A 72,089-nucleotide genomic window follows, 5' to 3' on the forward strand; every position below is an offset into this window, starting at 1 on the left:
CAGCCCTGGGATCACGAGATTTCATCAAAGTAGCAGGGACTACTAACAGGGTGTGCGGCATACTACCAATCGCAGTAAATCGATACAGTGATTTTCAACACGAAAACCTTAAGAACAAGTGTCTCTAAGCAGAGGAAAGTATTTTAGATGCGAACCAAGACCTTTAATTTTTCTGCGCCTATCCATTTTCATATGAAGGAGATAACTGGATTATACACAACACACAAGGCATACGCACGCCATTTAATTCCTATTCCCTGCCGTATCTCAGGGGCAGAACCAGTCTTAAAAGATATAGCCGGGAATTCTCATCAAACATTTTGTCTGTAGAAAAAGTTGGTCCCCATGCAGTGATGTATCACCCCTAGGCGTATGATGCAAAGATCTTCAAACAAACTGCATATACTTGGTGACCCGCCATTGCTTCGGACTTGTATCATCCAATATCTATGGCGAGAGACTTGTTTAAAATATCCAGAGAAACACACAAACTTTCTTTGTGAATTAGTCTATCCGTTAGTGAAAACTGTCTCAGAATACCTACAATAGACCCTGAGATTATCTTTCACATACAGACAACCGCAGTAGCGGACATTGATTCATAACATGTTAAAAGCGGTGGCTCGTTTTATTTTGCAGGTTATTATTCCTTGCTGTATGGGCTGTGATTTTTGATATTTTTTGTCTAAACCAGCACAGTAAAACAGAGGCCACTACTTCCACCACATCAAGTGGATTTAGTGCTCACGTACTCACACTGAGCCGTGAACACTTCCCAGTTTATCAATGGGAAATAGTTGAACATGATTACTACTGCTATCGGTGCGATGCGTGCAATGGTCGTGCCAGGCGCGCGATATTGAATCTTTACACTATCGTTAGTGGCGCGAGACCTGCACGACCTTATAGCAACCATTATAGTTCTGCATTATTCTGTTACACTAGGGGTGAGTTCGCGTAAGAAAAGAGAAAGAATGTAAGATTAACGGACTTATTTATTAAACAGTTGAGAATCGAACAATAATACAATCAAATGGGGGTGGGGGGAAGAAAGATTCGAGTTCAGCAGCCTGCCCCAACGTACGTTCATAACCAGCCACGATAGCAGGAGGAAAGGAATTTTAGTAACGATCGCCGTATTATCAATTAGAATCCTATTTAGTAAAGGAAGGGGTTGCAGGCGTGCAACGACCACCACCATGAAACAGCCAAAGACCAAGAAAGATGCTACTGTGCGTGAATCGCTAGGTAGCCTCCCGTACTAAAGCAATAAAACCCGCAAGACGCGAAACTATTCACAATGACCTATCAGGTTCCCTCTGGGCCGCAGGGCGCGAATCTGCAGTGCACGTCGGCGCTCGTGCTTACCGAACTTCATCTCCTGGAAGCGGCACCTCCAGTCTCCGGCACGGCCACACTAGAACTGAGCTACTGCCCCCTTGTCCACTATCCACCCGCGGAGGGCGGTTGGCGCCTACCCGAGGAAAACGGGCGCGCACCTGAACTGGCCAATCATAGGGCCGGAATTTCACAGGGAGGCGACCTCGCGACGTTAAAATTGAGCAGAAATAGCGTCTACAAGGTTGGTAAGACAGGTTGCGGAACAGAAACTTTGGCCACCACGTGCTACCCTGGCGATCGCAAAAAGGACAGGAAACGGGGAGCCATCATGGCTGCTAGGAAGACTGCTGCCGTCGCCCATAAATAAAGAAAATTCCTGGCGCCAAGCTCCTCTCACAGATCAGTGTGAGACAAACTGTGAAAATCGTCAAATAACTCAGGCAACCCATAGAAATTATTAATATTGCTTGAATTATTATTTTACCGAGTACCAGAATGCTGGGATTAGAAATATGATATACGATCACTGAATGGTGAATGAAGAGCACGTCTTTCAATGTATAGATTCTTTTCAAACTTTACTGGTCTATGCACCTGCGCCAGCTGTTACTTTGTTGTTCTGCACGCAAGATACCACTGCCTCTACAGCTGACTCACTCATAGTTCCCATCATTGCCACAGGTTGTCATCCCAGTTCCAATCAGATAGTGAACAGATAAAAATACAAATATTACATAAGCATCATTATTATGAATATTTAATTATACACACTAAACATTCCGGTTAATCAGTCTACCTATCAATGAAAACCTTATTAAAATCCCTACTGTACTTCCAGACATTAGCCTTCACATACAGATACGAAAATGCTCCAGAGACTTTTATTTATAATATATATAGGTGTGTTTATACATGTCTGGTGAGGCAGCTTAGAGAGATCATCCCAAATTTACCAAAAATGAATAAATACATGGAGGTGCGGATTTCGCCAAATTATAACGGACAGTATATCCAATTTCCTTACTTTCGCAAATAATTTTATCGTCCAATCGCCGAATGACAACACTGACTTCGTTTTTTTTTTCTAATGGAACTATATAGTTTTTCCTGTGACATTTTAAAGAAGCCTCTAAGAGAACTTCAACCACGTAACATATATGGGACTTGATCAAATAGTATCAAGATAACATCGCTGCAACCCACTGTCCCGCCGTCAAGAGAAGAGGTTCGACAAAAGTCTGCCCTGTCACACCAGATGTAAACAAGCATCTAACTCAGGTACGGTTCGTGTGTTTAATATCACGGCTGTCATACCAAGTGCTCAAAATGTTGACCTCGAGCGTTGTTGTGCGTTAGAGTGCTTCAGAGGAAACAATACCGTACGTTCATCTGGAGTTAACAGCAGCACCGGGATGTCTGTCAATAACTGTGCCAGCAGCAGTGGCATGTCTCAGCAACTCGAGATACTTGAGTGTATTTAGAGTTCCAGCAATAAAACAGGGACCAATGAAGCGGGTCTTGGAAATCACGCACCAAACGTTCAGAGATCAATAGCGTTTTTATCCACTTCTTTACTCCCGAGATGCCTGTTAGTGACGTTTGCGTTGTGTGTTACTGCTGCTAAAATGATAGTTTCATTTCTTTCGTCAGTTACTCTTATTTTTCCTTGGCGTATTTTATTCCCCACACTTCCAGTTTCTAGAACTGCATACTCTCCAGCTAACAACCACACCGCTATTCTAATAATGTGGCTACGATTCGCCATAAACGACAGTAATGTTATACAATGTGAATGTCTCAGTAGCTTTAGAAGCAACTTATATTATTGCTACAACAGCAGAGCACAGGCTGATGGGCTTCAAGCGCACAGATAAAAACAAGAACCGTACTCCAGTTACGTGTTTCTTCACATTTCATGTAATAGCACAGACGTTAATGGAACCTCATCTTCTGACGGCGGGACAGTGGTTTTTCGGCGCTATTATCTTGATATTACCTGATCAAGCCCCATTCACATTATGTCGTGGAAGTTGTCTTAGAAGGTTCTTTCAAATGCCACAGAAAAAAGTATACAGTTCCATTAGAAAAAAGCTAACGTTGGTGTTGCAATTCTGCAACTATAAACGATAAAAACTACTTGCATGCGGAATAATCCAAAGTATATACACATCACCATCACACAAATGAGACTGAGAACTGGTCACAATGCAGCAAAACTAAAAGTATTTCTACCTACGAAGTCATCGATTCACAGAGGTCACGGCAATTTTAACAATTATAAAATTCGTGTTTTGTCGACAATTTTATTGAAAATGAGGCAAGATGAGTCCAGTTAATGAAAATATAAGTGACGCGGTTATCACCCAAGGTATTGTTGTTAATTATGAGGACAAAATTCATGAGGTAGTTAATCATGAGAATGATACTTTATTACCTTTAATGAATCTCATAATGTAGTGTATGCTGAAACTGTTGAAGCAAATGGAGAATCTCATAATGTAATATGCGATGATATTGTTGAAGCAAATGGGGAACATGAGAACAATGACAGTGTGACAGAATTGTCAAGTAGTGATGATGAGGTTAGTATTGGAACTCACAAGGGAATTGGCCTTAAGGAACTAGCGCATGCCATAAGGCATCCGTCAAAAGAAGTTTGTAGAAGTAACTCAAAAATTGATCAAAATAAAAAAGATCTGTCAAAAGAGTTTCATAGGGAGCTAAATAAACTAATAAGCAGATTGAACAAACCAATAATGAATTAAGACAAACTAATAATAAGTCGGAGCAATCTAGTGAGGATTTGTGCAGTCAGATTGAACAAAAACCTAACGCAATTATTGAGCGGCTTAATCAGTTCATCAGTGCTTCTGAAGACACACTTAAGGAAAAGAAAAATGGAATGGCCAAAATAAGCTGTGAATTGACGAAAAACCTTGTTAATTGCTAAGAATGAAAATTTTGAATATGACGTAATAAATCCAGTGCTTAATAATACTGAAAAGCATACATTGGGAGAGCTTTTTTCTAATGAAAATGTCGTACAGAAATATGACGATACATTGGGAAAGAATGAGATACAGAATTATGAATTAATCTCAGACGTAAATGAAGCTTTGAGACTATATATGAGACTTGAGTATAAGAGAAACAAAGATGAAAATATATAAAAAGAATTGTTGTAAAAGGGAAACAGAGTAATGTCAATGGTGACGTAATGGAAAATTAAATTAGTTTTTGTATTGATGGATTTTGAGAAAGCATCAGAAAATATTTTCTAAAATATGTGTTAGCAGGAGGACTATACGTATTGGTCTGACGTGAAAGAGGATAGCGCTATCCGTCGGTGGCTTCTGCGCATGCCATAGTAATGTGTGGAACCCCGATGACAACATTATGCACGTGTTTAGATGATTAGATGTGTATTTACTAATGTAATGTTAATTATAACAGCATGTTAATATTTTGTGATGTTGTGTGGCGCTGGTCACAAATGTTGTGGCCTTCTATGTGTAGCTGAAGGGAGAGCAGTGTTGAGTCAGCAGAGAGGTTAGCGGCCTTTCTGGAATGTAGGGCAGTGACCCGTATTGTTTGGTTCGTCGACTCCAGGTAGCTGCTGCAGTCACGGTCGCATTAGTGGCAGCCAAAACACGGGTGAGGCATCCGCTACTGAGATGCGTCTGGGCGAAGAAGGAATTTATGTTTCGATTACCAGGAGACCAGGCATCGATTTGGTCACTGAATAAGTGTCTGGACTACAGGTGGATTCCGTTGTAATAAGTTTGTTTATATTTTTAAATATTAATATAAATAATATTTAGTTTTCAGGAAGATTATGCCGTTGTGTACATCTAACGTGTAGCTTGTTTAACATACATTACTTGTATTATGGTGATATAAAATGATGATGAAAGTACACTATCTATATGTAAATACCATGACCAGCCTGTGGATCAAGAACTAATTCCCGAATAACTTCAGTAAACATAAACAGATCAACCAGTAATATGGTTGCTTAGTAAGGGTAACCAACGAAATTCATTACAACAAGCCGGCCGCGGTGGCCCAGCGGTTCTAGGCGCATCGGTGCGGAACCGCGCGACTGCTCCGGTCGCAGGTTCGAATCCTGCCTCGGGCATGGATCGTGTGATGTCCTTAGGTTAGTTAGGTTTAAGTAGTTCTAAGTTCTAGGGGACTCATGACCTCTGATGTTAAGTCCCATAGTGCTCAGAGACATTTGAACCATTACTACAAACTGTAAAAATTGATTACGATATTGTAACTGAAATTATCAGAGCCAAAGTGTAAACACTGATTGTTATACAAAGTAACTATTTGTATTACCTGTCAGTATGGAGAGCTTCTTAGGAACTGAAATAAATTTTCAATTTTGAAAAACTAATAACACGAAAACGTACTTTATCAGTGTGAATAAAGCCCCAGTATGGCTGGAGTTGTCTTTAGTTTAATAATTTTCTATTTTTTAAAAATAGAAACAGGAAATTTAAAAAAAATTGTTTTGGGGATATGTGGCAATTACGCCCCACGTTGGCGCACATGTTATTAGATTCCATCATACAGTACAGTACGGAACATGCTGATACAAAGCAACAAGCAATTAAGACTGGTCGCACTCCCTATCCCATGAAATGACGGGCGGTCACAGAGCGTGAGAAGAAAAAAAAATGGCTCTGACCACTATGAGACTTAACATGTGAGGTCATCAGTCCCCTAGAACTTAGAACTACTTAAAGCTAACTAACCTAAGGACAGCACACAAAAAAATGGTTCAAATGGCTCTGAGCACTATGGGACTCAACTTCTGGGGTCATCAGTCCCGTAGAGCTTAGAACTACTTAAACCTAACTAACCCAAGGACATCAAACACATCCATGCCCGAGGCAGGATTCGAACCTGCGACCGTAGCGGTTGCGCGCTTCCGGACTGAAACGCCTAGAACTGCTCGGCCACTCTGGCCGGCTGAAAAGAGCGGGTAGGGGTCTGGTCGTACTTTACTGTACAGAGAATGTCGTGATTCACAATGCAAACACGTAACTTGCTTTATTAATGCTAACTAATTAAACGTTTACATACATCTACAGTTACACTGTCGACATTATTCACACTGTCGTCTACCTAACCATCATTTCAGTAATCTGAAAATCGAGGTCGTTCACTAATTAGAATTTTATGTAATCTTGTCAATCATTGTCCTACTAAATTAAGTAATCAGTAGTGTGGTCTGTGCAGGTAGCCGCTAAACAATGAAACAAGTTTCTGCGGCACTAACTTTCACACTGGCACCACGTACCTAACGTGAGTGAATATTTTATATTGTTCAAATTAACATATCAGCTTCTGAGAACGTTTATAATCCAGTAGTTTCTGGAGAAGGATCATGTGTATTGTGGACGGATTGTATTTTATCGTAAAAGTGATTTAGTGATTAAATGTGTAACACTTAAGTTAAATAGGTTTCGTAAGGTGGTGCAGTAGTGCCCAAGAGCTTCTGGTCGGAAGGAAAACGTGGCGTTTTGATGCTCCCGGCGTAGCAGTTTGCGACGTGTCACAGCGCCAGCCACCTGGGAACAGCGTGCTCGCTAGATGCCGACTGACAGCACCTGAAACACTTGCGAGCACAAGCAGAATCCAGACCCCTCGCTGACCGGCTGCGGTGTACATAGCGTCTGGGGCCACGGACCGCATGGCCGGTGCTCAAACGGTCTCGCGGCGTCGCGTCGGCTCCATTGAACGGCCGCTTGTCGATCGTGGATCACACAAACTGTTGCATTGTGTCTTAAATATTGTTAAGTAAATTCAGTATTATAGGCAAAAGACAACGGAAATTATCCCAGACGTACTGACAGTTCTAATTACACTACCGGCCATTAGAATTGCTACACCACGAAATGACGTGCTACAGACTCGAAATTTAACCGACAGGAAGAAGATGCTGTGATATGCAAATGATTAGCTTTTCAGAGCATTCACACAACGTTGGCGCCGGTGGCGACACCTACAACGTGCTGACATGAGGAAAGTTTGCAACTGTTTTTGCATACGCAAACAGCAGTTGACCGGTGTTGACTGGTGAAACGTTGTTGTGATGCCTCGTGTAACGAGGAGAAATGCGTACCATCACGTTTCCGACTCTGATAAAGGTCGGATTGTAGCCTATCGCGATTGCGGTTTATCGTATCGCGACAATGCTGCTCGCGTTGGTCGAGAGCTAATGACTGTTAGCAGAATATGGAATCGGTGGGTTCAGGAGGTAATACGGAACGCCGTGCTGGATCCCGACGGCCTCGTATCAATAGCAGTCGAGATGACACGCATCTTATCCGCATGGATGTAACGGATCGTGCAGCCACGTCTCGATCCCTGAGTCAACGAAAATGGTTCAAATGGCTCTGAGCACTATGGGACTTAACTTCTGAGGTCATCAGTCCCCTAGAACTTAGAACTACTTAAACCTAACAAACCTAAGGACATCACACACAGCCATGCCCGAGGCAGGATTGGAACCTGCGACCGTAGCGGTCACGCGGTTCCAGACTGAAGCGCCTAGAACCGCACGGCCACACAGGCCGGCTCCCTGAGTCAACAGATGGGGACGTTTGCAAGACAACTACCATCTGCACGAACAGTTCCACGACATTTGCAGCAGCATGGACTCTCAGCTCGGAGATCATGGCTGCGGTTACCCTTGACGCTCCATCACACACAGGAGCGCCTGCGATGGTGTATTCGACGACGAACCTGCGTGCACGAATGGCAAAACGCCATTTTTTCGGATAAATCCAGGTTCTGTTTACAGCATCATGATGGTCGCATCCGTGTTTGGCGACATCGCGGTGAACGCACATTGGAAGCGTATATTCGTCATCGCCATACTGGCATATCACCCGGCGTGATGGTATGGGGTGGCATCGGTTACACGTCTCGGTCACCTCTTGTTGGCATTGACGGCACTTTGAACAGTGGACGTTACATTTCACATCTGTTACGATCCGTGGCTCTACCGTGCGAAACCCTACATTTCAGCAGGATAATGCACGACCGCATGTTGCAGGTCCTGTACGGGCCTTTCTGGATACAGAAAATGTTCGACTGCTGCCATGGCCAGCACATGCTCCAGATCTCTCACCAATTGAAAACGTCTGGTCAATGGTGGCCGAGCAACTGGCTCGTCACAATACGCCAGTCACTACTCTTAATGAACTGTGGTATAGTGTTGAAGCTGCATGGGCAGCTGTACCAGTACACGCCATCCGAGCTCTGTTTCACTCAATGCCCAGGCGTATCAAGGCCGTTATTACGGCCAGAGGTGGTTGTTCTGGGTACTGATTTCTCAGGATCTGTGCACCCAAATTGCGTGAAAATGTAATCACATGTCAGTTCTAGTATAATATATTTGTCCAATGAATACCCGTTTATGATCTGCATTTCTTCTTGGTGTAGCAATTTTAATGGCAAGTATTGTATTAAATCGGATGTGAATGTGACGATTGCGAATCATTGTACCTTATAAAGTATGGTTACGCACTATTGGATTAATATACTGTGTAAGATCACTGTTTGTAAACTATTCGAATAATGTGCTGTGGCAAGAACTGCAGGCACTAATTACATCTGGGAGCCCTAAAACTCACTTGAAGTGATTATTACTCGAGGCAAGTTCGTCACTGTCCTACGATTTTCGCTTAGCAGTACTTCAACATCTCATGAAGTCAACACGTGTCTGACCTGGTGCTTCAGCTGATAGAAAAGGGATTTCATCTGTAGAAGACGCCAGGTGGGGGATCTTTATAGATACTATTGCCGAGGTGTGACGGATATGCACATCTCAGAACACAACTCTCGCTCTTACCGTCGCTTTATTACAAGTAGACGCTGGGGCATGTGCCTAACAGTATAAGGGAAGTTTGTACTTGACATCTTCGATGGGTGTCAACTGAATAATTTTGAGAGAGTTTGGTGACTGTAACAATGCAGAAATGTAAGGAAAGTGAATTACGAACTTGATACAGTAATGAGATGGGACGACATCCAGTGAACAGTGCTCAGAGCAGACCGTGCCGTGATTTTTGTGGGCAGTAGCAGTAAAGGACAGACATCGAGAACAGAATAATTCATTGGATTACGGTGCTACACATATTCGAGACGGACGACGCAAGCAGTTTACAGGGCAGTGTTCAGTAGCAGACAGCGGCAGCTGCTTGCTCAGCAGCGAGCAAGACTGACCTCATTCCTGAGGACGGGGCAGCTGATGGGAACTCCTGCACCGTGGGTGGCGACCACTGAGCGCAGCTGCCCGGACGGCCCGCTGTCTCCGCAGACCATCTTGCATCGTAAAATGGTTCATTATCAGATCTGGCCGCTTTAGGCCCTGCGGAATAGAGTAGCGAGCAGTATACGCCCGACGTGCAGAGGAACAACTGAGTAACGTTAAACAGATTTCTCATAGCAGCATGGGTGACAGGAAAGAGGTACTAGTCTTAAGGAACAGGGACGTTCATTACTCATCCCAGGGGACAAAGAACGAAGACGACAGTTTGTCAAATTCACATGAGGAAGTGTCAGAATTAAATGCGCCAGAATTAAATGTGCAACAAATACGTGACAGCAGTTCGTCAATGCAACATTCAACAGATTTGAGAGGCAACTTAAGACACCGCTCATGCGCACACTTTTGGACTGCACTCAGAATATCGCGAGCGCGACATGAGTGAACCAAGTACAACTCGGTGCACTGTAGCTAAAGACACTGTGCCTGCTGAGTGATGGTGAAGCATCTAGTTAAAATACTACAGTGAAATGCTGCCGGTGCGGATGATACATTGCTGAGGTATCTAAGAAAATACCAGAAAAATTTAAAAGAAATAAAAAAATTCTAATACAGAAAGTAAACAAGCAATTGAAGAAGAAGTTAAATTAATAAATACCAAAATCGACCAAATGGAAGACGAGATTCACTTAGAAACCTCAACCTTATTTAAGAAATGTCATGTGAGACAATAGCTAGTAATGGAGGCCATATGAGAAGAAGCTTGCACAGGATAGAGTGGCATGGAGAGCTGCATCAAACCACTCTCTGGACTGTAGGCCACAACAACAACAACATCAGAAGAAGTACTGGAGTTGCTTGAAGCATAGGAGCCTAGGATAGAGCGCTTGCATTTAATGTAGTACAGATAGTGAGTAATATAAAAGAAACTAATGAGATTTGTGAATCAGCTTATAAACAGCAAGACAGCATTATAGCATAGGTTCTTGCTGATTTGTGCAAGAGAGCAGAAGTCGCTGAAACGTAATGTAACTCAGAACTGCAAGAAATTTGACAAGAGTTAACCGTAGGCCCGAGGCAGAAGCTCGGTATGTTGATCAGGAGAAGCCTGAAATAAAGCAGAGCCTTGAACCGTGGTATGAGCAAGAAAATCGAAAGATAAAAACAAGAATGATATTATGTCTGACGATCAGTACTTCTGTGTGCGTAAGTTTCGCAGTTTTGCTGCTAGTGGTAACATCCATCCAGTGGCATTCAACCAACAGTATGAAGGAATATTTCCAGAACAATAGGATATTAAGAAGAAGATGGGTGCGTGATTAGCAGGCTAAAAGGTGAGGCATTATCTTGCGGAATGCGACACATACAGTCAATTAATAAAAGCATTCATGAATCAATGTTGTCGAGCAGCCATCAGAATTACGTGAGAGGAGCCTTATCTGAAGATCGTAATTTGAATAGTAGTTTATGTAAAAGTTACAAACAGTTTTTCCTAGCCTATTTAGAAAAGAATTTGTATCTGAAGTCACATCTATTTCTCAGAATGTTAGAGTTATCTGTGCCACTACAGGAGAAATTAAACAGTTAAATTTTATGTCAATGCAGTTTTCCAGACGCTGGGTCAGCTAGATTCGTTGGCGGGTAATCACCAAAATTTAGAAGGTTGGCGCAGGGAAAGATGGAGAGATAACGGAGACAACGATGTACCAAGATATGAAGTGCCACCACCAAAGTTTAATATGACGCCGTTGCAAATAGACGCATGACGAAAACGAGAAGAGGATGTGCAATATATGTGTACGACCCGCGTAATCATTACATCAACCTTTTCAGAAGAGGAAAGGGTAGATATCGTAGAGGGAAAGAAAAAGAAAATTATCGTAGGGAGTCGAGAGAGTATAATGGTCATCATAATGAAAGCAATGAATAGGAGGCCTCATCTCGTGGAGACTCTCAGACCGTTCAGATGTGTTCTGATCACAAACTGTGTGTGCCGATGGACCAAAGATCAACTTTATAGCATGTCATACGGACAACATTAAAGAGGTGTTGACGGAGGAAGGTCATAGAGAAATTTCTGAATCATTTCAAACCACAATTAGTATTCAGAGCTATGATTTGAATGCGGTAGCCGTAGTGGATTCCGGCTCGGAGATAAGCACCATAGCACAAAACCTGTGTGATAAGATAAAGGTAAGTAATGAGTCCTCAGAATTACTGGTGCAAGGAATAACAACAGTTGCAGCATGTGTTGCTAAAGGTATGCAAATAAGAACAGATATATTAAATTTCATGATCAATAGCAGGAGATATATAATTAATGTAATGTTGGTATTAAACTTGAGAGTAGGTGTAAACTGGTTAGTAAATATCCGAATTCTGTAGCTAGTCGCCGGCCGCGGTGGCCGAGCGGTTCTAGGCGCTTCAGTCCGGAACCGCGCGACTGCTACGGTCGTAGGTTCGAATCCTGCCTCGGGCATGGATGTGTGTGATGTCCTTAGGTTAGTTAGGTTTAAGTAGTTCTAAGTTCTAGGGGACTGATGACCTCCGATGTTAAGTCCCATAGTGCTCAGAGCCATTTGAACCATTTATTTCTGTAGCTAGTCAAATTAACGCAAATAGAGGTGAAGTACTTGATGCACTAAGAACACATGAAATTCTTGCTGAAAGAGAGATCAAGGTAAAGATAACGAGAAAACTTTTCTTGTGCAATGCACCAAATAAACAATCAGAATCAGTGACTGAATATCAGCATATAGGTAATGGGATGCAGGCTAAAGTTAAGAACAAGATATGTCAAATGGTGGCAACAGTAGAAAGGTAGTGTACTACAGAGGCAATATCATTACAAAATATTTTATACAAATACAATCAGGTTTTTACACAAGAAGCAGCGTTAAGTATGAACTACACGTATAGCTTTGAAGTAATGCCAGATGATGGTTTTAGAGTGAGACCACATTCCATCCTGATTGGCAAAACAGGAGTTGTCACAATGAGAATTAAGTAAGTTAAAAGAGTGCGGGACGCGGAAAACACTGCACCAGTTTGGAAGGTAGGAGACGAGATACTGGCAGAAGTAAAGCTGTGAGTACCGGGCGTGAGTCGTGCTTCGGTAGCTCAGTTGGTAGAGCACTTGCCCGCGAAAGGCAAAGGTCCCGAGTTCGAGTCTCGGTCGGGCACACAGTTTTAATCTGCCAGGAAGTTTCACTGCACCAGTTGTCATTTTGCAGGAATGGGGCGATTTATCTGACGTCGAATAGGGCATGATATTGACTTTCGGGCCAAGGGTGAAAACGGCTAAATTTGTAAACGGTTTGTGTGCCGCCACGGTTAAAGTATTCCGTCCATGGCAAAATGGCGCTATCCAAAACTGGCACCACAGTAACTGTGGTGCACCTGGGGCTATAAATGACAGGAGCGATCGAAGGTTGCGGAGACGTGTATAGGCGAATAGAAATGCAACTGTTGAGCAGCTGACCGGCCAGATGAACCCAGCGGCTGTGAACGGTGTCTACTCAACGACTGTACAGTGACCGTCGCTGCATGTGGGCCTAATGAGCAGGCGCCTGGTTCATGCACCCGTGCTGGCTGCTGTTCATCGGCGACGAAGGCTGGAATTTGCACGTCAGTGCCGCAACTGAGCGTCCACTGAGTCGTGACAGGCGGCCTATACAGACGAACCGCGTTTTATGCTCCATCTCACAGATGTCTGTTGGCACGTACGGTGTGAAACGTCTGAAAGCATAACAGCCATCAGAAGAGCCCAGGCCGGACGGCTTTCCATCAGTGATTTCGTCATTCTGGAAGACACAGTGGATCAAGACAACCATGCATCTGTCCTCCGTACTACGTCACCTACCACCGGACGATGCAACGTGTCACACAGCCATCACCAGGAGGAGTTCTCCTGATCACCAGACTCCCAGGACTGAAGCCCAGCCCAGAATGTGTTGGACCAGCTCGATCGGGCTGTTCGCGCCACGGGTCCTCAACCGAGAAACCCGGCGCAGCTGGCCACAGCACAGCACCGGAGTCGGCATTACTACAGGTCCCTGTCGATACCTCCCACCATTTCACTGACTCTCTTCCTGCATGTCTCGCAGTGGTCAGCCCTGCTAACAGGTGCTTATTCAGGTTTCTGGCGGGTGGTCACGTTACTGAGACTGGACAGGGTAGATTTAAAGACAGGGTAGTCGGTACTGAACACCGCAGATACATTTAGTAAGATTTATCACAAAGAATAAGATCGTGATGGCGTAATAAAGTAGAACTTGTCAGATTAAAGGAAACATAAGGGGATTCAGAGTGGAGGTGCAGAAGGTAAAAGATTGATGTAATTGACAAAGGAAAGAAAAACGGTAGCCGATAGCTCAAGAACTGATGGGAGTAACATGGCACACAACAATGTGATGCGAGCAGAAAAATTCACAGAAGTCGTTCGCTTTGTAAAACACGAGTAGATCTATGCAAAGATGAACTTTTAAATATTAAAACACTACTAAACTGTTGTGATTCTTGAGTTTCTCCCGGAGTATTTGATAAAATATCCACGGGTGTACCGCCGGTCTACAGTGTCCAACGGGAACAATATTTCGGCGATCATACATGTCGCCATCATCAGGTGAACTGACGGACTGAGCTCCTGTGAACGTGCCGGCACGGAGATCCGAGAATGTTGTTCCAAATTTTGCTAAGGTTATGCATCACATCGATTCTGCAGCAGCTAAGAGAATCAAGAAACGAGCCAGCCTCGCATTGGTACGTGAGAGAGTGCAATTCACCCGCCGGAGCCTTGAGTTTATCTCACAGGAATTACTCAAACTACATTTGCAACTGGCTAGTAATTTCGCTGCTTTTTCCTGGGATTGGATTGATGGTGTCATCTGGGTTGCAGCTGATTCCGCTCATAAGAAGGCAACGGGACGTCAAACAGCTAAGTTTTCACGTCTCCTTGACAAACCATCTCTGCCGGTTCCGTGCAAGACTGTCATCAATTTGAGTGATGATGCGGTCTCGGTTTTGCAGAAAGGTCTCAACTTCGCTCCCACCCCCAAGTTCACTCCCTTCGCTGAAATCGTTAGTGCTGTTGAACAGGTTGCAGCTCGACTTCCGCCTGAATCAGCTGAGGAAATACGTCGTGAAACTTGTCGTGCGTTGACAAAATCCAAGCCGATGAAATCAAATATCACCAGTAAAGAGAGGGCGGCCATTCGTGATCTGAGGGAGCGCTCTGAAATTGTTGTCTTATCGGCTGACAAAGGCAATACTACAGTTGTTGTCTCCCATAAGGACTACACTGATAAGATGCAGAGCCTGTTAAATGACGATTCCTACCGGAAGGTCAGCGTTGACCCTACAAAGAAGGTGGAGAACAAGACGAGGTCGCTTCTCAAGGACGCAGATTTACCGGAGGGTGACGCTAAGAAATTGTTACCCCAAGGTCCGGTACCGCCTAGACTATATGGGCTCCCGAAGGTTCACAAAGAGGAGGTACCATTACGCCCCATTGTCAGCAACATCAGGGCACCTACATATTTGTTGGCCAAATACCTGACGGGAATATTAAGTCCTTATGTGGGTAAATGTCCTCATCACATCCGTAATTCCGTGGATTTTGTTAAACGCCTTGATAGCTTCAGGTTGGATGAGTCAGATATCATGGTGAGTTTTGACGTCGTTTCCTCGTTTACGAGGGTACCCCTGCGAGAGTCACTAGAATTGATTAGTGAGAAGTTTGACGAGAAGACCACTGAACTTTTTAGGCATGTCTTGACTTCCACGTATTTTCTTTTTAATGGAGAATACTACGAACAAACGGAGGGAGTCGCCATGGGTAGCCCACTCTCACCGGTCGTAGCGAATTTGTACATGGAGAACTTCGAGGACGAAGCCCTGTCGTCATTCGAATGGAAACCTACTTGCTTTTCCGTTACGTGGACGACACGTTCGTCATCTGGCCACATGGTATGGATAAACTCCTTGACTTCCTTACACATCTAAACTCCATGCACCCCAACATCAAATTCACTATGGAGACTGAAACGGAGGGTAAATTACCTTTCCTTGACGTCTTGGTCAAGAGAAGTGCTGACGGCACCCTAGGTCATGAGGTGTATCGGAAGACAACGCACACTGATCTGTATTTGCACGCAGACAGCTGCCACCACCCTTCACAGAGGAATGGGGTACTTAAAACTCTAGTACATAGGGCGCGCACTATCTCTGACGCAGTCTACCCCAGGAATTGGAACATCTGAGAAGTGTATTTCGAAAAAATGGGTACTCAGAGTGGCAGATTCAACGTGCTCTCTGCCCACCCACTACAGCACAACCCAGTGGAGATGGTGAAATCACGAGGGAGGAGGTAGGCACTGCGTTTATTCCATATACTGGCCCACTCCCGGGGAAAATCGCCCGCATTTTGAAGAAACACCGGGTCGGAACTGTGTTTTGTCCTCCGAATAAAACTCGTGCACAGGTGGGGAGCGCCAAAGATGACCTCGGTTTGAGGAAGGCCGGCGTGTACCAGATTCCGTGTCAATGTGGCAAGTCGTATATTGGTCAGACGATGCGTACCGTCGAGGATCGATGCCGTGAACACCAGAGGCACACTCGACTGATGTATCCGAGCAAGTCGGCGGTCGCTGAACATTGTTTGTCGGAAAATCACGCTATGAAGTATGAACGCACGAGGATTCTGGTACAGACGTCGAGATACTGGGACAGCGTTGTTAGAGAGGCCATCGAAATTCGCACCAATGACGACCTCATAAACCGTGTCGGTGGCTATAATCCTAGCAAGGCCTGGAAACCAGCGATTGGGTTAATCAAGAGTAAATCGAGCAAACGTATAGTTGTGACGACCACGGCAGACAGAGCCATCACTCCGACGTCATCTCAGACGCCGTCGCAATCTGTTCCACCGCGCGACCGTGGCGCGGGGCGCGGACGGCGGAGGGAGTGCGCCGCGGGCGGAGGGTATTTAAATTGGCCGCCGCCGCGACCGAACCCAGTTCCCCCTGGGCAGCCACAGCGTACGGATCTCTGTGCCGGCACGTTCACAGGAGCTCAGTCCGTCAGTTCACCTGATGATGGCGACATGTATGATCGCCGAAATATTGTGCCCGTTGGACACCGTAGACCGGCAGTACACCCGTGGATATTTTGATTACTACTAAACTGTGATTGTGAAGGCTGATGTAAGGGAAAATCAGTATGTAAAGAAATCACGAAGAAGGAAGTGAGGGTAAATCAATACTATGACGAATTAATCACAGTAAACGAAATTGTAAACTTATTCTTTAATGTAATACATGGAATCGGGTCACAAACTGATGTCGCTGATGAGGAGATTGAAGAGGATATAATATTCCTTGAGGAACGTGGAGAATACAACGCATATCCTGTGAAGGTATCAATTAAGTCAGGTGTAGAAGGTGAGAGTGATGATGAACACTAAGGACTAAGCACTCTCACGGATAGGATGGAGCGCCTAGCAGAATATAAAAGTGCTGTGCTGCACATGTTAGCCCTGTTTTTAGCCATATATACAGATTTTCCTTTAAGAATGGTCAGTTTCCTGAACGATTAAAGTACTCAGTAGTAAAGCCACTTTGTAAAAAGGGAGAAAGGCATAATATAGACAATTTTAGACCTATTTCTATGCCATCAGTGTTTACTAAGGTTATTTAAAAGGCTGTGTATGTAAAGATAATTGATCATTTTAGATCACATAATTTGCTATCAAATTTACAGTTCGACTTTAGAAGTCGTTTAACAACGGAAAACGCTATATTCTCTTTTCTATGTGAGATACTGGATGGATTAAACAAAATATTACGAACGCTAGGCATATTTTTTGATTTAACTAAGGCGTTTGATTGTGTTGATCACGAAATATTGTTCCAGAAGTTGGACCATTACGCAATACGGGGAGTAGCTCACAATTGATTCACCTCTTACTTTAGGAACAGACAGCAAAACGTCATTATTCAAAGTGTTGAGAATGTCTGTGATGCGGTATCTGAGTGGGTAACGGTCAAATGTGGGTGCCCCAGGGATCAGTGTCGGAGTCACTCCTGTTCCTTATTTACCTAAATGATATGCCCTCTAGTATAACGGGTAATTCTAAAATATTTCTGTTTGCTGATGACACTGGTTTGGTAGTAAAGGCTGTTGTGTGCAACATTGGCACGCTTTCAAATAGTGCAGTTCATGACATACGTTCATGGCTTATAGAAAATAAACTAACGCTAAATCACAGTAAAACTCAGGTTTTACAGTATCTGACACAGAATTCAACAAAACTCGACGTTTTAATTTCACAGAATTGTGAAACCGAACAATTCAAGTTCCTGGGTGTTCAGACATATAGTAAATTGTCGCGGAAAGCCCACGTTCAGGATCTTCTTCAAAGGCGTAATACTGTGCGAGGTGCCGGGGCTAGCAGTGTATTTAACACTAAATTCTTCTAGAATCTACATATGTAAATGATGCTCTAAGACCCCCCCCCCTATTCTAACTCCGACTTTTGCTGCTGCACATGGATTAAAAAAAATACGCTAACTGACTGTAATCAACCCTGCCAGTGGAGTAGAAAAGAGTTTGGCACCTGCAATAATTTAATTTGATAAATAAGTTAAATAAACGAAGGTTTCAATAACATAGTGAGAAATGATAGGGTTGCTCTACCGATTAACAGAAAAAGTTCTTTCCAAAATAACAATACGATTTATTAAGACTAAACACAAAATAATAAACAAAAACACATGAAACATTTACAATACATCAAATTGGATACTCAAACAAACGCTGTGAAGGTGAAGTTGTCCCTAAACTAGATTGTGAGCATTATGACGAAGTGGTATGTGGAGCCAATTCCTTGCCACTCAAATCTTAAGAGAGACACCAACATTAATTGCTGCTACATTAGTGAGAACTCAGACGATGAACACCCAAGACAGAAGAAAGTTAGAGAAGAACAGGCGCGCTCTGCTTAGCTCTGATTATCACCTAGGAAAATCCCTATCTGCCGGTGCTGCGGACATACATTACCAAACTTTCTTCTTAACTGTAAAAACACGATCTGGCGTACCGGAGGCGATGGCTGGTTGCTTCGACGTCCCGTCGTGGTGATGATAATGTTGCGAGTATAGCCCGAAACGAATTATCCTGGTCTGGTTGTTCCAGACTAAAGACTTCATAGCAATACAAATGCGCTTCTGAGGGAGACGAAGAAGGCTCGCCACACAATCACTGACGGTCCAGTGATTGATTTTATCAAGCGAAGTCACACTGTAACTCCGATACAGTCAACTTTTGCCAAAACTGCTCAAGACAGACAACATAGGCCGCTTGTACGCAGAATGCTCAATTGCCAACTGTATTCAGAAAGTTATGTTGAAGTCGAAACTTCAGCAACTTCGTCAAACAGTTACAATTAAATAAAAGTATATTAGACAGCCAACGGAAGGCCGGCTGTCCAGAGCGGCGAGGGCTCAGTCTTGTAACCTACTCCGACCGAAAGGCGAGAGCCGACTACCCTAGAGCACCCGTACAGGCCGAACACAGAACATTCCCGCCCCCACGACAGTGGCCGTGGTTAAACGTTCCAATCAGCAACTCGAAAACCGGCGGAAAATTGCACTCTATTGCCGGAGCACTACCATTCCACCAATGGAGATTCTTGACGCCAATTTCTGCGCTGATTTTGCTACGTCACGGAGCTCTGCCCTGAGCAAGCCAATCACAGTTACTATTTTTCAGAAAGCGCGGGAATTTTCCCGCCACAACTGCCTGGGTACACAAGTCATTCCCACGCCTCGCTGGTAGCCCGCCAGAAAGTGTTTTCGCTAAGTTTCTGCGAAGTAACGGAACCTCTAGCCCAGCCGCTACTTCAGGCCCCTGCGGGCGTGTCTCTTGACAATGTCGGCGTCTGGAAAGCATTCACTCGACTCCCTCACACCCGTCGGCTTAACGCTCTCAAGTTCAGCAGAGCCCGCCTGTCACCGGACCACCTGGGTGACGAGAGACACTGCGTGGGAAGTCCGCGTGTGAAGGAATAGTAACTTTTCACCGCATGCAATTAGAGAGGAAAATCGTAAGATAGAAATATGAGAGGGGGCTCATGCCACCTCTGAACTGCCATTGTTATTATTAGAACGGTGTCTGAAGTAAGTGATTGTTTGACACGAAAATTAGTCTACTTTGTTTCTTTTCATTCGCTTTGTTGTATGGTATTATATTTTGGGATAACTCTTCCAATCCTAGAAGGATATTTTTGACTCAGAAACGGGCGGTTCGGGCAATAAGTTGTTTAAGTCTTCGAACACTTGGCGACCCCTGTCCAGTAGTCTGGGTATTTTGACACTGGCCTCTCAATATATGTATTCTTTACTTTCGTTCCTTGTTAACAATATCAGCTTATTCCCAAGAATTAACAGCTTTCACTCAGTTAATACTAGGCAGAAATCCCATCTGCATTTGGATCGTACTTCCTTAACTCTTGTGCAGAAAGGTGTGCAGTATACAGCTGCATCCATTTTCAATAAGCTACCACAAGAATTCAAAAATCTTACCAGTAATCCACGCGCTTTCAAATATAAACTGAAGAATTTCGTCATGAGTCACTCCTTCTTTTCTGTTGAGGAGTTCCTCGAAAAATCAAGCTGATTCTTATGTTATATTGTTGATTGCGTTGACTTTTTTGGGTCCATAAACATTTAATAGTTATCCATTATTACTTTTATGTTGTAATTTCATGTACTGACACGTTCCATGAGCTTACAGATTTGCTCTTCTATTTGGTCTTACGGAACTAGACTTGTAAATAAATAAATCACAGCAGACAGCGTCAAGGTCTCAGGGATTTATCAACTACACTATGTGACCAAAGTATCCGAACACCCCAAGAAATCTCCGTGTTTAATATTAGGTGCACTGTGCTGCCACCTACTGACAGGTACTCCATATCAGCGTCCTCGGTAGTCATTAGACATCGTGAGAGAGCAGAAGGGGACGCTCCACGGAATTCACGGACTTCGAACGTGGTCAGAAAATTGGATGTCACTTATGTCATACGTCTGTACGCGAGATTTCCATACTCCTGAAAATCCCTATGTCCACTGTTTCCGATGTAGTAGTGAAGTGGAAACGTGAAAGGACAAATACAGAACAAAAGCGTACAGGCCGACCTCGTCTGTTGACTGACAGAGAGCGCCGTCAGTTGAAGAGGGTCATAATGTGTAATAGGCAGACATCTATTCAGACCATGACACAGGAATTCCAAACTGCATCAGGATCCACTGCAAGTACTATGACAGTTAGGCGGGAGGTGAGAAAAACGTGGATTTCATGGTGGAGCGGCTGCTCATAAGCCAAACATCACGCCCTTAAATGCCAAACGACGCCTCGCTTGCTGTAATGAGCGTAAACATTGGACGACTGAACAGTTGAAAAACGTTGTGTGCATTGACAAATCACGGTACACAATGTGGCAATCCGATGGCAGCGTGTGGGTATGGTGAATATCCGGTGAACGTCATCTGCAAGCGTGTGTAGTGTCAACAGTAAAATTCGGAGGCGGTGGTGCTATGGTGTAGTCGTGTTTTTCATGGAGGGGGCTTGCACCCCTTGTTGTTTTGCGTGGTACTGTCACAGCACAGGCCTACATTGATGTTTTAAGCACCTTCTTGCTCCCACTGTTGAAGAGCAATTCGGGATGGCGATTGCATCTTTCTACACGAACGAGCACCTGTTCATGATGTACGGCCTGTGACGGAGTGGTTACACAACAGTAACATCCTTGTAGTGGACTGGCCTGCACAGAGTTCTGACCTGAATCCTACAGAACACCTTTGGGATGTTTTGGAACGTCGACTTCATGCCACGCCACACCGACCGACTTAGATACCTCTCCTGAGTGCAGCACTCCGTGAAGATTGGCCTGCTATTCTCCAAGAAACCTTCCAGCCCCTGACTGAACGTATACCTGCGAGAGTGGAAGCTGTCGTCAAGGGTAAGCTGGGCCAACACCATATTGAACTCCAGCATTACCGATGGAAGGCGCCACGAACTTGTAAATCATTCTCAGCCACGTGTCCAGATACTTCTGATTACATAGTGTATTCAGCACACGTGGATGATGACACAGGGTCCCGAGGTTTTGGTCACATTACGCGCCTTAGCGTTTTATGTATGACTAAGAAATTTACTATTCTGTCTATCTTTAACAAACGCAAAGCTTATCTTTCTTCAAGTCTCTGTCTACCGAAATTAAGTTCTATATACCAATTTACGATATGAAAAAGACTGTCAACAGAGCCAATAACAAATTTAGTATGAAGGTAAGTCGAAACGAAGTATAAACAGTGTATGAAGTGGATAGCATAAATAAAAGATAGTAAACATGTCTCTTCAGGCGTTGGGAATAATATACTAATACATTATGTTAAGGAACGATAGGTATATAAACAAACAGCAAGAGGCATACAGATGTACTGGAGAAATCGATAGGCAGTCATCTTTATTTATCAAACTGACGAGCGCCATAGAACGGTTAAGAAAAAGTAAGATCGAAAATATAAGCCAAGTAAGAATGTAGGCAACAAACAGTGTACTGTATTATAGTTGTTGTTGATGATGATGATGAGTCCCCATACTCCGAGGAGCGTAGGGAACGATGCGGGAGACCCGCACTGCCGACTAGGCAACGTCGTAGTGGAGGTGGTTTGCCATTGCCTTCCTCCGGCCGTAATGGGGATGAATGATGATGATGACAACACAACAACACCCAGTCATCTCGAGGCAGGGAAAATCCCTGACCCCGCCGGGAATCGAACCCATGACACCGTGCACAGGAAGCGAGAACGCTACCGCAAGACCACGAGCTGCGGACATTATAGTTGTTACTGATATAAACGTAATTCAGCGGGTGGCGAATGCTCCGGCACTAGAAAGATATTAATGATATTACACTTTAGAGGTTATTAAATAGAGGACAGGTAAATCCTTCATTAACTAGGTATGACCTACACTAGGCATGGCCTTCACCTCGATAGGAAAGGGGAGGGCAAATTGTCTGGGTTGATTACAGAAAACTTAAGGGGGGAAACTGTCACAAGTGGTAAAATATCAGTGGTCACAGGTGTCAGAGGGATTCCTTTTTTCGGATAGGGAAGGGGGAAAGTAAACGAGTTTTAAGAGAGATAGGCAGACACATTCAGTTTGAGAAAACAGATGAACAGGAGTCAGATTTTAGCATACAGCCTCCATTTAAACAATGTTTAACAGAAAGTAATCAGAAACTGCCAGTTCATCTTCGCCAAAGCAGTTATAATCCCATTAGTATGCAGTATCAGTTATCTTTATTACACCAGAACATTCTGGGACTCAGAAATAAAGTTGATGAACTAGTCATTTGTATTGATCTAACCAAATTCCAAACACATTCTAAACAAATTGTATTCATCTAACCAAATTGCCATAATCTGCCTCTCTGAACATCAAGTGACCACTGGTATAGATATGTTAGACATTTCAGGCTTCCTACCTCTGCAGAGTAGGTATGGATGGAGGAGGAGTTGCCACATTTATTAAAAACTGCCATAAATTCAAGAACATTCACATTAATAAATTCGGTTTAGAGCAGCATCTAGAAGCATTTGACACAGAAGTAGAGTTCCATAACAGATCCTATATAATAGTAACTATTTACTGAGCACCTGCAGGAAATTATAATCTATTCATAAATCATCTAGAAGCTCCTATTGGGTTATTTAACAGGAAGAAACAAAGAAGTTTTGATTGCTGGTGACTTTAATACAGATTTTCTAATGCAATCTTCCAGTAAACATTTACTGCTGTTAGTAACGTTGTCTTTCAATCTAACTCACACTGTAAACTTTCCAAATCGGATCATTAAATCCTCAAGGACAGCCATTGATAACATTGTTATAGACAAATCAAAGGAACAAAACCATAACATAACACTGGTAATAAATGGACTATCAGATCATGACATGCACCTCCTTGTTTCAGATGGAAATTCTAAGCAGATTATCAAGACTGCTAAATCTGAGTACAGGAGAATAGTCAATCAACCAAAAATTGAGTGTTTTAGAAAACTGCTCAAAGATATGAACTGGAGAGATGTTTATAGTGCTCATGACATGAATGAAAAATATAACACATTCATGAACAATGTCAGTACCATGTTTGAAAACTGTTTTCCTCTAATAGTTACTCAAATTAAACAGAAGTCTATAATAAAACCATGGATTACACAAGGAATAAAGATTTCCTGTAAGACAAAATGGAAAATGTATCAGCTGACCAAGAATAGCTCCAATGCTGACGATTTAGTTAAATACAAGGAATACTGTAAAATATTAAAAAAAGTAACTCAGACATCAAATAAATGCACTAAGAGAAGAAGATAGGAATGTCAGGGAACAAAATAAAAACAATATGGGACATAGTGAAAGAGGAGACTGGTAGAACCAGAAAGAAACAGGAGAAAATAGCATGAAAGGTAGATGACAGATTTGTAACCGATGGGCATGGTGTGGCAAATCTATTTAGCAAGTACTTTATATCCGTTACTGATAGAATGGGATTGTCAGGATCAATTAATAATGTCCTTGAATATCTGAAACTAGCCTTTACAAATAGCTTCAGGTACATGAATATGTCACTCACTTCACCAAAAGAAATAACTTCCATAATAAAATCTTAAAGCATTCTAGTGGTTATGATGGAATATCAACAAAGTTAATTAAGGCATGTTCTTGTCAGTTTAGTACATTTCTAAGTTACTTGTGTTACTAGTCAATTATAACTGGGACATTTCCTGGCTGGCTAAAATATATAGATGTTAAGCCTCTATTCAAGAAAGGGGATAAAGAGATACCATCAAACTACAGACCGATTAAACTTTTGCCAACATTCTCAAAAATTTAAAAAAAAGTAATGTACAAAAGAAAAATTTGGAGTAGGTATTAAAATCCATGGAGAAGAAATAAAACCTTTGAGGTTCGCTGATGACATTGTAATTCTGTCAGAGACAGCAAAGGACTTGGAAGAGCTGTTGAATGGAATGGACAGTGTCTTGAAAGGAGGATATAAGATGAACATCAACAAAAGCAAAACGAGGATAATGGAATGTAGTCGAATTAAGTCTGGTGATGCTGAGGCAATTAGATTAGGAAATGAGACACTTAAAATAGTAAAGGAGTTTTGCTATTTGGGGAGCAAAATAACTGATGATGGTCGAAGTAGAGAGGATATAAAATGTAGACTGGCAATGGCAAGGAAATCGTTTCTGAAGAAGAGAAATTTGTTAACATCGAGTATAGATTTAAGTGTCAGGAAGTCGTTTCTGAAAGTATTTGTATGGAGTGTAGCCCTGCATGGAAGTGAAACATGGACGATATATAGTTTGGACAAGAAGAGAATAGAAGCTTTCGAAATGTGGTGCTACAGAAGAATGCTGAAGATTAGATGGGTAGATCACATAACTAATGAGGAGGTATTGAATAGAATTGGGGAGAAGAGTAGCTTGTGGCGCAACTTGACTAGAAGAAGGGATCGGTTGGTAGGACATGTTCTGAGGCATCAAGGGATCACAAATTTAGCATTGGAGGGGAGTGTGGAGGGTAAAAATCATAGAGGGAGACCAAGAGATGAATACACTAAGCAGATTCAGAAGGATGTAGGTTGCAGTAAGTACTGGGAGATGAAGAAGCTTGCACAGGATAGAGTAGCATAGAGAGCTGCATCAAACCAGTCTCAGGACTGAAGACCACAACAACAACAATGTACAGGCAGCTTCTCAACCATCTGACCACAAACAACATATTATCAAGAACACAGTTTGGATTTCTGAAGGGTTCTAATATTGAGGAGGCTATTTACACCTACAGTGAAAATGTACTTAATGTATTAAATAACAAATTACAAGCAGCACATATTTTCTGTGATTTGTCAAAGGCATTTGACAGTGTGAACCACAACATCCTTTTAAATAAATTAGAATTCTATGGTGTCACGGGCAGTGCTGCAAAATGGTTCAACTCATACCTTGCTAACAGGAAACAAAGGGTGTCAGAGCAAGGGATTAGTGAATTAAGTCATCAGTCATCACCAGAATGGGAACAAATTACATGTGGTGTCCCACAAGGATCCATCTTAGGGACATTACTTTTTCTTGTGTACATTAATGATCTCTCATCAGTTACACTGTCAGAAGGAGATTTCGTTTTGTTTGCAGATGACACAAGTATTGCAATAAATAGTATAGTGTAGTTTAGAAATATCTGCTAGTGATATTACTGATATTACTGATATTAAACTTCGTAAAGACTCACTATATGCAATTCAGAACCTGTAAGAGATTTCCACCCATCATATGCATAAAGTATGAAGAAGAGCAGATAGAAGAGGTTGACAGTCTTAAATTCCTGGGATTACAACTTGATAATAAATTCAGTTTTGAGGGGCACACCACAGAACTGCAGGAACGCCTTAACAAATCTGTATTTGCAATTGGAGTGTTAGCTGACATAGGCGACATAAAAATTAAAAACTTGCATACTTTGCCTACTTTCATTCCATAATGTCCTATTCTATAATATTTTGGGGTAATTCTTCAAGTCAAACAAAAGTTTTCAGAGTCCAAAAGTGTGTAATACGTATTATATGTGGAATAAATTCACGGACATCCTATAGAAACCTCTTCGAAGAATTGGGTATACTAACTACTGCTTCTCAGTATATTTACTCCTTATTGAAATTTGTCCTAAATAATATATCCCTTTTTCCAACAAACAGCTCAGTTCATACATACAATACCAGGAACAAAAATGATCTGCACAAGGATTTAAAAGCACTTAATTTAGTTCAAAAAGGGGTCCACTACTCAGGAACACTCATCTTCAATAATTTGCCAGCAAACATAAAAAATTTAGTTACAAATAAAAATGAGTTTTAAATGGAGCCTGAAAGCCTTACTAGTGGCCAACTCCTTCTCCTCCATTGACGAATTTTTTAATAGAAACAAATGATGTATTGGTATATATTCATACTATTAGTATTGTTATTTCAGCTTAAAAAATATTGACATGTTCCACATCCACGAGGATCTCCTCAGCATGGATCTATGGAATGAAAAAATTATCTAATCTAAAAGATATTAAGGGTATTCAGTAAACGATAGGTATATCTCCCACTAGAAGGTATTAAGACTATTAGCGACGAGTAATTCCGCCATCAGTTAACCAGGAAGCAGAAATCTCAGTAAGTATGGGTGAGAGAATAATGCACACAAATGATTGATCAATAAAAGTATAATATAGAAAGATGTTTAACAGTTGGTTCACGGACGTTCATAAAATTCAGATATGGGTTGAAGACTTGTAAGGAATGTTACAACAACGAGGTATAAGCTCTTTGTTTCCAGATGACATCATAGAGCACCACAGGAATTGTTACTTTTGCAGATGAGCCGTCGACACGAATGCATGCAGCATATACTGGTCTAAATGACGATAGTTACAACTATGCAAAGTTTGAGATGAGTGTCTAACGAACAAAATTCCTACAACAAATCTAGCAGGTCAAGTGTGGAACACCTGCATTCTCTTGTAGAACTACAAAGCACTCTCCGTATTATAACACCAGCTGGAAGTAAAATGAATGATAAAAGACAAAAAGTTAATATCGTACGTTACATGTAAAATGATAAGTGAGTCATGAGACGGTGACTGGAGAGAAATGGCAGAACTGCACAGCATCATTGAGGGCAGACATCAATAGAACCACAACAAAACCTCAATTTGAACAGCTCACAATATGCCTACCATCAAAACTAATGTCGATTTGTATGACTGTGTCGCCATGACACTGACAGTTATAGTAATTAATTAAATATTAATTAAAGTGATTCAAAAGATTAGAATTAGTGAAACAGAAATGCCCTAAATCTTTACCAGATAAGAAAGATTATAATTGTGGATAAAAAGAGTGGGCAAAAGTGTTCCTAGGTAATTAAAATTTCAAAATTTTTATTGTGTTAGAGAATTTCCAATTTCGAAAATAAAGTAAGGGGGAGATGTGTATCAATTGTGTTATGTGGGTTTTGTAAGGCAGTGCAATACTGCCGAAGATCTTTAGTAACGGAGAAGGAGGATCCTAATGACGTGGAACCACCAGCACAATAGTTAGCTGACCTGACATGGGAGCAATGTTCTCGGTAGTTATTGTCTGAAGGCATTCGAAACCTATATGAGCATAAGAAAAATCCAGGCCCGTGACTGGCTGCAGAGTTTGGAGTCAGGAACGCCATTATCAGGTGTTCGGGGAGACTTCGTGTTGTGCGCGCAGGCGAACAGTCGCGTGCTGGTCGCGGGCCGAACGAGCTACTGCACTGAATAAGTGTCTCACTCACTGTCTGTCAGGCAGAGTCAGTACCATCGCCAAAAGGTAGCGAGAGTATTGACAATTGTAATTATTGAAGCGGACGTGATTGTGATGATCGAGAATCACAGCATATCATAAAATATGGTTAGTCACTATTGGATTAATATTCTGTGTGACATCTGTAATTGTGTAATGTTTTAGCACTGTGCTGCTGCAGGAACTGCAGACAGTAATTAAATGTATCATCGCAGAAAGGTATTCAAGTCACTTTTTGGAGGGATTTGACATACAACGATTTTCTTTGTCCATGCACATAGACATACACTCTAAGCAGAAAGTTGCCTATGCAGTTAATATTATAAGAGTGACAAATTCTATATGAAAATAAGCTGCACTGCAGAAAGATTCCTAAGTCGCTGACTTGAGCAGTTTGCAAGCTTTCCCACGTGTGAGCGCGAGTATCGCCAAAGCATTCACAAAGCCACAATATGGCGGAAAACGGGACTGTGCTTGATGGTTCTCCCAAGGAAAAGGAGAAGGGTGTTGTAAGAAGTGAAGAATATAAAAGAAATGCTACTAAGAAAGCACGTGTAAGTGGTGAAGCATACATGTCGTATAGTGGAAAGATATGAGGGTTATTCGGAAAGTAAGGAGCGATCGGGCGCGAAATGGAAAATACAGTGAAAATCTGATGAAGCTTTGCACAGGTGCGTTGTGCACTGTGTCTAGTACGCCCGTCGATCGCATCATGTCGCTCTTTTCAGTTCTGAGCTCACAATGAGAACGTAAAGACGGCTAGGAATTAACGTCTTCTGCCAAGTATGAGGGCCTGGCGAAATATTTCGCCTGAAGCTATGCAATCCACATAACATAACTGTCGTGCGGTTCGTTCTCCACGACAATTCTCGGCCGCACTCTGCAGGGGCAATGAAGACGCTCCTGCAGCGTTTTCGATGGGAAGTGTTTCATCACCAACAATACAGCCCGTAATTGGCTACCCCTGAGGTTCATCCCTGCTCAGATGAACCGCTGGCTATGAAGACAATATTTTGACACAGGCAACGAACTGCAGTCCAGAGTAAAAAATTGTCGAAAAGCACTGGCGGCTATCTTCTGTAACGATTGAATTGAAAAGTTGGTATAACGCTACGACAGATGTCTAAGTCTGAGCGGCGACTGTGTAGAGAAGTAGCTGGAAGGTGTAGCTAACCGTTGCAAATTAAACAGTTTTCATTGCGACCCATCGTTCCTTACTTTCCGAATAGCCCTCGTAGTACCTCACTGAGAAATGGGCTCAAAATGCAGGTAAATATCAAGAAGCTGGAGTTGCCCATTTATCACTGTAAACTGTAAGTGTAGCAGCTAGTACGTTTTAGGAACAACATATGTTGTTTGTTATCTCTCAAACTAAATAACTTAAAATTCAGTAATAGATAATTCGAGACATTGTTCAGAGGCAGAATTTTCAGTTTATTGCACGAGTAGACCTCTTTGTATGTCTTTGTTTGTGCAGTAGTGCTTAATTATCAATATTAGTATTGCTCACGGAGACACCATTCAGCACATAAATGCACAATGAGAATAAACAAATTAAATTTAAAGTCATACTACGTTTGACTTCTTTGCCTCAAGCAATAACTTGATGTTACAGTTTTTCAGTTTCTGTATGAAAAGCTATACAGGTATAAGACACGTGATTTTATAGGATTGTGTTTGTTTCCTTAACTTACTAGTGCCATAAGAAATGTTTTGAGATTTTCACTGAAGAGGAACAGGAAGAAATATTCTTAACTCCCTGTAGAATGAGCACAGAAGATGAAAAGGATCTTCATCTGCAACGAATGATTCAAGTGGTGGATCCAGCACAACATACACCGATCAAAGAAGACACAGCTCTGAGAGACGAAAGCATTTAAATATAATGCATTGTTTGTAAGAAAAAAGTTCACGTTTGCAGCGAATCCTTCTTCTCCTTACACAGCGTGTCTGATAAACGCCTAAGAAGACTTCGCAGAGTGCTACATCTGTGACAGTCACCACATGATGCAAGGGACAAGGGATCCAGTGGAAACGCTGTAAACTGTGGCTCATCCTGGAACATATTGGAGTGTTTCCAGTAAAGCATGGCCATTATTCTGGCAAAATGGTCTTTAGATGCGCCCTTATCTGTGAGCAAGATGCATTCACTCTTTAAATAGACACATCCGAATTCTAAGATAGGGGACACCGGTTATAGTAATTACTGGGTTGGTTGTCCCATACTTAATAAATCAGTCGCCAGATGTCACACTGTACTGGAATCACTTTGTTAAGAGTGGCAGCACTGTCTTCATCTGTTGTGTGGAGTTTCAATTGTTTCCGTCGAGTGATTGAGGAGCTGTCCATATTTTTCTGTTACCAGTGCTGTTGAATAAAATTTAAAGCATTATGATCGATCGATTTCACCACAGAACTTTTTAGTGTACTGATTATCGGATTCTACAGTCATGTAGTGTATAATTCAATATATAGGGCATTTCAAAATGAATGTACGGTTTCTAAGGTTCTGTAAAATTTATTACATTCAACTTACAATTATAAATAATACATCAAATGAAAGAGCAGCTGAAACATTTTTCTTACAAGCGTTAATTATACAAATTATTTTTGTAAATATTCGTAAGAATATAGACTAAAAGTTAGATAAATAAAAATGCGAATATTTATGTTGGTGACAGTGTAAAAAATTTGAATTAAATGGATGTGACTACCACAGCCGGCCTCCCTTAAACGATAAGTTTTGTAACAAGTACTTCAATGAAAGCCGCGCGGGATTAGCCGAGCGGTCTCAGGCGCTGCAGTCATGGACTGTGCGGCTGGTCCCGGCGGAGGTTCGAGTCCTCCCTCGGGCATGGGGGTATGTGTTTGTCCATAGGATAATTTTGGTTAAGTAGTGCGTAAGCTTAGGGACTAACAACCTTAGCAGTTAAGTCCCATAAGATTTCACACACATTTGAACATTTTAAGCTTCAATGAAAACTCTGCACTGCTGTTTGGATGCCCACAAGTACGTAACTGCTGTGTTTGTGAGGAATTAAATAGTAACATTATAAATCCCAATCTGAATCATACAGGAAAACGTGAAGCAGTAGCTCAACTAATGATTCACAAAAGAAGAGGTAATAAATTTTCCATTGCTTTAAAGGAAAGGAAGAAAAAATGTACGAGAAATGAAAATACCGTTGCCTTAGTTTTTTTCATCGAAAACCTATACCAGCCAGCAATACCAGCTCAAGATGTCTTCTGTTTGAAGCAATTACCCATCATTGTGTTTCCCATTCACAATTTAAAGACAGAAAAACACATGTCTATGTTTACCACGAGGGGCAGGGGAGAAAAGGTGCAGATGGAGTGGTATTATTTCTTAATGATTACATTGACAAATTTTTCTCAAACATATCATCATTACACTTATTTTTTTAACTACAACTGTAGTGGACAAAATAAGAATAACACTATTGTAAGGTTTTGCTTGACTTTAACCGATATGACTCGGTTTGATACCGTTATCCACCTCTACCCACTAAGAGGCCATTCATTCTTGCCGTGTGACCGGAAGCTTGGGATGATAAGACATGATATTAAGAAGAGAGACACACCCTATGAATATTGCGAGCTTATTGTTGGATCTTCAAAAACCGGAGCATTCAATTAAAAAAAAAAGGGTTGAAACAAGTGATATTAAGGCTTTTAGCAAATGGTGGCCTGAATTTTATAGGAACATGACGGTATCACTGAAAACATCTCCTGTTTTTAGGGAGAGAAAACAGCATTTCAATGTATCCCAGTTTCGTTATTTCAAGTATTCGTCGAAATGGAAAGGGTGCGTTATAACAAGCAGAGGGATTGGTGGATTGATCGAGCACAGCTCTCATCTCTCTCAAGTCAGGGTGAGCTGTTCCACATACATTCCCCATTCAAGCATGATATCAATGCGATAAAGTTTCCATAAAACTGTGTAAGAGTGAAGGTATTCGGAAAGTCCTACGATATATGCCTGAAGAATGTACAGTATGAAATTTTAAGAACAGATTTTATCCTGGCCACTTATAGACGCTTAAATATTTTGCAAATGATAAAGCACAGCTATTAGCTACAGTGTACGCCAAATGTTATCAATTAAATGCAAAGCCAACTTATTTTGATTGGTTCTGATTTTGCATGTATAGAAACCTGAATTAATATTTTTTTGAAATTATGTTTAACTACCTGTTATGTTATCCTATTAATGTATGTGGAAAATAACAATGTCAGGCAGGCAAGAAAGTTAAGCTGTGAAAATAATTTCATTTGGGAAATGGCATCTGATATCTTCATCGCAGAAAGGTACCTAAGTAATCTGATTTGTACATTTTTGTACACTAAAATTATGTCATTATCCAACGCTTGTCTGTACAACATCTATTTCATTTTACCAGAAAAGTAACTAGTATGTGATTGTATATTCCTTAGTGACTGAGCCAGACAGTTCTTTGTTGTTCCTCAAAATTTGCTTCAGTTGACTAAGGTTCCTTTCTGCAATGACACACTAAATTAAAGCTGGCACCCCTAAAATTTACGTGAAGTGTTGATTACTGAATTCAAGTTCCTCATTGTCCTACAATTTTCAGTTCACAGCGCCCTAATATCTCAACGTATCAAAGAGATCTCGACCTGATGCTATGAACTGTCGCCAGGTGGGAGACCTCTATAGATGCTCTTGTGGGACGTGACGGATCTGCAGATCTCCATACACAACTCTAGCATGTAAAGACTGTTTTTTACAGCTCGACTTTGGCGCTTGTACTTACCGACGTAAGGGAAATGTTTTATATGCCTCGGAGGACGTTATATAAGATCTCGCGTGTGTGTGACTTCGTATGGCCATTAAAGTCGTGTGGCGACAATTTTATGAACCTGCAATATTGTTCGATTAGTGCAGATTAGACTACACAAACTTTGATTTAGATTTTGTTGTTAGATTGGCTCTAAAGACTGCGTTTTCCTTATTTTTATTAAAATAATTTGCCACCCTTTTATTCGGATTCTTTCCTTGAAGACTCGTTGAGAGTTGCCCATTTTTCAATCCGTCATTCATTGTTGATTGTATGCATGTTAGAATCTGCAAGCAGTGGAGAGAAAAACCAGTGGGGTCACTGAGGAAACTTCACAAGGCAAGATGTAAGCAGACCTCCTCCTGCTGGTCTAGGAACACTGCAAGAAGTTTGTTGGACCTTTTCATTAGAAATTGGTCAACGAAGTCCTCCGCGTGCATCAGTTTCGCTGTTAGCATGTCCGATGCAGTGCTGTGTCACGCCGGGAACATTCCTAATACCTTGTCCTGGGTAATTCATCAGTTAGACAGTGGAGTATCTATAGGAACCACTACAGAGTGACTCGCACTGGGCGCACGTGTGCTGAATGCGTGAAATTATGAAACAGGTCGCCAATGTGTTTGGATGTGATCTCGCAGTTCAGATCTGGTACTGGTTTCACTGTGGACTGCTCTCGCTTCCTCGATCTTGTGCTTGAAATGGCACGGGAAGTTAGTGAAGCAGTCTATAGGTGACAGCGTACCAAAGTGTTCTTCAGACCAGAAACAGTTCTGTGAATACATTATCGCTATCTTGGCACCGTCGAAATCGTACTCAGAATGGTCAGCAAGAACGTCGGAACAAACAACGTGGTTCATGTTCAAGGTAACCTGAGAGAGTTAGGTCCAGGTCGTGGCACGAAAAACACCCCCAAAACATCACTGAACCTCCTCCATCCAGAACTATAGCGTTCACACTCTGTTTGTTACACGACTCATTCCGCATTTCGGTGCGTCCGATGCCTCGCTCCTCAGTGTACCATAGTACACGTCAGTACGTCACTAGTCAGCTACTATCCAGTTTTTGTTTCGTTTGGACCACGGAAGTCGAGAGACTTCGTGAGTCGCTGTGAGCAACGGCCCTTACAGGCGACCCGACTCCAAACGTCCGTTGCATACAGTTCCCCTCACCCTGCTCCCTCGGAAAATGTTTCAAATGGATATGCGTTCACGGGCAGCAGGAACTGCTGTCTGTTTGAAAAATGTTGCCATCAGCAAGCCAGTTCCTGGTGGTTGCTATCTTGTTACGACCACTGCTATTACGTCGTATTACATGGGTGCGAGTTGTTACCATTCCGTGTAGACATGTCGGACAATGTGCGATGATACATCAACAAACCGGTAGACTGCGCTGACGTCGTCATGGGGATCTCCAAAAGCAGTTACTTCTCTCTGCAACGTGGCCACATCGATCCAACTCACTCTGCTAATTTATTGCTCACTGCACTGCCAGCCGGGACATGCACGCCAGCTCCCTGTCACGTCATATGTCAGCGGTGGAGAGCTACTTAGCACTCTGGAAAGCGGCCACTCTGGAGAATATCGGGCCTAGGAAACCGCTCATTTATGCCGTTATTTAAAGCGTTGTTGGCACAATGTAAGTGATGTGTATTCAAGAGTAATACATACTAAAAGAGGACCATGCTGCAAGATTTAATTTCCATTTTTAATTTAGTTCTTTCATATATTTCAAATTTTAAAATAATATTGATAGAAAGTATAATTTATCCTTCGAATAAAAAAGTCCGAGATGAGTTACTGAGCAATTCTTCCCATTGAGCTTCTAAAATTTTTTCTCACTCAGTAGACGTGACATATTTGAAGCATAATTATAGAAAACTGCGAAATCTAATGAGTCCAAGGACGAAATGACGTCAATGTGAGCACATTGGCTCAGCCATTTGCGAAACATTCTTACGTTGTTCTCGTACGAAATGATTCCAATTTTCAAGCCATAAGTGGCTCGACCGTCGAGAAAATGACGGCCTGACCTATACTTTTTAACACAAAGTTGTGGCCCAAGCTATGCTCGAGGTCGGTGTCCGAAGTGTCAGCTGTTTGGTACCAGTTCCTCATGACGTGCAGCATTCCAAAGCGGCCACAGGGGTTTATTTTGCTGTTCCCCACACCACATACTCACAACAGCTCTCTCCACTGGCTCCAGGTAATGTTGAGGTACACTCACATGGGGAGACTCTATCTGATCTTGGCTCGTTCCCGAAATATTTTGTTGGTGGATAATATCGTTTCCAGTTGATGATGTAATACTCGTGGTGTTCGTTGTACTTCTCCCATTATGACAATTATGGAATAACGCTGACGAAGTAGCCACGTTACATGGTCAACTCTAAGCAAATGAACATTTGGTCTGGGTGAGGGGATGGATGTTTAACGACTTCATGATGCCTATTTAGTTCCCACTCACCTTGCACTGTTCAGACTATTTTCGTTTCTTCCCTCGTATTACTGCATTGTAATGATGCTGGAACGTCTTTGCAATGCTCAAATAAGTAGAGGCGAAGGGGAGGTGGGGACGATGCTTCACTACCGAGTGACGTCACACCAGTCTGGTAGAACTTTCATTATTATAAATATTTGTGTGAAACGTCCCCTTAGAAAAATTAAGAATAACTCTGCTGGTAAACTTCTACGTTATTTGATTTTCAAACAGCTGAGCAAAACTGAACGTACTCAGACATTTCTCTCTTAACTTATTCTGATCATTGCTAAACTGACACACAATAATTTTAGCACAACCCAATCTGACTTTCAATAATCCCTACAAAATAATGGCCCTGAGTAACAACAACCTATACTTTCATGAATCACTTACCTCACAAAAATCATCGTTACTCGAACTAGTGCAATACAGCGAGCGCAAATACTGCCAGCTAAATAAAAGATTCTAACTACCGAAGGCACTAACTGCTGATAGGCATAGTTAGCAAATGGAAGATTTTGATAGAGAACAAACAATGTATTTACCTTAATAATGTTCAAAAGTCATCATATATTTCGGACATCCAATTATACAAATTTCCTTTTTCTGACGGACACACGTCCAGATCGTCCGCTCAAAACTCTGGCATCTCTCTCTCCACATCCACCACTGCTGGCGGCTTACCTCCAACTGCACAACGCTACACGCTGTGCACAACCAACTGTCCAACACTACAATAGCGACTATTCCAACAATGCCAACCAGCCACAGACTGCACACAGCACTGTCAGTGATTTTCATACAGAGCGCTACATGGCGTTACCAATATAAAAACCTAAACAGCCTACTTACATGTGCACGTTACAGAGCTGCACTGCTCACACATGTTATTCTTGAGGCCATATTCACATCCATTCACCTCAATCCACCAAGGCGATATTCGTGGCAATGTTGTTAATCCAATTGTGACGGGGCGCGGAGCGGGAGAGGTGACGGAACATCAAGTCGTGTTTCTCGCGTTTTGACGCAGTTCCCTCATTTCGCGAACTACTGCTGCCTTTGCGTGATGTGTGCGAATGATTGCGCTAGGATGATTGTACTTCTGTCACAATTTTTCCAACATTTTGCGACCCACGAATTCCGTCGCGTTAGACAGCCAACCACACACCACTCATCACTTGGCCCAACCGTTAGCAAAACGCCCCAAACAAATGCGAAACCAAATGCGCCACCACACTATCGAAGCAGCGTGCTAGTGGATATAAGTACTAACCAGACTACGCTTATACTAAGTATCTTCCAAATGTGTCGTTTACTCGAGGAATGTTTGGCTAATAGAACAATACGGCGAATGTTACAGGAAAACGCGACTGACATTGGGAGTGCTTGGCTTTCGGGAGGACGACGGTTGAAATTCCCAGCTGGCCAACTAGGTTCCGATTTTCCATGATTTCTCTAAATCTCTCCAGAGAAATGCCGAGATGGTTTCTTTGAAAAGGGCACGGCCGATTACCTTCCCAAACTTTCCCCATTTCGCGCGCGCTTGTGCTCCTTCAGTAATGACCTCCCTCTTGACAGGACGCCCAATTCTGATCATTTTCGGGTGCGAACCGAAGTAACAGAACAGGAAATCTAATTTCTTCACTGTACGCTAACTGTGTGTCAGACGTCATCAGTAGCACTATAGGAGTGTTCGCTGACGATGCTGTTACGTACATGAATTGTCGTCGTTGGAGTTTCGTGAAGAACTGCAGAAAAACTTGTAGAAACTTTCCAGTTGCTTTAGTGAATGGTAGGTCTCTTCAAACGTGGGTGAATGTAAGACAATGCCTATAAAGCAAAAAGAAAGAACCTGATAGTATTTTATTGTAAGATTACTGGTGTACAGCCCGAGAACGTTACATCGCATGAGGATTTAGTGCCAATATTATGAAATAATGTGGAATGGGATGTAATAGGGAATGGAAATGGAAAACTTGGATTTGTTGAAAGAATTCTCGGAAAATGGAATGTATCTGCAAATAAAACCGTTGGTACCACCAATTTTAGAGTGTTGCTCCATGGTTCGGAGTCTTTAACAAGCAGACAGGAAAGTGGATGTCGAGCGAATTCTGAGGTAGATAATACGAAAGTGTAACAAGAATGCCCCAGAAACTTAAATGGGAATCCTTGCGCCAAACGATGCTGGGTAAATTTAGAGAACCTGTAACTGTAGAGAACTGTGCTACCATGCTGCCAACACAGTACGAGGGTGGTTTGGTAAATTTCGCCGGCCGCTGTGGCCGAGCGGTTCTAGGCGCTTCAGCCTGAAGCCGCGCGACCGCTACGGTCGCAGGTTCGAATCCTGCCTCGGGCATGGATGTGTGTGATGTCCTTAGGTTAGTTAGGTTTAAGTAGTTCTAAGTTCTAGGGGACTGATGACCTCAGATGTTGAGTCCCATAGTGCTCAGAGCCATTTGAACCGAAACTGGGTATTATTATGCTTCATTGTTGGATCGTTCGAAACGCGTTTACTGAAAAACAAGGTGGCACTCAAAAATGTGCTCTTTCACCAGATCAATGGCAGAAGTGTGTGAACTGGACTTTGAATTTGTTCTTCATCCACAATGTTCATGAGGCATAGACCGAAGTTTATTTTTATTTATTCGTATGGCTCACACACAATTTAAAATTACGTCACTAATACTATATATAACAGGAATATGAAAATACAAAACTACACCTCTGGCCGTAATAATGCCCTTGATACGCCTGGGCATTGAGTCAGAGCTTGGATGGCGTGTACAGTTAAAGCTGCCCATGCAGCTACAACACGATACCACAGTTCATCGAGAGTAGTGACTGGCTTATTGCGACGAGCCAGTTGCTCGGCCACCATTGACCAGACGTTTTCAGTTGGTGAGAGATCTGGAGAATGTGCTGACCAGGACAGCAGTCGAACATTTTCTGTATCCAGAAAGGCCCGTACAGGACCTGCAACATGCGGTCGTGCATTATCCTGCTGAAATATAGGGTTTCGTACGGATCGAATGAAGGGTAGAGCTACGGGTCGTAACACATCTGAAATGTAACATCCACTGTTCAAAGTGCCGGCAATGCGAACAAGAGGTGAGCGAGACGTGTAACCAATGGCACCCCATACCATCACGCCGGGTGGTACGCCAGTATGGCGATGACGAATACACGCTTCCAATGTGCGTTCACCGCGATGTCACCAAACACGGATGCGATCATCATGATGCTGTAAACAGAACCTGGATTCATCCGAAAAAATGACGTTTTGCCATTTGTGCACGCAGGTTCGTCGTTGAGTAAACCATCGCAGGCGCTCCTGTTTGTAAAGCAGCGTCAAGAGTAACCGCAGCCATGGTCTCCGAGCTGATAGTCCATGCTGCTGCAAACGTCGTCGAACTGTTAGTGCAGATGGTTTTTGTCTTGCAAACGTGCCCATCTGTTGACTCAGGGATCGAGACGTGGCTGCACGATCCGTTACAGCCATGCGGATAAGATGTCTGTCATCTCGACTGATAGTGATACGAGGCCGTTGGGATCCAGCACGGCGTTCCGTATTACCCTCCCGAACCCACCTATTCCATATTCTGCTAACAGTCATTGGATCTCGACCAACGCGAGTAGCAATGTCGCGATACGACAAACCCCAATCGCGATAGGCTACAATCCGACCTTAATCAAAGTCGGAAACGTGATGGTACACATTTCTCCTCCTTACACGAGGCATCACAACAACGTTTCACCAGGCAACGCCGGTCAACTGCTGTTTGTGTATGAGAAATCGGTTGGAAATTTTCCTCATGTCAGCACGTGGTAGGCGTCGCCACCGGCGCCACCCTTGTGTGAATGCTCTGAAAAGCTAATCATTTCCATATCACAGCATCTTCTTCCTGACGGTTAAATTTCGCGTCTGTAGCACGTCATCTTCGTGGTGTAGCAATTTTAATGGCCAGTAGTGTACATATAAAACTAACTAAATGTCAATATCTAGGTTCCTAATCCATGTAAGAGCCGCATCGTCAGCTTCCATGAGGTCGCTCCAACTCCGCTGCTAGGAACGCAAGGGGCATTCATCTCTAATGTGCTCGATTGTCTGTTTAAACCGGAGACTCTGTAGATCCGCATTTGTAAAGAGAGTCCGCGCATCGGCCACGCCCAGTGCTGTTCAGTTTGTCCCACAGTTTCCTATCGAGTTTTGTGCCAGCAGTACCACAGCTATACTTCAGGATTTTCAATAAGTTGACAGCTCTGGTCCCACAGGTGTCTCAGCCCTGTGTTAATGGCATCTAGCTGTTCTGCTTGTCGTAATGGTGGGTTTCTGGAACGGAGTCTATTTCGCCGTAAACTTGGTATGTCTTCCTGTATGAGTAATTCCAGGTACTCGTGTAGTTTGCGGTATTCCTTAAGCAAATCCTCGCTTCTGCGGTTTGCAGGTGGGTAGACGTTGCCCAGCAGAGGAAGCCAATAAATCGGAGTTGGTCGGATGTCCCCAGTTCCGCATAGTGTGATTCAACTGGAGGTTGATCAAGTTGGTGTGGCAGCTGTCTAGCCAGACCGGGGCACAATACTCGGCTGCTGAGAAGACCAGCGCAATGACGATGTGTGCAAGACATAGCCCGAAGTGACTTCTTCCTGTACCCTGACTTGAAACTTTGGCTTGCTGGAAAGAAACTTTCCCTGAATGAGGAAGTGATAGTTGTAGTCAACGAGTATTTCGCAGAGTTGGACAGAAGATATATATTTTTCCGATGCGATGAAAAATCTGGAGGATCGCTGGACCAAATTTATAGCCCTCAAAGGAGACTATGTCGAGAAGTAAGGTGAGTCGTTTACGAAACAAACATTTTTTTAACAGATTTAACAAACTACATTCTTAGGCAATATCTCGCGTAAGGATGATGAGAACAAGACGAGACGATGTCAGGCACTTTCTCAATACGCCAGGAGAACAGGAAAGAACATCGATAGTATCTGTACAATGTACCCTCCGCCATGCACTGTGGCTTGCGAAGTATATATGTAGATGTAGTTTAAAACAAATGCTAAATGTTTTAACGGGCGCCTCGAAATGGCGACAGACAAATATGATAGAAAAATCGTTACACTGAAACTATAATGAGCAAACCCGGCCACTAATATCAGTATTTCCTTTCACTACGCTTCGCATTTCTGGCCCTGTGGGGCCATCTTCAGTTCTGGCCTGATAGTTCCAATAATTTTCTTTGTTTTGAGTGAGACGATGCTTCAGAAGAGCGCTTCTCAGATTAGCTGAGAAGAACATCCCTGGGTGTTGTTTAATGCTGAGAATTGCGTATAATATTCCATACATTACTGAATCGGTAGAGTCGCGCTCGCAGCTGCGAAATGTGAGTAAAATTAAAAACCGAAACTACTGTCTGTTGCCTCATGTGAAGCGTGAAGCACTGCCACTTGTTATATGGACCGCTAAGACATTTGCCATGTTGCGTGGACATCATCATAACCTATGACTATCATTCCCTGAATGTCTGATGTTTCGAGTAGCCATGAAATGACATTTCCTAAGCTATACAACGCTGCTGGGGCTTCCGTGTACGTCTGACTTTCCTCAAAGTCTTCGGGGATTCCACCTTCAAAACCAAGGTCGTAGTGGCGTCTTGGAGGCGTTTTATTCAAACTACAAAGTTTGCATAGAGACTACATTTTCCTCGGGACCAAACTGCGGACACTATTTGCATTTATGTGCCGTCTGTACGACTTTTTGTTATTTTCTTATAACTTACTTCTCCAAAGAGGCAGAATTTCTTTGTCGTAGAGATACGTGGTGACTTCAGAAAGAAACTCACACATCTCGTCCCTCGCTGAGACCGCTCCGCAGTGCGAGTGTCGCATTGTCAGAAGAGAGCGTGTGTGCTGATTCTGCTGCAGACGGAGTTATGCTGTCGTGCAGCAGGTGCAGCTGAAATGGCGTGGCAAATGGAAACGTAGTTCAAAGTTGAATATGAGGTACAGAACGATTATTGTGGGCAAAACATCTAAGTTGCACACAGATTCATGATGAAATTCCGGCAGTATACGGAGCAAATGCAAGCCGTAGTGAAATGGCGTCAACATTGACGACGGCCTCACGAACGTTTGTGACACTTATCGGAAAGTCCAGAGCTTGCGCCATGCCATTTCCATCCCTCAAGCAGGTTGAAAGAACGTGTCGGAGAAGCAAGGACTTTCACACAACGGTGCTCGAATGGCTTCATGACCAATGGAAGGATATGTGACCTCGAGGAAGTGAACGACTGGTAGGAGTTTTCGACCGTTCGTTACAGAAGGTTGGTGACTGTGTTGGAAAATAGTGTCGTGTACGTGCCTCACTTTGAACTGTAGTCCAGCATTCACTAAAAGTCACATGGCCTGTCGTACTAATGTCTGACTTACCTTTCGAAGTTCCGTTGTGTAATATTACCCTCTTGCTGTCGAATAGCACCGACCAGGGGTAGGTACACAACATAAAGTGTGTGAAATTACTGTCTCTATTTACTTGCCCTTCGTCTAATGTCTTTTTTGTCCAGTACACTTTTGTTATTTTCACAGATATTATGAAATTGTGAAATCGATCGTCAGTAACCTATGGTTCCTTCATCCCCTGGTTCGATACAGTTGTCAAAAAATTATGATCGGCAGATCAGCTTACTGTGTTAAATAATTTTTATTGAGTTTTGTTGATACATTTACTGAGTTTTTAGGTTAATTAATTAATTAATGTAGCCCGACAAGTGAAATATCCATTCTGCGAATCTGAATACAATTTAAGTGAACCCACCTACGTTGACAGAGAAGAACATAAGCAGAAGACCATGTGCCTCCGAGCTTGATATTATCGTAATCTCGTATACCTTATCACGTGCTTGGAAAGTTTTACGAGCACTATGAACGATCTGCCAAATTGACGTGCTCGGTCGCACACTTCTGTAAGCCACGGTGCACCTGAAAGCATCGATTACTTCCAAATGTGTCACTCGTGAAGCGTAAAATAAATGTTGCAAAACTAAGGGGAATACGATCATGAATGATGAAAATTCGACGGAGACGTGATAAACCCAAGAGTGCTTGGCTTTGGATAAAAGGACTAGCTTATCGCTCTCTGTACCTTACGAGAGACGACAGTAATCGACTGATTTCAGATTGATGGGCCTCAAGTGTTTACCCAGAAAGCTAATAAGGAGGTCAGCTAGTGATATGAAGCACAAGTTTAAGAAGCGATTTACACATCAGAAATTTTAACGCATATGCTGACCAGTAAACATTAAAAACAACAGTATGGCGCATTAAAATGAGAAAAAAAAAACAGGTCTGTTTTACACTACTGGCCATCAAGATTACAGTTTCAGGTTTATATGTAAAACTTTTTCAGTAAATAACCTTTTTTCCGAATAAAAATTCTTCTACGGAATACAAGGAGTTGCCCAGAACGAGCTCTTCACCTTCATCTTCGCTACGAATTTACTATAATTGGTAAAGATTTTGATAGCATTATTACACAAGTCTATCTGAGCTACAGTCAGTTTTAGTGAAGAGTAATGAACAAGAGTCATCAGGAATAGCAGAAATGAGATAAGTGATAAACTTAACATGAAGATTGTTGATCAGGAACGAGAAGGAAGTCCGCTACCCTGTAAGGAAAGTAACATATGACGGGCGATCTAAGGTGGTCATAAAAAGTGAACCAGTACAGGAAAAAAGAAGGCATTCCTGGGCAGAGGAAATATACTTTAGCCTTAACTTGGGCAAGAAAATTATTGGAATGTACTTTTGGTGAAGTTTAGTGTATTGATGATGGGAATTGAATCGAAGAATTTGAGATGTGGTGAATACCTTAGTCTCTTAAATATGAGTTACTCTGATATACAGTTCCATATTACAGTTACGTTAACTTACCAGTTCGTCTGTCCACAAGTCTTTGAATAAGACAAAAAAGACGCTTGTTTTGTACCTCATTACAAAATCCCAACAGCAGTATCCCAAATATTTTGAATATTCTATTTCTGTTACTCTTATTCAGGCTTTTTCAGTTTCCTAATGGTATTTTATAATTTAATATGGCAAATAGAATGTGCTACTTTTCTTAGCTTTAAGAGAGAAACCATCTGCAGAAAAGCAGCGAATATTCGTTTTCATATATTATTAAGCTGTTACATAAGTTAGTAGTGTTTTTGTTTTGGGTGTTGGTATTCCGGTTGCTATGAGTTTATTTATCGATTGTCATTTTTTATTTGTAGTTCACTGTTGCTGTTTGAGTTTACATATTGTCACTTTGTCATTTGGAGATAGTGACTGGAGGTGTGGACGCTAGAAAATGGAGTGCCAAGAACGAAATCAGAACATTTCCGCATATTCTTCTGTTTGGCTTCAATAAAGGTGTGACAGTAGCGATGGAGGCCAGATAACATTTGCGCTGTGTACGGGGATAACGCTGTTGGACAGAGCAAGGAAAGAACCGTTTTAAGGAGAATAGTTTCGCCATTAGTGACTATCCACGTTCTGGAAGTCCTTCGAGGTGTTACAACCCCTCCGAGCCCAGGGGTTGTAATATGCCAGAACGACCGAGAGGTATGGTCTGGTGTTGTGTGATGTCCTTAGGTTAGTTAGGTTTAAGTACTAAGTTCTAGGGGACTGATGACCATAGATGTTAAGTCCCATAGCGCTCAGAGCCATTTGAACCATTTTTTTTTTTTTTTTTTTTTTGTATGGTCTGGAAGAGAGGGATGGCTCACGCCGAAGCGTGTAGAGAAACAAGGCAAGCGTGTCACTGGGTTTTTTACATCGAAGATGCACGGTGGGCGTTCTGCTGAACTCGGCGATAGCACCGCGCGCCGTGCGTGTGTGGGTCGCAGCCAACGCGAAACGCCGGAATCCGCAGCGTCGGTGGTCTGTCACCCAGACTTGCTGATGTAGCGCTCCTATTCACGCCACAGCGAGAGGCCGCTGCGAGCGTTAGCTGCGCCCGATGGCCTAGGACACGGCCGACTGCTCCCTCAAGCGTGACTTGTGGACCCCGTGTAGGGCGCCGAAGGGAAAGGGCCGACCGCTGTCGTCGTAGTGGGCCTTAGCAGCTCCGGTCGTCCTCCCAGGGCAGCTCGTTCAGTGCCCGCAGACAGCACTGCACCTCGGAGGCCACGAGTTCGCGCCCCGACTCCGCCCCTGTGGACTAGAGCTCGCGGTCCACCGGACGATGTCATCTGGAGAGCAGAGGCCAGTAGCCCTCTCGATCCTCGCGCCGGTGTTGCTCCGAGGTGCGACGCGCCCCGCCACAGCAATGACGAATCCGTGCAAAGGAGGTTGCAAGTATCTTCAGCGGGCCAGTTGGCCGCAGATATCCATCACCAGAATGTCGTTCTAATTGGCTTGCAACTTAAACAGTCGTCACTCTCTTCGGTTCAAGACGCGGACAGAATGGCCACACGACTTCCTGCTTCGAGAGTCCAGGCTCCCTTATTTACACGTCTTTTCCCTACGCCTCTCATGTAGTTCCTCTGTAGGGGACAAGTGGAGTGGTCTTTCGTAAATACAACGTCAGGTTTCCTCAATACGCTTCAGGAAAAAATTGAAATTTGTGGTAAGGTGTTATGGGACCAAACTGCTGAGGTCATCGCTCCATAAACTTACACACTACTTAATCTAATTTTAACTTACGCTAAAGAGTACACACACACACCCATGCCCGAGGGAGGACTCGAATCTTCGACGGCGGGGGGGGAGGGGGGGAGCGGACAAGGCGCCTACGACCGCTCGGCTACCCCGCGCGCCCAACCCGCTTCGACCCCTACCTATAGGTCACTAGACGCTGTTGTAACTGCAACGTATGGGTTCTTCACTGCACCTCGGTGCCCTGTGCTGACCTGGTTACTTCTCGTTTGTATACAGTGCCTCCTCGTCCGAACTTCTTGCCTGTGTGCGGTGTCGTAAACCTGCCTCGTAAACTCATTTGCAAAATATTAACTACTCCGACGCCTGCCATCCGATGTGCCAATCGGTCCCTTAACCACTGCTTCCCGGGCATAGCTACGCGAGGTTTACAAGAATTCCCCAAATCGACGACAGCAGGGGTTTGATGAAGATCGTTTAAATGCGTTAAGCCTCACGCCAGTCTTCACGAGAACCGGCAAATGTGACGAGATGTAATCTTTCCACCAGTGTATGACAATTGGATGCTATGGGGTTCAAAAATGGGGTGTATGAATAGTGCATGCTCTACGCCAAAATCACAAAAATTAGCGCGTGGCAATATGTGCATCTCTGCTTCAAATGGTTCAAATGGCTCTGAGCACTATGGGACTTAATATCTGAGGTCATCCGTGCCCTAGAACTTAGAAATACTTAAACCTAACTAACCTAAGGACATCACACACATCCATGCCGGTGGCAGGATTCGAAACTGCGACCGCAGCAGTCGCGCGGTTCAGGACTGAAGCGCCTAGAACCGCTCGGCAACCGCGGCCGCCCATCTCTGCTTCCTCGTCATCAACCGGTCCGTGAACAACTCTGGCAGTTCCTATCCTCTATCATTACTGGTAACGCGAAATTGTGTCCATTTGTTAAAATAAGGAATGGATACTGAATTTAATCGATGAAAGGAGAAAATATAAAAATGCAGTAAGTGATGCAGGCAAAAAGGAATACAAAAATGAGATCGACAGGAGGTGAAAAATCGATAGAGGACAAATGTAAGGATGTAGAGGGATACATCACTAGGGGTAAGATAAATACTCCTTACAAAATTAAACAGACCTTTGGAGAAAAGAGAACCACTTGTATGAATATTAACAGCTCAGATGGAAACCAAGTTCTAAGCAAAGAAGAGAAAGAAGAAAGGTGGAAGGAGTATATAGAGGGTCTATACAAGGGCGATATTCTTGAGGACAATATTATGGAAATGGAAGAGGACGTAGATGAAGATGAAATGGGAGATATGATACTGCGTGAAGAATTTGACAGAGCACTGAAAAATCGAAGCCGAAATAAGGCGCGGAGAGTAGAGAACACCCCACTAGCACTACTCATAGCCTTGGGAGAGCCAGCCCTGACAAAACTTTGCCATCTGGTGGGCAAGTTGTATGAGACGGGTGAAATACCCTCAGACTTCAAGAAGAATATAATAATTCCAATCTCACAGAAAGCAGGTGTTGACAGATGTGAAAATTACCGAACTATCAGTTTAATAAGTCACAGCTGCAAAATAGTAACGCGAATTCTTTACAGACGAATGGAAAAACTGGTAGAAGCGGACCTCGGGGAAGATCAGTTTGGATTCCGTAGAAATGTTGGAACACGTGAGGCAATACTAACCTTACGACTTATCTTAGAAGAAAGATTAAGAAAAGGCAAACCTACGTTTCTAGCATTTGTAGACTTAGAGAAAGCTTTTGACAACGTTAACAGGAATACTCTATTTCTAATTCTGAAGGTGGCAGGGGTAAAATACAGGGAGCGAAAGGCTTCAAATGGCTCTGAGCACTATGGGACTCAACTGCTGTGGTCATCAGTCCCCTAGAACTTAGAACTACTTAAACCTAACTAACCTAAGGACGTCACACACATCCATGCCCGAGACAGGATTCGAACCTGCGACCGTAGCAGTCGCACGGTTCCGGACTGCGCGCCTAGAACCGCGAGACCACCGCGGCCGGCGAGCGAAAGGCTATTTACTATTTGTACAGAAACCAGATGGCAGTTATAAGAGTCGAGGGGCATGAAAGGGAAGCAGTGGTTGGGAAAGGAGTCAGACAGGGTTGTAGTCTCTCCCCGATGTTATTGAATCTGTATATTGAGCAAGCAGTAAAGGAAACAAAAAAAGTTTGAAGTAGGAATTAAAATCCATGGAGAAGAAATAAAAACTTTGTGGTTTGCCGATGACATTGAAATTCTGTCAGAGACAGCAAGGGACCTGGAAGAGCAGTTGAACGGAATGGACAGTATCTTGAAAGAAGGGTATAAGATTAACACCAACAAAAGCAAAACGAGGATAATGGAATGTAGTCTAATGAAGTCGGGTGATGCTGAGGGAATTAGATTAGGAAATGAGACACTTAAAGTAGTAAAGGAGTTTTGCTATTTGGGGAGCAAAATAACTGATGATGGTCGAAGTAGAGAGGATATAAAATGTAGACTGGCAATGGCAAGGAAAGCGTTTCTGAAGAAGAGAAATTTGTTAACATCGAGTATAGATTTAAGTGTCAGGAAGTCATTTCTGAAAGTATTTGTATGGAGTGTAGCCATGTATTGAAGTGAAACATGGACGGTAAATAGTTTGGACAAGAAGAGAATAGAAGCTTTCGAAATGTGGTGCTACAGAAGAATGCTGAAGATTAGATGGGTAGATCACATAACTAATGAGGAAGTATTGAATAGGATTGGGGAGAAGAGAAGTTTGTGGCACAACTTGACAAGAAGAAGGGATCGGTTGGTAGGACATGTTCTGAGGCATCAAGGGATCACCAATTTAGTATTGGAGGGCAGCGTGGAGGGTAAAAATCGTAGAGGGAGACCAGAGATGAATACACTAAGCAGATTCAGAAGGATGTAGGTTGCAGTAGGTATTGGGAGATGAAGAAGCTTGCAAAGGATAGAGTAGCATGGAGAGCTGCATCAAACCAGTCTCAGGACTGAAGACCACAACAACAACACAGCACATCGTTGTCTTTCTGTGTTAGACACTGATAATTTTGGTCTAACATTTTAGATGTTCTGCAGCACTATGCATTTCTCACAACACTGTTTTATGCACGCCACTGTATTCTGTTTGTTTTTGTACTTCAAGTATGTGTTGTTGTTTGTGTTTTTTAGTGTTGCCAACATAACCTTCCCACTACTTTGTATTTGAGCTAAAACTTTTTTAAATTAGATTTTCTGCGTGTGTAAATCTATTTAATTATATTTCTTTGTATTTGTGTACTGTGTAAGAGTAGAGAAGGAATAACAATGGAGATTCTTTTTTTGGGGGGGGGGAGGGGAGGGAGAAACCATGATGAGTGGATATAAGTATAGAGCAGTGTGATTGTGAGTTAGAGGAGAAGGTGAGGAGCGAGAAGTGAAATGAAACTTGGAGTGAGAGGGGGCTAGGGGGCTATTCCATCTTTCACCCCCTCCCCCAGCCTTTTAGCACACACCTATGTAATTGACTATCGTCTGAGAAGCACTTGTTAGACGTCGAATTCGTCTGATCTGAATGCCAGATACACAGTTTTGTTCAAAATGGTGCAAATGGCTCTGAGCACAATGGGACTCAGCATCTGAAGTCATCAGTCCCCTAGAACTTAGAACTACTTATACCTAACTAACCTAAGGACATCACACACATCCATGCCCAAGGCAGGATTGGAAACTGCGACCGTAGCAGAAGCGTGGTTCCGGACTGACGCGCCTAGATACACAGTTTATTGCGCTGCTCTGACGGGGAGCTGATTTACGCGGAACGGTGGTTACGGCACTGGAATGGGAATACAGTGTAAGTTTTGTTCGGCGCCCATACAACGCAGTGCTGGACAACTGTGTTTTACAACTCTAGTCTGAGAGAGTCTTGGCGGGGAGCAGTGCCTTCCGGAAGCTCTGATAGAAAATACCTGCAGTCTGTTCTCGAATCTGATTGGCTGGAACATCTAATGACCTAAAACAGAGGAGAATCGAGACACTTAGCTGGTGTGAGTGCGGATGTACCGTACTATTTTCGGACGTTATACGCATATAAACGATTATCCCATTGCTTGTCTAATATGCATACATGTCGGAGTGTAAAGTTACTGTGGATTGTGTTCCGACATGTGCAAAAGAAAATGATTTGGGTGGGAACAAACTACATCTGGTTGTAAGGGAAGTAAAGATTGACACGGAAAACTGCGATTTCTACGCATGCACAGCCGTAGGGTATAAAAGATTTTGCGTGGAAAAAGAATTATGTCCAGTTATAGGACGATATAGATTTACGTGGCAAACTGATATTTCCAGAGCTACAGTCGTCACGAAGGGGTATTTCCGATACTATACTCACTGTCGAATGTCTGTCTGTCTGTCGGTGTGTGTGTGTGTGTGTGTGTGTGTGTGTGTGTGTGTGTGTGTGTGTGTGTGTCATCAGATCAGTAGGTCCGAGGCCCCTTGTTCGACTGTTAGGTATACTGCCATTATACACGTTTCCAATCTTGGTTGTGAGAACATCGACTATGATTCGTTGTTTGCATCAAAATGGTGAGACGCCGGTGGAAGAGATATTTGGTGGTTCTCTAGACATAAGAAATACACATAATTATTAGAATTAAAACATTAGATGACTTTCTAAAGCACGAGGATGATCTGGAATCTGTTATATCACTGCAAGTGGAACTACCACTTTCCCCCATTTTTTCGAGTTTTCACGTAAAAATATCTGCAGACGAGATAAGTTCCTAGTTACTCACCTACAACGTGTGGACATGTTATCACTCTATAAAAATTCGGAAAGATGAACGATTTTATTACGACCTTACACCATGTGGCGTCGTGTTTTCAGGCGGCACGATCCTGCACTTCCCACCAAGTGGTAAATACGCAAATGATGTGTTCACAACCAACGTGCAGTGTGGCCTTTGTAGCTGGCAGTGGATGACAATAGCTTTCTATTGAATCATAGGAATCAATACCATACCTCGATACTACACTTGAAACCGCGATTTATAAAACCAGGCATAGTTTTAACGTGAAAATCGGCACACCTTCTTGTTTTGTTTAGTCTTCCTGTAGAACCAAAGCTGGTGTGCACATACAAGTTATTGTCGCGGTCTTTTTTGAGCATTACGTCTCTCTCCTCCTAAGACGTTATTGTTTGGTCCTACCAGTATTAAGTTATTGGGGAAGTCTTCTATTCACCATAGTGAGTGGTAGTGTTGCATGCTGTTAAGTGCTTATTTTGTAGTATGTTCAATGCAAAATACAATGTTCTCTGTTCAATATTCATTGTAGCCAGCATTAGTTCATACCTCGAGTGTGAGTTTATACTCTTCTACCCAGAAATTTCCTTGATTTTAGTACTATATCCGCTGCTTGCGCTACTGACGTCATGTATTCGTTTTAAAAGCTTAAGACTGCACCCTTTTCACGATGTCTTGTGAGCTCTGTCGGTACAATGTTCGTTGCAGCAGGCATAAAAACACACCTAGATTTGCGATGCAGCAAATGTGTGCTCATGTTTATTCATTTACTTTTGTTCAAAATACACTGAAGAGACAACGAAACTGGTATACCTGCCCAATATCGTGTAGGGCCCCCGCGAGCACGCAGAAGTGCCTCAACACTACGTGGCATGGACTCGACTAATGTCTGAAATAGTTCAAAGTTCAAATGGCTCTGAGCACTATGCGACTCAACATCTGAGGTCATCAGTCCCCTAGAACTTAGAACTACTTAAACCTAACTAACCTAAGGACATCACACACATCCATGCCCGAGGCAGGATTCGAACCTGCGACCGTAGCGGTCGCGCGGTTCCAGACTGAAGCGCCTAGAACCGCTCGGCCACTTTGGCCGGCTGTCTGAAATAGTGCCGGAGGGAACTGACACCATGAATCCTGCAGGGCTGTCCATAGATACGTAACAGTACGAGGGTGTGGAGATCTCTTCTGAACAGCACGTTGCATGGCATCCCATATATGCTCAATAATGTTCTTGTCTGGGGAGTTTGGTAAAAAAATTGGAAATTTGTGGTAAGGGCTATGGGACCAAACTGCTGAGGTCATCGGTCCCTAGGCTTACGCACTACTTAATCTAACTTACGCTAAGGACAACACACACACACACACACCGATGCCCGTGGCGGGGGGGATGGGGGAGGGGAGCCGTGTGAACCGTGACAAGACGCTCAAGACCGCACGGCTACCCCGAGCGGCGGGAGTTTGGTAGCCAGCAAAAGTGTTTTAAACTCAGAAGAATGTTAGTGGAGCCAAACTTGGGTTTGGTTTTTGCGGTAGCTGTGCAATTAAAATGATTTTTTTTCAATTCCCAGTACGTGTGTTACATTGTGAGCTGTTGTTTACGAGTGCTAGTTTTCTTTGTCACGACAGTTTCGATGTGTAAGTATAACAATGAAGCATTTTCCTTCACTTGTGGTAGGATGTACTGGCCTTCCTCCACTTCAGTGATGGTTTGCTGCCCTATGCCTTCTTACTACGTACCTGCGTGCAAGTTACTCAGCAGCTGTATGAAAGTGACGTCTCGAGAGCAGTGGAACAGGACAAAACTGTCGAGAAATAAAGAGAGCACCGTTTATTTGAATTTCGAGCACCTGGACTGCAGGGTGTTTGTCTAGCAGGGCATACGGCAATGCAGCGGGAGCCGTCTGTACCGAATTCCAGTGTCAAACAGCGGGACACACACGGGCGGTAAAAAGGGATGGCAGTGAGTGCGCGAAGTCCTCTCCTACACGATTAACCAGATATTTCAGAAATATTAACTACTGCAGGACAGAGTTGTGAAATACATCTGCACTCCATTATTTGCTGAAAAGTATTCCCCCTGTACTCGTCCATTATCACCTCCTTCGATTCCTCGTGGAGGAGGCTATAGACACAGTCCTCAGCTGTACGATTACAGGTAATACACTTATTAGACACCTCTCTGTCCAACACCAACACCTTGTCAGTTGAACACATTAAAAATAAAGATGGTACCTTTTTCCTGCCAATTCACAACTGGAGCAGAGAGACTTACTTAGACCTGTAGGCAAACGGATCATCCTACGTAGAGTTACTTTCTAGAATGTCTGCTACTAGTTTCGAGTGCCACTGTCATTCTTTTTCTAGCAGGATAAAATCAATCATATGACATCGTCAGTTTTTGAGCTGTATTGAGATTTTAGGTGCTCCTTGTGTAGCGCTACACATATAGATGTATAATTAGGACTGACATTTATGAATAATTACGTGATTAGCACCGATCTTCAGTTTCCCACCCAAAATACATAAAGTACACTTTCCTCAGCTGCAGCTGGATAGTTTCCCTGTGTAGGGGGGGGGGGGGGGGATGCATTTGGGCTTCCTATCCAGAGGAAACGGGGTTCAAGTACAGGAAAGGGCACAGTCATTTTTATTTCCTGCCAATCCCTGGGGGGGGGGGGGGGTAGGGGAATGGGAGGAGTGTGATGTCAGCACAGAAATTTCTTGTACTTTTTAAACTGCCGTCCCGAGTAGAAACCTCCGACAGTCCGCGTGGAAAACCTCACTCGTGAAGTGGATCTGGCCACCACGATAGCTCCTTTCTCCCCGTCGACGTCGACCCTCCCTTCTGCTCTGACGCCAGACAACCGACTTGCACGTACACACCTCTTCTGTATCCCAGAGGTGGAGGATCGGAAGAGCGTCTGCTAGCAGATTTACACCGCCTACAGCTTTTCAAAGCAACCGATATGCTCTTCTAAGACATGACTATGTTGTTTTATCCGGTGAGTCGAACGTTGTGTCCGTTATCTTCTGCACGGAACTCGTGCATAACGGCGGCGTTAAATGTGCGTTTGTATCAGAGAGGTGCACGTATTAGGTTTTCTTCACTGCTCTCTGACAGGACGGCTTCGTGGCTTGCAGGTGGTGACCGCTAAATGTTATTTACAGCACCCGAAATGGGAGGCGCTGCTTATCGTATCCACTGCTAATGGCGTCAGGTGGCAATACAAACAGAGAACGATGTTGACGCAAAGGACGACGTCGGGACGCAGTGGGGCTCAGAGGACGAGCTGTCCGTGCCCAGCGGGCGCAGTGGAGCGCCACAGCACAGCTCACTGTTTGCGCTACGGATCCTTCGCGTGCAATTTACTGTTACGGTAACATCTGCCAAATACACTACTCGCCAATAAAATTGCTATACCAAGAAGAAATGCAGATGATAAACGGGTATTCATTGGACAATATTTTACTAGAACTGATATGTGATTACATTTTCACGCAGTTTGGGTGCATACACCCTTAGAAATCAGTTCCCAGAACAACCACCTCTGGCCGTAATAACCGCCTTGGTACGCCTGGGCATTGAGTCAAACAGTTGCCCATGAAGCTTCATCACGATACCACAGTTCATCAACAGTAGTGACTGGCGTATTGTGACGAGCCAGTTCCTCGGGCACCATTGACCAGACATTTTCAATTGGTGAGAGATCTAGAGAATGTGCTGGCCAGGGCAGCAGTCGAACATTTTGTGTATCCAGAAAGGCCCGTACAGAACATGCAACCTGCAACGTGCATTATCCTGCTGAAATGTAGGGTTTCGCGGGGATCGAATGAAGGGTGGAGCAACGGGTCGTAACTCATCTGAAATGTAACGTCCACTGTTCAAAGTGCCAGTTCACCGCGATGTCGCCAAACACGGATGTGACCATCATGATGCTGTAAACAGAACGTGGATTCATCCGAAAAAATGACGTTTCGCCATTCGTGCACCCAGGTTCGTCGTTGAGTACACCATCGCAGGCGCTCCTGTCTGTGATGCAGCGTCAAGGGTAACCGCAGCCGTGGTCTCCTAGCTGATAGTCCATGCTGCTGCAAACGTCGTCGAACGGTTCGTGCAGATGGTTGTTGTCTTGTAAACGTCCCCATGTGTTGATTCAGGGATCGAGACGTGGCTGCACGATCCGTTACAGCCATGCGGATAAGATGCCTGTCAGCTCGACTGCTAGTGATACGACAGGCATCGGATCTCGACCAATGCGAGCAGCAATGTCACGATACGATAAACCGCAATCGCGATAGGCTACAATCCGACCTTTAACAAAGTCGGAAACGTGATGGTACGCATTTCTCCTCCTTACACGAGGCATCACAACACCGTTTCACCAGGCAACGCCGATCAACTGCTGTTTGTGTATGAGAAATCGGTTGAAAACTTTCCTCGTGTCAGCACGCTAATAGCTTCCACCAACCTGACAGACTTCACTTGTTGCGGTTGGTCTCACCGACCTTGGGCGCAGCAACACGCAAATAACAGCGAGATCTGAAACAGTGGAGGTTTCACTACTGGATAAAGTTCACTCAACTTCAAACGTCCAGGGTTCGGTCGTCGGCTACAGCCCATCGATCAGACAGTGCCTTCACGCCGCCTGTGGTCCCGGCCTGTCTTCGCGCTGCGGACCTCCTCGCTGCTCCGTCCGCAGCCGCACTACCTGACACACACGATGACCTGGAAATACTAGCCGTGCCACCAAAAATTGTGTCACAGTACTGGCTATCGATAACCGCTGCTGCTGCCACTCACAGACAAACAACACTAGCAAACTCAGTGGCGCCACTAACACAAGAAGGAAACGAGACGCCACTACCGATATTACAAGTCGCCAAGTTATGACGGCAAGGACGCGAGCCGCACACGGCTCAACCTCCCCCCCCCCCCCCCCCCCTTAAACACCAACCCGTGGGGTAACTCAACCAGTAGCCTAACGAAACTTAACTTGACTAAGATGGACCCAGTATTACTTACCGGTGCGATTGTCCTTAACCAGAAGATTAACTGGGCCCAAAATACGCATAATAGTACAGGGACCCAGGAAACGGGGAGTGAATTTACCAAGGTTTCCAACACGTACCTCCCTCCTGGAAAATTACGGACTTACACCTGGTCTCCTGGCTTAACCCTAAAGACCCAAAGACCCGTAGATTACTGTTATAGCTCTCAGATTGCTTGGTGTGGGCCCTGAGAATATTGCGCTTGGCACGATTCCAGTTTTCTTTGACGATCTGAGGGTAATATCCGCAGGGATTAGATCTTGGATTCCCCATAAGTTCGAAAGGGGTGAATTAACAGGATAAGCAAAGATCAAGGAAACCAGAGAAGCCTTCAAAGCCTCATGGCTAGCGGTGTTCAAGGCAAAACTAAACGGACACTAGAATCCCACTTACTGGGCGTCTCGTGATGGAAGATAATCAGTGCGGATTTCAGATTACGATTGACCCTCTCTGCAAAAGAGCCCTGCGGAGTAGTAGTCACGTGCTTCACACCGCTTTGAAGATAGAAAGCCTTGAAGGGAGCCGAAAGAAAAGCCGGCACATTATCACTAACGAATTGCTTTGGGGGCCCAAAACACTAAAAACGTTAGTTAAATGCGAGATAGTGGTAGCAGCAGTCACGTTACGACTCGGAAGAAACCAGGTAAACCTGGAAAGGCGACAATAATAACCAATACATACCGAGGGTCTCTCTTGGTGCGAGGTAAGGGTCCCACATAATCGATAAAAGAGTTTGTACATGGGGCAGGATTCGCTCAGAACTAGAGAAACCCTGCTGAAGACGTTCTTAGGTTTGGCCACACGACATAACCGACAGCGAGAAACCATCTCTCTAACGTCTCGGTCCATAGATGGCCAAGTCAGATGTTCCTTAATTTTCTGCAAGGTCTTATAGGTTCCTAAGTGCCCGTGAATCAAACAATTGTGAAAGTAATGGAAAACGGGGCGTACCAGGGTAGCTGGTAGACAGATTTTCAACTCCTTGTCACGTCCCACCCTTTTACACAAAATGGTCTTCCTGATCATGCATCCATCCAACGTTCCCCAGCCGATAGGCGTTCCTTAAGTGGGGTCCTGATTTTGATGCTCGGCAACATCACCAAATAAATGAGGGATCGCGCCTAACACAACTAAGATCCCCTGGCTCCGTTTCTTGGACGAACTTACTAGGTGGATGTTCAGTGAACATACGGCTGAGGACGTCCGCAAGCACATTGTCAGTCCGCTTTATGTGTTTAACCTCGAATTGAAACGCTGAAATGCGTACTGCCCACCTGGCGATACAGCCGGTTTTACGCAGCCTGGCTACTACCCAGCTTAATGCTTGATTGTCGGTTTCTAGCAGCCGGCCGAAGTGGCCGTGCGGTTAAAGGCGCTGCAGTCTGGAACCGCAAGACCGCTACGGTCGCAGGTTCGAATCCTGCCTCGGGCGTGGATGTTTGTGATGTCCTTAGGTTAGTTAGGTTTAACTAGTTCTAAGTTCTAGGGGACTAATGACCTCAGCAGTTGAGTCCCATAGTGCTCAGAGCCATTTGAACCATTTTTTTCGGTTTCTAGCTGAAACTATGCTGAAGGTAAAAGCGATACTTCTCCAGCGCGAACAAGACGGCCAATGCCTAACACTCGTAAACAGAATATTTGAGTTCGGCACTGGTTAACCGACGAGACTATGGCTGCTGCCTTTGACCCTCGAACTCCTGGAGGAGGACGGCGTAAATTCCCGCAGCAGATGCGCCTGTTTGTACAATGAATTTTTTATTGAAACCCGGCCCCCCGAGAACCGGAGGATTGGCTATAGCTGCCTTAATGTGCTCAAACACGGCTTCTTGCGCAGGTCCCCATTCAAGAAGCACCTCTTTCCGGCGCAGTTCATTTAAAGGAGCCGCCAACTAAACAAAATTAGGGACAAAACGCCTAAAATAATTCGCCATACCTATGAACCTGGCGATCTCACGTTTATCAGTAGGCGGCGGGAGGGCTCACAATGCCTTAGTCCACTCCTGGTTAATGCGAATACTGTCGCCTGATACTAGGTGACCTAAGAAAGATACCTGCTGCCTGGCTAGTGTCAACTTGCTGGGTTTAACAGTTAAATGGCTCCCTCCAATCTAGCAAAGACTCGCTGAATGTGATCCAGATGCTATAAATCACCAAGTCGTCCAAATAATTATAAACAAAAACTAATTTCGAGTCCCCAAGAATATTATCTAGCAAACGAGTACGAACAGCTGCGCCAGTGGCCAAACCAAAGGGAACCCTGTTAAACTCAAACAGATTTCAATCACTACAAAATGCAGTAACATGCTTAAATTCTTCGGCTAAGGAAATCTGATAATAGGCTTGATTCAAATCGAGCACAGTAAACCAATTAGCGCCGGCGAACCAACTAAAAGAGTTACGAAGATCATGTAGAGGAACTGATTCAAGGACAACCTTGGTGTTCAGGCACCGGTAGTCAACGGTGGGCCTAAAATCCCGCCCCTGATCCTTAGAAACAAGGAATATGGGGGAAGCATAAGCCGATGTAGAAGGCCTAATAACTCCTTGCTCAAGCATTGTAGATATCTTTGCTCTTAGTATCTTCGTCATAGGCGGTGAGAGACGATATGGGGTCTGCCTGACTGGAATATCGTCAGATAGACGAATATGGCAGTTAAGAACATTAGTAACCCCCAGTCTATCACAGAGAAGCTCAGGGAACCTCCCCAACATATCGCCTAATTCAGAGGCCTGCTGTGATGAGAGATGGGTGAGATCAAACTTATTAAAACTAGTATCAACAGCCAGCATACCGGCATTTCGATGCACCGCATTTTTAGCACATTCAGAAAACCCAAACTTCTGAGCAGAAGCGAACTTAAAGAACAATGTGTGCCCGGAATAATCCAAAACAAGACAAGTTTTATCGATACAATCACATCCCAAAACCAAATCAACCGGGATCTTCTTAACCAAGGCCAAAGACAAGGGCCAGGAGAAATCCCCAACTGAGATACTCTCTCGGACCCAACCATGAAGAGGCAACATCTGGCCACTGGCAATCCGACATCTCTGCACCGATGAAGGGACCGACCGAAGTCTCATAAGATGACCAAATTCAAGAAAGCATTCCAACCTCAACAACGAAAAGAAGCTACCAAAATCCAAAAGGGCACAGATAGGTTCGCCACCTACTCGAGAACAAATATAAGGCAAAGGCGGTGATGATGGGGCGGCGACACTGGTGCACCAGTGTTGGAAAGGCTCGATCCCGAAGTCGCTGCCCAGCCCGGCATCACTTAGTGGCTCCAGGCGCGTGCGGTTCAACGCAAGAACGAACTAAATGACCAATGTGACCACACCTGAAACAACGCCGCCGTTGCCTTTAAGCAGCCTCAACCGAAGTAGCTAATTCGGAGTTTTCCTGGACAATGCCTACGAGCTGAACCTTACCCTTACCCTTAGGGCATGCATCGTCCTCGAGCAGTGACGCAGATATCGCTACAACGGTGGCACGAAGTTCTTCCCAGGTGGGAGGACAGTCACGAAAAACAAAGTGCGACTTATCCGCCGCCCGCATTCCTCTCAGGACAATAGAAACCAAAGCAATGGTAACACCATCAAGTTCCGTTGTTAAAGCTTGATTTTTCCAGTTGATGATTAAAACTTGGTCAGTAGACCCTACTTGTGGAGGGGTTAGTCCAGTTCATTCACTGTCAAGTGCCAACTACTTTAAGCAGGACTATAGACATCCAAATTGTTGAGGACTTGTTATGATCCATCACCGAGAAACTACAGCCGACAACTTATGTACTTCTCTTCCAGTGGTGTCCTTGATGTGTTTACACAGTTGAGATTAGGTCATATGGTGAAGTATTAAATGTACTCTCTAGACCACGGGGTGTCCCTTCAACAGTTCGGAAGTGATGGGCTATTGCACAGTCAGTGCAGTGGCGCAAGGTTTGATGGTAGCTTCCTGTACCATGAGAGGAGGTGTCAGATGTAAGAGGAGTTGAGCGATGCACTGTTTACACTGTAGATTGAAAGTGCAGTGAATGATAGCGAACACAAACAAATGCACATTTTGAAATAATTCACCAGTATTCGTTGCTATATGCTGGTATAAAAAGCATTTACGCTGGGGGCAGTGGAAGAGAACACGAGAAAATGAATACAGCTTAGGAACGCTGCATGGTGGTTTTTTGGCGTTAATAACTAGCATACAGGGATACTAGGTCCAAGCAGGTATGGGTAAAGTCTGCATTGTTGCCAGATTTCCAGTCACATCATTGGTGACATTATTATGCAGTATTGCCAGGTTTGCCGTCCCTGCCCCTCTAACGACACAGGCAAATTGCCCTATGTCTTTAACGGCAGCAAATTCAAAAATCTAGAATGATCTACCTATAACAATTGCCTTGGGTCTGAAAAACAAGGTGACTGACTTAGGCCACTTATCTTACCGTATTTTCCTCTGCCTTATGATGCCTAAATCCAAGATGCCGATCTAAGGTGGCTGACCTGGTGGTATGGGTGCAGTCTGCACATTTGCCAGGTTTACTTGTACAAAGTATCGACTGGGCGATATCACAGTGCCCACTGGGCTGGTAGTCACGCCACACTGCGCAACTAAGACTCTGCATTGGGGGCCTGCACCAAGTGCACTCGACTGCCTGACTGAAACCACTAGTCACATTGTAGCTCTGTCAACCAAGTGCTTGTCTGATCAGCTCGGGAATCTAATGCTGAATGTGAGTGGACTGAGTGCATCAGTGCAGCACACTCCTCCCCACTGCAGCACCTGAGCTGCATTACGATCACATCACATCCACTGTCTAGCTGTGTCGCACCATTTTCACAAATGTATGATTCAACCAGTTATTTGGAGCCTTCAAAATTCCAAACTTTGATGTGTCCAAACATGCAGGACATTTGTTGTTTTTCATATTCTATTTATAGATAAGACAGGAATGCAAAAACTTTTCCTCAGCATGTTGAAACCCGTGAAGAATGTCTAAACCAAGCTTGGTAGTGTCACCGTTTGTACCCAATCTACTTTTCCCAACATGAGAATGCCCTGGGAGTATGCAGACATATTCGTTTTCACTATGCTGTTACTACTCCATTCCCTGAGATACTACCCCCAATATTATTGCTAAATAATATATGTTTGGGGTAATAAACACATACTTTTCCCCTCAAAAAATGCACTCGTGGGCAATGGTAGACATTAGAGGGATGGCAGAGAGAGAGAGAGCTTTAAGTCATGAAAACAAAATGGACACATTTGATAGAAGTCAACCGAAAACGCTTTGCCAAATAATAAATGAATCTGCAAGCTTTGAAGGTCACAAACTTCTGATGTGGTAACTGACAAATATGTTAACAGAAAACTGATGGAGCTCAATGAGAGTGTAAAGAAACTTATAATGATAAACGTGCTTTAATACCTTCCCTATTAGATTCGTAAAGATATGTGCTCATTGTGGCCCAGTTTATAGAGTCATAGTAGATTCAGTCCATAGATTAAACAAGTAGATCCCGCAGTTACCTGTAGCACATCGATCACACACTTTTTTCTGTGGTTACCCCCATTAAAACAAGAAAATAACATACAGGCAACCAACAACTATTTCACTTAGAAAAGAGCAGTTAAAGAGTTAACATTGCAACCATGAAGCATTCTGCACTAAAACGTCGATATCATGTAAGTGTTGTTCGTTCACAAGACTCAGAAAGCAGTAGATACAGGCGCCCAGGGAGATGCCATGTTCTTGACTTATGTCAGGAATTCGATACAGTTTCACATTGCGCCTAATGAGCAAAATACAGGGTGTCCCACTCAAACCTCCTTGATTTCAAGGACCCAGGAAAAAAAAAACACAGTGATACAACAGTGAAAAATGCACCATATTGTAGAGTATCTCAAAGAATTTATTTATTTATCATCAATACACTTCTACATGTGAACCATTTGTAGCATAAAGAATATCGAGTCTATATTTAGTTTCTTGCCAAGTTCTTTGCCACTTTTAGTCTGTTATTGTTGCAATTGCATTAGTGATACGATGTCGCAATGTAAGAATATCGTCCACTTTGGTACCACACACGCGATCCTTCACGAATCCCCACATGAAGAAATGAAGCGGCGTAATGGCTGGTGAACGTGGTGCCCAGGAGATGGGTCCTCCACGTCCGATGCACCGATTGGGAAATTTCCTATCCAGGAACTTGCGAACAGCCGTTGACCAATACGGCGAAAAATGATATTGGGTTGCAAGCCTTGTATCTGCGGGTACACAAACTGCTCCAACATGTCCAGGTACACTCACCCATTCACTGTTTGTTCCGCAAAGAAGAACGGTCCAACAATCTTGTTGTGCATTAGCCGTCACCAGATGTTTAGTGTAGGGCTATCACAAACATGTTCAATGAGAATGTGCGGACTTTGCGAACCCCAAATCCGAACATTATGCTTATTAACGCTTCCTGATAGATGGAAAGTTGCCTCATCTGAGAATAAACATCTTTCCAGGAAGCTGGCATCGACATCAATTCACTGTAGCATATCCACAGCAAATCGTTGTCGGCGTGGTTTGTCGTTCGGCGTCAGATGTTGCAGAATTTGCACTTTGTAAGCACATATACGAAGACGCTGGTTAACTACACGATGCAGTGTTGATCGAGATACATCAAGTTGCCTAGATGCTTGACGAATTGACTTACGTGGATTTCTGAGAAACGTTTGTCTGATGTCCTCTACTGTCTCTTCTGAAACTCTGTAACGTGCACCACAGGAATGTTTCAGAACACTTCCTGTTGCCAGAAACTTCCTGATCCATTCCTTAATTGTTTTCACATTAGGTGGATCACAGTCATACACACGACGATAATTTCCTTGCACAGTAATCAGCGATTTTGTTTTTGCAAACCACACCATTGCTTGCGCGCGCGGATGTGGGGTAGCATTTTTCACTTCATGCGACCATGCTGCACCCTGGCGACGATACTTCTGAGGCGGGAATATAAATTCTTCGAGATGCTCTACAATGTGGGTTTTTTCCCCTGGGCCCTTGAAATCAGGAAGGTTTGAGTGGGACACCCTGCATAAGCATACAGTGCATTAGCACAGTCTACGTTTTCTCACTGCTGGTGAAGCACAAGTCCCGCTATAAACACGACACTCTTGTAGCCGGTGATGTGAACTGACAGACGCCAACTAGAACAGTAACTGAGTTAGTAAGTGCACTGACTGCGACTGTGACTGACCCTGTCTGTGACTGGGCTGACTGTCTGTGACTGACTGGGCCCTCCAGTCTGCATGGCGATTTAAATACTGGCGGTCCAGAGGGCGTTGGCAGCTCGTTGCTTGCGAGTCTGCCTTTGGCCTCTCTCCTGATAGGCGCACTTACTCCAGCACCTAATATCGATCTTCTCGCTACATCTTTGCCAACCAGTGTCCTGGTGGCAGCTTACACCAGCACAGTATACATTGTAATTTTGCGCACTTTAGCTTACTTGTATAAAAAGGTAACGGCCGGAGTGGCTGTGCGATTCTAGGCGCTACAGTCTGGAGCCGAGCGCCTGCTACGGTTGCAGGTTCGAATCCTGCCTCGGGCATGGATGTGTGTGATGTCCTTAGGTTAGTTAGGTTTAATTAGTTCTAAGTTCTAGGCGACTGATGACCTCAGAAGTTAAGTCGCATAGTGCTCAGGGCTATTGGAACCATTTTATTAAAAAGTGTAAGGAAATGACTGTGGAGCTATAAGTATTCTCAAGGTATTTGGACACAGTGTTTTCATAAAACAGTTTAGTGATGTGATCTCCTGTGCAATGACTTTTAAAGACACATCATGACGTGCATGAACTTTGAGCAGTGATTAACATGAACTTTCTATTAAAACTGGAGTTTCAACAATACAGTTCAACTTGTAATTTTGTGATAAGATGTGCAAGCAAATGATGCAATGTGATCCATCTTGAACGCTAAATCAGTATCATGGACTGTGATCAGGTCTATTTGCACGATTTGCAAAGAACTGTCAAATCATATCATTACATTTCCATGAGTGGTGTACTACAATTTTTAAATGACCTAGTAACTAAAGACATTTTGTATTCTCATGATAATCGGAAGAATATTGTTCTCTGAAGTTTTCGCTAATTTATGCGGACCAGTTAGTTGTGTTAACAATTCCTAATACTCTTGGGGGAAAATCTGACTCCCAATCTCTAAGCACCACAGACTTGTTGTATGAGAATGGATTATATGTAAGATGTCATCCATCTCTTAGAAGTACTGTTTTCAGAAATTTCCTGTCTAATACCCTATTATGATGATTGTCCGATGTCCCATCATCGAGCTGTTTCCTGTACCAACCCAAGGGTAGGATACAGTCCATGTCCAACGCCCATCCTGAACATGTCTTCCTTTGATCCCGACTTTGGACGACTGTCTTGTCAACTTCATTGTCAGATGACACCATCACTGACACCATGACAGAGGACAAGAACTGTATTTTCAGAAGAATGTAAAGTTTAATGGTTGTGATATCACACCTGTATCTGATTAACTTGACTAAGACTTGGACACTGAAAAGTTTATCGAGCGTTATTCAGTAAACATAATCAGTTCAATCAGTATACATTGGCACACACATTGCAATCCTCAGTGCTGAAGACTTTGATGCGGTTTTTCCTGGTTTTTCCATTCTTACATGCTCGAATCAGGAGGAACTCAGGATAGTTTTTCCAATGTCGAGAACTGCTATCAAACATTATGAACATCCTACAACACTTATACCTACAGCACTACAAGCAAATACAAATGTAGGTTGATATGGGTAATTATTGTCATGATATACATGAACAACGTTTAACTGGACAATGCAATGTAAATTTACTAACATATTACTAGTGATGTGGTGTGAAAACATGTAAAGGATATTGCATTCAGTAATCGAAATGTGAACTATGAACAGCTTGATGCAGGAGTTGAGCATCGATTCGTAACTCACTCTGCTGTACTCCTGAGGAGGCCATTGTAATATTTTATTGTGGAAATAACAGTGTCAGATACTGTGCTGTGTGTTGGAATCAAAGACGTTACTCCTGGCATAACAAAAGCAGATATTATCATTGCATTATCTATGATGTTTATTATCTCTGTTGTTGGATTAATGATAATGACTCTGATTTTGTTCTTGGTTTGATAAAGAGGAAGGGAACTTATAAGCGTTAATATTACGTGTTACAACACGGGAGGAAGAGTAAAAGCTGTTTTCAGGGAAGAAATAAATGAGTGCTCATCTCTGATTACTACTTAGGTAAATATTACTCTTTCTAGTCATTCTAGAAAGTTTCAGCTATACTATGGCGACGTGGAATTGAAGAGACGCTGGGGAGATCGGCGAACGAATGTGCAAATAAACATGGCGACTTTCAATGGACCCAATAGCGTGCAACAAGAACCCTATCACAGCTCTTTGCCAACATATTAACAGATGACAGAAACACACACAAGGCGGATTTAGCTTCAATGGACATTTCAATAGACCATTTGACAACCAAAAATACACGCTAATCTTGTCCATAAAACCGTAAAATACCATGAAAAACAATATACACTGCATCGCTCACTCAACTCATGTCCACATCAGAAGCAGGCAAGATAGCAGCTTCCTGCGCTGTTACCCCGGAGTGGAGCCAATGTGGACTTCCTCTGATGGTCCGTGAAAAGGCAGGCAGCCAGCGGAATATGAGCGAACACAACCGAATGCAAAAAGAACACCACCGTATGATGTTTCCTGACATGACCAGAGAGAGTTTCCGTTCACTGTTGCATGATCGCTTGCGTACTCTCCTGTGTAATGTGGGCTCCGTGTGTTTAATGCTTTGTAGAGGCATGTGCAGCAAGGAGGAGTTGACACATTTGTCAGAAACTGTTTTAATTCGAAGAATACTGATATTAATAAATTTTGCTCAGAGCAGCACATAGAGGCTTGTGCAGCAGAAGTAGTAATAATAATTCCTTTATAATGGTAAGCACATACAGGAAACTTTAACCTCTTCATAATAAATCTAGAAGCTATGTTGTCTCATCTCACAGAAAAAATAAAAAAAAGTAAAAAACAAGGAAACAGTGGTTGCTGGTGATTTTAATGTGTATGTATTGAAAAGCTCTGTCAGTGAACAAATATTGCACTCAATGTCTGTCATTCAGTTTAATTCCTACTGTGAACTTTGCAACATGGATACGTAAATGCTCTGAGACTGCTATTGATAATATCTTTGTAGACGAATCTAACGAAAAAAGTCATATCACAAAACCAAAATAAATGGGCTATGTGGTCATGATATGTGGCATCTTAAGTTAAATGTTGAAACTGTTCATGATATAAAATATATTAAATCTGTGTATGGGAGGGCACTAAGTCAGTCAAAAATTGAGAATGTTAGGAGATTGCTCAAAGACATGGACAGATGTTTACAATATTTTTGACCCAAATGGAAAATACAAAGCATTCATTAATTTAGTAACTTCCTCATTTGAAAATAGTTTTCCCCTGAAGGTAATTCAAATCAAATTCTAAAAATAAACCGTTTATTAGGCAAGGAAAAAGATGTCTTGTGCGACAAAAAGGAGACACTACCTACTACCCAGGAACAGCTCTGATGTTAGCATTGTAATGCATTACAAAGAATACTGCAAAATACTGAAGAAAGTAACCCAGAAATCAAAGCAGCTTTATTATGAGAAAAAGATAATTACATCAGGCAACAAAATAAAAACTATATGGGACATAGTGAACACAGAAACAAGTGGAGCCAGACAGGAAGAGGAACAGATGGCTCCAAAAATAAATAAGACATTGGTAACAAGTACATGCAGAGTTGAAAACCTATTAAACAAGTACTTCGTTTACTGACAGCTTGGCATTATCAGGTTCTGTGGGCAGTGGAATGAAATATCAGAAACTAGTCTCTACAAATCACTGCAGCAAAACTGAAACGACACTTACTTCTCCCAAAGTTAATCAAAGAGTGCTCATATGAGTTGAGTTCTGTCTTAAGATATTTGTGTAATCAATCTCTTATCAATGTAAAGTTTCCAGACTGGCTATATGTGCTGACGTTAAGCCTCTTTACAAGAAGGGGGATAAACACCATCAAACTATCGACCAATCTCACTTTTGCACGCTTTTTCAAAAATATTTGAAAAGATTGTGTTCAAGCGCCTTCTTAAGCACTTGACTTGCTTCCTTAAGGGATCCATTATAGAGAAGACTATTTACACATGCAGTGAGAATGTACTTGATTCATTAGATAACAAATTATAGGCTACTGACACTTTGTGTGACCTGTAAAAACTCTCTGACTGTGTGAATCACAGTAAATTTGAATATTATGGTGTCACAGGCAGTGCTGCACAGTGGTTCGAGTCTTACCTAACTAGCAGTAAACAATGTGTGTCGTGAAATACCTGTGGAGTAAGCAGTCAGTCTTCATCCGACTGGGAATTAATTACATTTGTTGTCCCTGAAGGTTCCATCCTGGGTCTGTTGCTTTCTTTTGTGTACATAATGACTTCTCATCTGTCACACTGCCAGATCCTTAGTTGCAGATGATACAAACATTCCAGTAAATAGCAAATAAATGAAAGATTTAGAAATGGCTGCTAATCAAATTTTCACTGACATTAATAAACGGTTTAGAGCTAATTCACTGCATTAAATATTGAAAAGGCCCACTACATTCAGTTCAGAACCTGTAAGAGATTTCCTTCCAGCGTGCGTACGACATATGAAGACATGCAAATTGAAAAGGTTGACAGTGTTAAATTTCTGGGATTACAACTCGATAAGAAATTCATTTGGAATGGGCATACCACAGAACTGCTGAAGCGCCTAAACGAGTTTGTATTCGCAGTGAGAGTGATGACAGATGTAGAAGATATAAATATAAAAAAGCTTGCATTCTTTGCTTACTTTCATTCTATTGTGTCATATGGCATCATATTCTGGGCTAACTCGTCAAACGGAGCAAAAGTTTATAGCGTCTAATAATTCGTGATGTAAATTCAAGAACATCATGTAGAAACCTGTTTAAGGAACTTTGTATCCTAACCACTGCATCTCAGTATATTTTTTCCTCAATACTTTTTTTTTTTTTTTTTTTTTTTTTTTGCAGGTAATATATCTCTATGTCCAACCAACAGCTCAATACATTGTGTCAATAACTGGAATGAGAACAATATACATAAATACCTAAAATTGCTTACCTTGGTCCAAAAAGGAGTCCAATTTCAGGAACACACGTTTCCACAAATTGTCAGCAACCGTTAAAAACTTGGTTTCAGATAAAGCACCGTTTAAACAGAGACTGAAAGACTTTTTGATAGGCAACTCCGTCTACTCTATACATGAATACCTTGGCAGGAACTGTTAGAGCAGCTTAAGTATAAACGTCTGCTAGATGTTTTGCCAGCACTTGGTCACAGCCATCAAGATTATTTTGAGTGTGATAATTTTATTAAAAGTGCATAGCTATATTTCATTCTGACGGTGATTAATTCTGTAAATATTAGTAGTTCCAGTTTACTGTAATGTATTCACATACTGTATCTTGACAGTCTGCTGACAAATGATCAGGGAAATGAGTATTGTATGCAAATGTTCTGTTTTTTATGTTATACTTTCGGCCATGTTCCACGCCCACGAGAATCATCTCATTTTTGGGTTTGTGGAATGAAAACTGAATCCAATCTACACTGAAGCGCCAAAAGAAACTGGTAAAGGCAAGCGTATTCAAGTACACCAATATTATGAAAAGGAAAGTTGCTACTCACCATATGGCAGAGATGTTGAGTCGCAGATAGGCACAAGAAGAAGACTGTCACAAATATATGAAGCTTTTGGCCATTAAAGCCTTCGTCAACAATAGACACACACACACACACACACACACACACACACACACACACACACACGTAAACGCAAACTCATATACGGGACTGCAGTCTCAGGAAACTGAAACCATGACAGTCTTTTTGTTGTGCGTATCTGCGACTCAGCACCTCCGCTATATCCCGAGTAGCAACTTTCCTTTTCATAATATTGTTACAGTCCATCCTGAATTTTCCACCGTATTCCAATGGCAGAATACGACGCTGTGGTCGGCATCGTCTATATAAGACAGCAAGTGTCTGTCGCAGTTTTTAGATCGGATACTTCTGTTACAATGGCGGGTTGTCAAGAATTAAGTGAATTTGAACGTCGTATTATAGTAGGTGCACGAGCGATGGGACACGGCATCTCCGAGGTAGCGATGAAGTGGGGATTTCCCTGATGACCATTTCACGAGTGTACCGTGAATATCAGGAATCCGATAAAACATCAAATCTCCGACATCGTTGCGGCCGGAAAAAGATCCTTCAAGAACGGGAACAACGACGACTGAAGAGAATCGTTCAACGTACAACCCTTTCGCAAATTGCTGCAGATTTCAGTGGTGGCCCATCAACACGTGTCAGTGTGCGAAACATTCAACAAAACATCATTGATATGGGCTTTGGGAGGAGGAGGCGGGCTCGTGTACTTTCAGATCCGAAGGCCGACTCGTGTACTCTTGAAGACTGTACAACACAAAGCTTTACGCCTAGCCTGGGCCTCTCAGCATCGACATTGGACTGTTGATGACTGGAAACATGTTACCCGGTCGGACAAGTCTCGTTTCAGATTGTATCGAGTGGATAGACGTGTACGGGTATGGAGACAAACCCGTGAATCCATGGACCCCGCATGTAAGCACGGGACTGTTTAAGCTGATGGAGGCTGTGTAATGGTTTGGGGCATATGCAGTTGAAGTGATGCGGGACCGCTGATACGTCTAGATACGACTCTGATAGGTGAGACGTGTGTAAGCATTCTGTCTGATTACCTACATCCATTCATGTGCAGTGTGCAGTCCGACGGACTTGGGCAATTCCAGCAGGACAATGTGACACCACACACGTCCAGAACAGGTACAGAGTGGCTCCAGGAGCATTCTTCTGAGTTTAAACACTTCCGTTGGGCGCCAAACTCCCCGGACATGGAGATTACTGAGTATATCTGGGATGCCATGCAACGTGCTGTTCAGAAGAGATCTCAGCCCCATCGTACTCTTACTGATTTATGGACAGCCGTGCAGGGTTATGGTGTCACTTCCCTCCAGCACTACTTGAGACGTTCGTCGAGTCCGTGCCACGTCGTGCTGGGACATTTCTACGTGCTCGCGGGTACCTACACGATATTAAGCAGGTGTACCAGTTTCTTTGGCTCTTCAGTCTAATATAATATAATCTACCGACGTTCCACTGCATCGCCGTCCAAATGTGCCGAAGACTGCCGCATTTCATCAGTTCAGGAGCCCAATCTCCATGCGTGCACTATGCGGTGGTCTTGTTACTGCAACCACGCTAATGTCTGCATGCTAGAGAAACACTGTGTGGGCTGGTGGTTTCTACGTCTCATAACGAGTTTTAAGAAGTTATGTTTGTACCTGACGTCCTCATCCTGCTTTAGGCTGCAATTTTTTGTGGATATCGTCCTCGTATGAAAGCAGTGCGGTTGGAACATTGGGTCGTAATTTTATGTTTTTATTTTAGGTTGAGATCTTATCTCCATACTTCAAACATTCATTATTATTCTGCCGTGTAATTTGCAATTATTTAGCAATTTACAGCTTTCTGTAAGGCATGACTTCGGAAACTATTCTGGTTAACCAAATGCTGCAATAAATTGCATAGAATCGTCAAAGTTGCAATATTAATTTTCTTTATTACTTGATTACTAATTTCGAGTCCAAGCTCAATAAATCATCCAATAAGCTACGCAATAACATACATTACTGCAGCCACATGAATGTTCATTGTAGTTATTAAAAACATCTTTAGTACAAAGGCGTACAGGACCGAACTTCATGAATGAAGGATGATTTGATAATAAGATTGGACTGGATACTAGTCATCAAGTGATAAAGGAATTTTTCATTGCAACTTCGACGGTCGTTGGCAGTTTATTGACTAATTTGATTTGCAAATATATTAACTTGGCACTGTTATAACTACTACTGGCTGTAAGGTCATTTCCGCCCGAATCCGATATAAATAAATTTTAAAAAATGCCTCGTAGAGAGGAGGCAGTTTTTGATTTTATGCTTTCTCATTAGCTGTTGCTATGTGTGGCCACCTATGCGCTGCTACGGTGTGTACCAGACAACAGTGACAGTGTCAACATCACGCTCTTGTCTGCGCCGTTTTCATCCAGGCGTCTTCCCCGGATCCAGGTATCTGTGCAATGTCTATGACACACTGACACATAAAAGCACAGTTTTCGGGCTTGCGTACTGGCGTCTCATACTCTGATAGCGACCTCCTAGTCCACTTGTTTGGTCCCGACCAACCATTCGTTCAGAAACTTATTTCTGAACTTTCGTGTACTCGACCAATCTCGAAGTGAATAACAATTAATTTCAAATTCTTAGCACTGTTCAAAAATCGGGACGTAGACATCGCGAGGCATCTGGCAATAGTAACCATACATAATTTTTTATTTATTTATTTTGTTGCAAATTTTTTTGAACAGAATTACCGGTTTCGGCTATGCAGTAGCCATCTTTATAATCATCAATAGAAGCAAAACGAAATACATTCCTACGTAATACCTTAATAGATTAAAAACAAAGAATACAGATTACAATATTAACATAATATAATCTTCATTTCGCTACGCTGCAACAAGTCAAAACCATGTAAATATGACATGAGTCAAAATTACCAAGCATACTTCAACCGGTTATATATAGAATGCAAAGCCGTCCTACAGGTTGTTCATGCAAGTGTAACGTAGAGAGAATAATACAAAGTAATTACAAAGAGGTTGATTTCAAAGTGCAATTCTTTAAAATAATCTCATTTATATGTAACGAAGTAATTTTTTTATTTAAAAATATGAAAAACCTATTTATCTTCTTCCAGTTTAAACCTAACCAAAATTTAACAATATATTCCAGGATTAAAAATTGAGTACGGAAAATCATTCCAAAAATTACATACTTTCTGATGGTTCTAGAATCAGTCTTGTAAAGCAGTAAGATTTCTTTTCTAGTGGGCCCGCCGTTTGCATGAGGTCGAAGAACAATAGGCTACATTTTAAATACAAGTTTGTTGCTGCACTATTTATCTATTTACTCCTAGTGATGCAAGTTATACGGCGAGCTCGTTTGGGCGAGTTGCCACGATCAAGTGTGCGAAGATGGTATTAAACGTGTAATGTTGTTCCTTAAGTCTGTCTCTCCATGTGACACCTCATGGTTATGCCTTAGCTGGTATGACGTGATCCATATGGCATCTTGGAGCGTAAATGTCGATTGTCTTTTTGTTACGATCAAGTAATCTATGTGCTTACTTTTAATTTGCGTGATCTTGTAATTTTTTTTTTTTTTTTTTTACACAGCTTCGGCTCCAGTGATGCTGGTGCTTATAATGGAGTTTCTTACGTTTAATTGTTCAGAGATAGTATTTTTATGGTTTTTACGTAAACGATAAGTATTTTATTGTTTTGTGTTTATCGCGATAATTAACCATTTTTCTTTATTAATTTCAATATTCATGTTTAAAATCTGTTTTATTCGTTGAGAATTTTTCTGGGTATTTTTCTATATGAGTGTAAATTTTCATTTGCTCGAAAATGTTCATTGTGTATCCTTTAGGCTCTTTGGATATATTTTAGGGCATTTTCAGTATTTGCTACTTTACGTTATTGGCTTTCTAATGCAAGTAAAATGTGGTTTGGTTGCTTTCACAATTTCCTTTACGTTCTTTAAATGTGATTTAGAAATTCCTGCGTGTCTGTCCGACATAAAATTTATTGCAGTCGTCACAAGAAAGTTTGAAGATGCCTGGATTTGAAAAATTGAAGATATTATTCTGTTGTTGATCAATAAATAAACATAAAAAAATACCTCAAAAATTTTATTGACACTATTAAAGGAAAATAAATTATCGCGATAAACACAAAACAATAAAACTGTGGGAACGTGGGAGTAGCTAGTGATGCGTTCTTCGTTTACTCCATGCATGTGCAGCGGACGTTAGATATAAGTTTTTACTGTTTGACTGTTAGCTCAGTTGTTTTCTTTTCCGAGTTGGAAAAATAAAGTATTTAGTGCAAAGCTGTATGGAGGTTTAATGTGTTGCCT

Source organism: Schistocerca nitens, chromosome 9, assembly GCF_023898315.1.
Source record: "Schistocerca nitens isolate TAMUIC-IGC-003100 chromosome 9, iqSchNite1.1, whole genome shotgun sequence".
Taxonomy (NCBI): Eukaryota; Metazoa; Arthropoda; class Insecta; order Orthoptera; family Acrididae; genus Schistocerca; species Schistocerca nitens.